The sequence below is a fragment of the Quercus robur genome, chromosome 4 (genome assembly GCF_932294415.1).
Source record: "Quercus robur chromosome 4, dhQueRobu3.1, whole genome shotgun sequence".
Classification (NCBI taxonomy): Eukaryota; Viridiplantae; Streptophyta; class Magnoliopsida; order Fagales; family Fagaceae; genus Quercus; species Quercus robur.
The window spans coordinates 82,774,163-82,846,251 of record NC_065537.1 but is presented as its reverse complement, the minus strand read 5'-3'; the positions used below and the strand labels follow the sequence as shown (position 1 = coordinate 82,846,251).

General features: G+C 33.1%; 2 protein-coding genes and 1 pseudogene across 3 annotated transcripts; all 3 read left to right on the top strand.

The window, feature by feature from the left end:
* Nucleotides 1-21,371: 21,371 nt before the first annotated feature.
* Nucleotides 21,372-56,254, top strand: LOC126724004 (cytochrome P450 705A22-like). 2 transcript variants are annotated; one of them, XM_050428051.1, is made up of 3 exons: nt 21,372-22,305; nt 24,010-24,583; nt 56,093-56,254. In XM_050428051.1, exons 1-3 carry the CDS (start codon nt 21,400-21,402, stop codon nt 56,167-56,169), a joined length of 1,557 nt encoding a protein of 518 aa, XP_050284008.1. In that variant the 5' UTR covers nt 21,372-21,399; the 3' UTR covers nt 56,170-56,254. The 2 variants fall into 2 exon arrangements, with proteins under 2 accessions (XP_050284008.1, XP_050284007.1); XM_050428050.1 differs by lacking the exons at nt 21,372-22,305; nt 24,010-24,583 and adding an exon at nt 52,485-53,423 and having other exon boundaries at nt 55,519-56,254.
* Nucleotides 56,255-62,639: 6,385 nt separating this feature from the next.
* LOC126722775 (cytochrome P450 705A22-like) lies at nt 62,640-66,194 on the top strand (annotated as a pseudogene).
* A 2,711-nt stretch (nt 66,195-68,905) lies between these two features.
* LOC126722774 (F-box protein CPR1-like) lies at nt 68,906-69,742 on the top strand. The gene has a single exon (XM_050425924.1). The coding sequence runs from the start codon at nt 68,906-68,908 to the stop codon at nt 69,740-69,742; it is 837 nt and encodes a 278-aa protein (XP_050281881.1).
* The last annotated feature ends 2,347 nt before the right edge of the window (nt 69,743-72,089 follow it).

Below are 72,089 nucleotides of genomic sequence, written 5' to 3'. Positions count from 1 at the left end.
TTATGTTCTCTCATATACTTAAATGTTGCACTTTTACTAGGATCTTCTTGTGAGAAGTAATGGTACCTCATCGGAGGTCATTCTGTGGACAATAGCTGAGCTCATCAACCATCCTTCAATATTCAACAAGGTTAGAGAGGAGATAAATTTGGTCATCGATAGTGCTAGACTAGTCAATGAATCAAATGTTGAGAATCTGCCCTACTTGCAAATAGTTGTAAAAGAAACACTAGAACTATATCTACCATTTCCTGTGACAACAAGAAATTGTCATCAAAGTTGCAAAATTGGAGGCTTTGAAATACCCCAAGAAACCATTGTGTTAATCAATCTGTATGCCATAATGAGAGATCTAGATTTATGGAACAATCCAAATGAGTTCAACTGGAAAGGATTTTGGTTTCCTCTGAAAAACAAGAAAGTATGAAATATAAACGTGATGAAACTTTTTCTTTTCTTACCTTTGGGGCAGGTAGGAGAGCTTGCCCTGGTTCTAAGTTAGGATTGAGTGTGGCACATATAGCAATTGCAATGTTTTGACTAGGAAGTTGTTGGAGATGGAGAAGAGGCTAAGGCTAAGGTTAATTTTGAAGTTACAAAAGGCGCTTTTATTTACAAGGCTCATTTACTTAAATGCCTTCTAGTTGTTAAATTCAACCCACTTGTGAATTTGTTTACTTCTAAAATAATGCATGGACTTCATTTCACACTATTTGCTACATTAAAATAAGTACAAGAACATGCAGTAAAATATACACTTTTTATGTAATTCTATGATCAATATCGTACTACTAGTGGAAAATAAACCTTATTTTTATCAGATAAAGTTTATTTGAAAAGGGAAGTTAGTTTTTGACAATTTAATGTGTGTGAAGAGCATATAGAACATGTAATTCAACCGTGGCATGCATGTTAAGATCATATAGAACATGTAATTTAACCGTAAGATTTTCAAAATAAGAATTCAATAAAACTTTCTCCTTTTCTTTACCTACAAGCCTAAGTTCACCTAATTTAGGTCTTGGGGAAGGACTATAGTTATTGTGCTTTACATATTCAGCTCCTACATACCTATGTTGCATAAATTTTCAATGTCATTCTTTAGCCCAACTTTGTAATTGGCAACACTTTGAGCTTATATGGCAGTCAATATTCGGGCCATTAATAGATTTTGATGGGATTGAGGAGGATGTTGCATACAGTATCAAACATGGAGACGAGAAATTGAGAAAAAAAAAAAAAGAATGAAATTTAATGTCAATGAGTTTCAGTTAGCTCAATTAGTAAAATCTTCAAACCACTTACACCAAATATAACAACAAATTATTAAAATTGGTATGTTTTCACCATTTGAATTACACTTCACATTACAAATGAATTCTAATATGATATAAAGTAAAGGATGTTCTAGCCACTAAAGTATTTAGCTCGATTGGAAATGTCTATGATGGTTGAATAAGAGAACTGAGGTTCAATTCCCACCTATACCAAAAAACCGATTAGTGTCTTGGTTTGATGATAAATAGCTATTATCAAGAACGAACTCATAGGTTGAAACTCTCAACAAAAAAGGTATTTGGAATTATATGGAAGAAGCAAATGGGTTAAAGTGAACAATGTGAAGGCATACAAATGGATGGGCCATGAGCAATGAAAAGCCTAGTCTAGCTTGCATATTAACCTTATTAGCATGGTCTCCCTCACCACCAACCTTCCAAGAAAAGCATTGAACCACAAATACAATTATTGTATGCATGAAACTGAGTGCTAACTTTGATCCTGGACAACCTCTCCTTCCTCCCCTAAAAGGAATATATTCCATACCATCATGGGTGATGAAATTAGCGGGGCATAATCTTTCACTTAGATTGATTTAGTCTGATAGGCCAAGATGTATTGATCCCTTATGATGAATTAACCAATTAATTAGCCAAGTTAATTAATTAATCCGATTAACATGCAATACGCGTGGTAGCATAAACAAATCACCAACTAAGTTAATATGCAATGGAAAATAAAGTCGACACAGTGATTTGTTTACTAATGGGGAAAACCTCCAAGGCAAAAACCCCACCAAGTGATTTTAAGGTCACCACTTCCAAGAATCCACTATTATCACAACAAGCAGTTACAAGTAAAGGAATCTCAGTACCTTATACCAACCTACAGTTGAACCCTTACCACAATACCCAATTGGACTTGTTCTGCAATGACAATCTCTCCTTTCAATGCACGGCTCTTAGTACGTGACTAACCAATCGATGCATGGATCAAAGTACGTGACTAACCACCAACTTGAAAAGGATGTTGGCTGCAAAGTTCTTAAGTTCATCAACATAATGAAGATCACAAAGCTCCTTGGTTACAAAACCCTACGGCATACAAATGCAGCAGCTTCTTAAAGAGAAAGATAAACTAGGGAAAATTTTCTTTAGTCACAATATGCTTGTGAAAAACCTTTGCATCAAGTTACACTCACTTGCATCAGCTGTGACGATCCTTAAAATAATCCTTATATATGTTTAGAGTTGTGAGAAAAGAAAGTCTAAACATGTATACATGGATTGGAGTGAAATCAGATCTGAAAAACTGATTTTTTTTTTAAATCTCAATAGATAGGGTATCTATCGAGCATCTGTCAAGCATCGAGCAAAAAATGCCTTTTAAACCTCGATAGATGCTATCTGTTGAACTAGCTGTCGAGTTTTAAAGTCCAGCACTTCTTCACTTGATTCTTGGGCAGATTTGCATGGTTTTAACACTTGAACTTAAAACCTTGTTCCTTAAAGTATTAAACACATCCTAGATTTACCAAATTACAAGTAAAGTGCATTTTGTCAAAAGATTAGATAATTCTACATTGACATATAATCCTAACATGATTCACATATGTCCTAAGAATCTTCCCTTTTGGCAATCCGTGACAAAACCACAACAAATAAATGAACATATAAGAGAGGTCATAAATCACTCAACTCATATTCACTTGTTGAATACAATAAAATCTATCTTAACATAAACTCTTGAAAAACTTTGCAAGAAGAGAGTTCATGGCAAGAAAGACTTTGACAACCTGTATTTCTAAAACACTTTAAACAAAACTCATCATGGCATCTTAGTGTGAAACAGAAATATAAAAGATTGCATACAATTAATAAGAAGCATGTGTATAGAGAGAGAAAAGAAACAACACATGAAGAGATAGGTGAATAAACATACATTAGCATATATATATCAAAAGATAAGTACAATGTATGTCAAATGGTCACAAGACTAGTATATATGAGGTAAAAGTAAAAGAAAGAAAAGAAAATATATAATTACCTCACTACATCCTTCATAAACAAAAACACTCCCCTTAACTATCTATCTCCTATACTAACTCTCCCCTTGAGAACATGACTACTCCCATACCCAAAACTACTGCCCCTTTTTGTCACGAATGACAAAGGGCAAGTAACTCAAGTAGTCATCATGCTGTCACCGGAAGAGCTAGCATCCTCATCCTTATCATTATCATCGTCATCGGAGTCACCATCATCGTCCTCATCCTCAGATGCCTCTGGAGAAGGAGGAGGAGACGCCACGAAGCCACCAAGGTAAGCATGCCGTCAGGCAATACGGCTGACATGGGTATTCACTTGACACAACTCATCACTGAGTGTGTCAAGGCAAGCATCCATGTGCTGAAGTTGCGCCATGACTGCCTCGAGGGTCACACCACCCGCCGATGAATAAGAAGTGGATGTAGAAGGAGCAGAAGAAGTCGGCGGAGTCACCCTCTCGGTCTATGGCCGCTTTGGTCAAACCTGGGCCTCGCTTCGTCTAACGGTAGCAGCTTCTATGGCACATATAGGAGAAAAGTGTGTAGACTCAGGATAGGAGACAGAAAAATGTAGGAGAATCCATGTGATAGCCGAACGGAAAATGAGCTTATCATGGGTTGTCATATCCCTATAGACATCTATAAGGGAGAGAATGAAGTGAGAGGGAAAATCTATGATGAGTCCCTTAAGAAGGGATAACAAAAATCGAGAACGAGGCTCAGTAATGGAGTTATAGTGAGACAAAGGATGGAGAACAAATGTCATCACCATGTTAAGGAATCACAGACCTTTTGCAAAGCCTGAGCAAGGGGTGTTTTGACAATCACCCCAAGAAGAAGGTGTCTCACAGAAGTGAGACAAGAGTTCGTCTTTGGACACAGTCCTAAGATGCTCACAGCCGGGGTAGTCAGCAAACTCTACCTTCGGTATGTGTAACACCTCGGATATAAGATCTGGAGTGACTACAATGTGCGTACCTCGAACGCGAGTGACAGAATGAGGTACAGAATAGTCGAATCTGTGCATGTTAGAGTAAAACTCCTGTATGATCACGAAAGGACAGGTGACTGGGATGCCATACAATGACTCCTAACCCCTATTGTAGATGACAGTGGGAAGGTCAGTATCGGAGAAGTCTGATAGAATGACTTGGCATTCCGAAAGAATGATACGTTGTGAGAAGTTATCTGAAAAGTCCTTACGGGCTTTATCATCATGGAACAGGATGTGAGATGGAGTATAATCAGTGGAGGAAGAAGAAGAAGATGCCCCTGAACGAAGAGGGTTCGGAGATGGAGTAGATTTCCGTTTAGATGCCATAGAGCAACTAAAGAAAGAAAGAGAGAGAGAAAGAAACATGCTGAAAAGCACCAACACAGATCAATATCAAAAATAGAGATAAATGAAGGTACATATGCATGAAAAATGCATGAACATGTGACATGCAAAAGTAAAAGTATCATGGGCTTAGTCCAATCCAATCCTACCAGCACACATCATTTCAACATATTAAGCACACATCTAAAATGCATGAATCACTGTTAAAATACAAATGTGATGCAATGCATGATGATTTAAAATCATTTAAACAAAACCCATCCCAAAAAGTTTCACAAAAACTTCATTAATTTTGAAAAACTCCAAAATTTTCAAAAATCTCAAAACCTAGGTCTAAAATGAATGAAATGCATGAAAAAGGAGAGAAAATAGATCATACTAGATGTAGAACACAAGGTTTGGGCTGAAAATTGAGTGGGGAAGGTGAAGAATGTGAGTGGGAGAGTTTGGAAGAGAAATGAGAGAGTTTCTATCGAGAGAGATTGGAGAAAATGAGATAGAAATCACGCTGACCCTATATATAGAAAAATAAGCAGCTCGATGGATCGGCAGGTATTGAAAGGTGTCGAGAATTAAAATTAGCCAGATGGAGCTATCGAGAAGCTATTGAGAGGTGCCCACAGCAAAGTGACCTTGATGGATCGAAAAGCTATCGAGAATCTATCGAGCATACAAAAACTTCCTTGATGGATCGAGAAGCTGTCGAGAAGCTATCGACCTTGATTCTCAAAAACCTTGATGGATCGAAATTGCGATAACATCTATCGAGAAAAGAAGCTCAAGAGGCTCGATAGATAGCCTAGCTGTCAAGAGGTGTCGAAAAGCTGTCGAGATTGCTCAAAAATAGTTTTTCAAAGAAGAGAAAAACACAACCATGAATGCAATTAAGCATGCTACTCAACCAAAGATCCAAACAACAATTTGAACACTCAAAAACATCTCTCAACTAGAAAAATGTCAAGCATTTAGATCCAAAACACACACTAAACAAGTCTAACCAATTTTATATTTCAAAAAAAGCAAGACAGTTTAGTGAGTATACATTAACACTTGTATTCCTTGAGATGGCCAAATCACATTATACTTGCACATGTATCAAGAGTAGCAAAGAATATTGCGTGTTGTGTGTGAAAAACATCGCGAGATTGCATAAGTGTCTACATGTTATGACGATTTGTGATATGAGAAAATCACATACACTCACACACAATCATAATTGCTTGATGGGAACTATCACCTTTGAGGTACATCCTATAATTCCCACAGTCTCCTAGAAACACGCTTGCAACCATATTTAAAAGCATTTTGATTCTTTTTGCTTTTGATTTTCTTTGTATATTTTTCTTTTTGAGCATATCATGCATGGGCATATAAGAGAGGGAAAAGAAATATCCAATTATGTTAAGCTTTTGACATTGCACTGCTATGCCAAAGCATACAGATGTCATTTCATGATTGGCGGACAACAATGGTGAGATGGTTATTTATGCTTTTCTTTTAGGATTTTCTAGTCATTCTAGTCAAAAAAAGTGATACGAGTATTAAGTACAAGAGATTACTTAATCTTACTCATCATAAACACAAGCCACAAAACTCACTTGCTTAGTTGTGCATAGAGATGCTCATCTAAGCTACAAAAGATACAAAGTTTAGAAAACTTTGTTTCAATGGCCATCCAAGGTACACAAGTACCAATGTACACAAAACACACACTATTTTTATATTATTTTGATTTTTCAATTTTGATTTTTTATTTTTATGAAAAGCAAAATAAAACAAAACTGAAAAATAAACAAACAAAAACATGTAAAACAAAGCAAAGCATGAAACTAGATTGACTCAAAACAAGAAAGCACAACACACAAGTAATGCATTCAAAACAAGAAAGGGAGAGAGAGAAAAAGTGACCAAATCACTTAGAGCCTTTTTCCTTTTACACCTTGGAAGAACCTTTCCGTTTTGCAAATCCTTAATCTGGCAGTAAGGGGGAAGAATTGAAACTATTCAAGTTTGAAAGGAATATGAGGGCTTTGAGTAGTTCTCCAAGAGGATCAAAGGAGGATGTAAACTAATTCTGGTTTCCCGATGAGATCATATTGTTGCTCTGTTGAGTGGCTAACCATTTATAGTAATTAGGTCGAGTATGTCCAGTCATTCCGCAGTGATGACAGAGATGCTGCTTCTTCTAATTAGGCTTTTGAGTGTTTCCCTTCTTAGCCCTAGGGTTTTTAGTTTCTTTCTTATCAAGCTTAGGGGGTGCTCTTAAGATAGATTTACCCTTGTCTAAGTTCTCATTAGCTAAAGCTGTCATCATTGTTCTCAGATTGAACATTATTAGTGGGAGAAACAAACACAATAGTACTAGTAGAAGCAATACTAGGAGAAGAGATGTCATACCCTAAACCAGTTTGATCAGAAGTAGATTTTTGAAGGTTGAGCATTTCGTCAAGCTTTGCACTTGAAGTCCTCTCCAACTAAGTTCTGACTTGAAACAGCTCTGCTTCAAGCTTTATGGTCTTCTCAACCAAGAAATTATTCTCAAATCTTCGTGCTCTAATGGTCTGATTGGCTTCATCAAACTTCATAGAGATTTCTTCTCATTCAAGCTCCACTTCACTGAGCTTCTTGGTTGCTAACCTATACAACTTCTCATACTTTTCTTAGACCTTGTATAATTTTGCATAGGCTGTGTGGATGTCGTCTTGTTCATCCATCTTCTCAAATTTAGACTCCAAAAAGTCCTCTTCTTCATCCATATCTTCAACAATCCCCTCAATAGGATTTACAGTGGCAGTGAAGGCATTTAGGATTCCATCATCCTCATTATCAGAATCATCCTGAGGCTCAGTGTTGCTCAAAGTAGCAGCAAGTGCCTTGCTCTTCCCAATGGTCTTGAGATAGGTAGGGCACTCTTGTTTCATGTGACCGAAATCTTGACACTCAAAGCACTTTGGTCCTGAGGGAACAGTGTACTTACCGCCATCCTGAACTGAGACGAATTGGATTGCTAGCGGTCTTTGTCAAATCCCTTGGCATTGGCATTCTTCATAAACTTTTTGAATTGCCTTGTACTGTAGGATTTCATTTTGGAATCTTCATCGTCTAAAGACTTATTTGTGTTACTGTTCTTGGCCTTCAATGCCTTGCTCTTGCCCTTACTAGATTTCCCAATTCTTGTTAAACCCAACTCATAAGTTTGCAGATTGCCAACTAGCTCTGTTAAAGGAATTTTTTCAATATCCTTTGATTCCTCAATCGCAGTGATCTTGGCATGAAATCTCTCGGGTAGAGATCTGAGCACCTTTCTAACAATCTTGGGTTTGGAAATGATTTCCCCAAGATTAAAGGCTGAGTTTACTATGTCCTTGAGCTTGGCATAGAACTCATCGAATGACTCATCCTCCTCCATTTTAATCTCTTTAAAGCTCGAGGTAAGCCTCTGAAGTTTTGAATCCTTGACAGCCTTGGTTCCTTCATAGGTTGCCTGAAGGATGGTCCATGCTTCCTTTGTAGTTTTAGTCGAAGATATCTTCTTGAATTCTTCATTCGTGACTACACTGAATAAGGCCTTCAATGCCCTACTATTGAAGTTAGCTGCTTTGATCTTTGCATCATCCCAATCAGCCGGCGCTTCCTTAGGCTTAGTCTAGCCTATCTCCACAACTTGCCATACTTTTTCATCTAATGATTGCAAGAAAACTCTCATGCGTACTTTCCAGTATGCATAGTTAGTGCCATCAAATAAATTGCGTTTTGTCAAAAGATTAGCCAATTCTATATTGACATATGTTCCTAAAAATGATTCACATATGTCCTAACAGTGATCTTCATTGTATGATGAACTGAAGAACTTTGCAGCCAACATCTTTTTCAAGTTGGTGAATAAGCCGCGTGCTAGGATCCGCACATCGAATTGGCTAGTCACGTACTAGGAGCCGTGCATTGAAAAGGAGAGATTGTTACTACAGAACAAGTCCAATTGGGTATTGGGGTAAGGGTTCAATAATAAGTTAGTATAAGGTACTGAGATTCCTTTACTTGTAACCGCTTGTTGTGATAATAGTGAATTCTCGGGAGTGGTGACCTTAAAATTACCCAGTGGGGTTTTTGCCATGTAGGTTTTCTTATTCATAAACAAATCACCGTGTTAATTTATTTTCCATTGCATTTTAACTTAGTTGGTGATTTTCTTGTGCTACCACGCTTATTGCATGCTAATTAAATTATTAATTAACTTGGCTAATTAATTGGTTAATTCATCACAAGGGGTCAATACATTCTTGGTCTATCAATCACGAAACTTCTTGGTTACAAAACCCTACGTCGTACAAACACAGCAACTTCTTGAAGTGAAAGATAAACTAGGGCAAATTGTTTCTAGTCACAATATGTTTGTGAAAAACCTTTGCATCAAGTTGCACTCACTTGCATCAGCTGTGACCGCCCTTAAAATAATCCTTATATATGTTTAAGGTTGTGAGAAAAGAAAACCTAAACATGTATACATAGATTGGAGTGAAATCAAATTTGAAAAACTGATTTTCTTAAATCTCGATAGATAAGGTATCTATCGAGCAGCTGTCGAGCATCGGGCAAAAGTTGTCTTTTAAATCTCGATAGATGCTATCTGTCAAGCTTTAAAATCAAGCACTTTTTTACTTGATTCTTGGATAGATTTGCATGGCTTTAACACTTGGACTTGAAACCTTGTTCCTTAAGTATTAAACACATTCGAGATCTACTCAATTACAAGTAAAGTGCGTTTTGTCAAAGGATTAGACAATTCTACATTGACATATGTTCCTAACAAGATTCACATATGTCCTAACATAGTCAAAAGTTATTACCAGGTTTACTAGGCTTTGTTACTATTATGATGTAATTGTTAGGTTCTATAAGTTTAGAACAACTGGCAATCCGTCAACATTCTTGTCTAGATATAGATTATAATCTATAGGTATGATTAGACAATGCTCAAGGTGCTGCAAAGTTAGAATACAAGAATAAGGATGTTGTAGGTTCAAGAAAACAAAAATTGCCGGGGCTCAATCAATTGAGAAGAAGGTTCAACAAATCGAACTATGTTTCTGCATAATTTTAATTCTGGCTTAACAGCGCATTGGCCCATCAAGTGATTAAGATTTCAGATCTAATTTACATAGTATGCAAATGAAACCCCAAGACACGTTTTGTTATGACTTTGGAGCTTCTATTTTGAGATCTAAAAGGTTTTATGCCTTCTCATTTCAAAGTCACTACCAGAAATCTTTCTATACACAATCTTAATTGGTAGATTTGAAGTTGCTACATACCAGTAATCAAAAGTACTGGATCTGAACTTTCAAGGGTGGTCTTGGAGTCATAGACTGGAGGACTATGTGGGAGATCTAAAACGTGAACTGGAGGTTCATGTGAGAGTAGGTTCACATCAAAGAAGTCTAAGAAGTTCAGAGCTTAGTTTGGTAATTGTAGTTAGATTTACTATGAATTGTTATCTTGACTATAAATCTCAATTTGATATAGTGGATTGTTCTCCTGAAATCGTTCCCTCTTGGTTTTTACATTGAAACTGATTTATTTCATTAGTTTTCTTGGGTCATCACCTCGTGTTATTTAGTTTTTTGCTGTGCAGGATATGTGTGATGAATATTTAACCTAGATCTACATAATTGACCTAAGTAACAACTTGCTATTAAAGTAGGTAAAACAAACAATGTTTTCAGGGGTCTAAAAACTAACAGTAATTACTATAAAATGGTGCCAAATATATTTATAGCTGATCTTAGCATAGGCGTAAGCATAACTAAAGTTCTAAACTTGTGTTATTTTTTAGATAGATTAGTCTTGCAGCGAAAAAGGGGAAAAAAAAACAAGTTTAGCGTTACCCTGAGGAAAACCTTGATATATATTTTTATTCATTTTTTGTTGTAAAGCAGAGTTCATTTCTTGCTGTGAATGTAATTTAGCAGATGATATTAGGTTGATAAGGACCAGATCTAAAACTAACTTTTCTTATTTTATGGAATTCCTCTATATGGAATTAAGTGAATGTGTATATATATGCATGTGTGTGGAAGCATTAGCCATTAGCATTCGTGTTCTTTGTAAAATTTTATATAACTAGTCGCTAACCCGTGCGATGCACGGGATTGTTTTAAATCAAACGTTAACATATTAAGGTTTAAACATTTCTCAAATTTCAATTATTGAAAGCTAAATTGGCTCTAATATAAGATGAAACATGTAATATTATAAAGTAATATTAAAAATGAGATAAATACAAATATTATGAAGTAATATATTACAATAATCATAATGTACTCTTATATTTGGTTTAATAAGTATTACAAACCCACAGGATTTTCTTGTATTCAGCTTTGGATATGTAAATATGTAACGAACAATACTATGAAACCAATTAATGTTGTACCTGGAAGGAGTAAATGTCTAGGAAAGCAAGCGTACCTAGGCTTAGGGGAAGGAACAAATATAATATATGAGAATTCAAAATAAGCAACTGAAAATTGAACTGCAAAGAACTAAAGGTCAACGTGAAACAAATATATGAGCCAAAGATGGTAAATTTGTTAAATAATTTAAACTAAGGAATTTAAAAAATCAAAGAAAAACAACCATCGATACCCTACCTAAAATAACCCTAATTAAAAAAAGCAAAGGTTTTACAAATCAATGTCAAGCATCTGTTCTTCCTAAATCAAAACCAAACCCACGAAAACAATATTAATATAAATATGGAGATTAACCCAAATACTCAAAAGAAAATCAATTCTGAACATAACAAAAGAATAGGATAGAAAGAAATTCCAACATGAGACAAATTAAGCAAAGGTGAAATCATGCGGGTAGCCATTGAGATTCAAGGGAGAGATAATGCTTTCATCTAAGCAGAAATATCCAACCCAAATCCAATAGGGACCACCTGGTTTCCATGTCTTTGGAGGAAAGGAGAAATATTACATATAGTTGATGACTTCCAGCAAGAGTATCAAACGGTATAAAGCTAATATATACAGATGAGTTTTAAGTCACATGTCAAGTCAATGTACCTGACTCAGTTTCATTTATCTTTAAATTCTTGAGTAGGCTTACATCTTCCAACATCTGCTTTCTCTTAGAGCTCAGGCCATGGAGAGCTTTGCCCCCCTGAAAGAGCCAACCACAGATTTGTTAATGTCAAATGTCGACATAGCAAAAATAGTTTCAGAAAGCATATTTTCTAAGCCACAATGTTATGCCAATCTTTCATTATCAAGTACATTTCAAATTGACAAATGACTTGAAGAGGTTTTTTATAATTGTCCTTAATTTCACAACCTGTTAAACAAACTCACAAATTCTTTTTATTTTTTTCTTTAAATATACGTTTCTTCACTGCATATGACAAAAATTACCACAATAGCAACGTCAATTCCAAATATGGTATAGTATGGCTAAAGTTAAAAAATGACCATGGCATGAAAGCAGCTTAGGAAATTCTAATTTTCCAAAACGTTATCAATTTGTCACAATGACATCCAAATGTTTACCTGTGTCCCTTTCTTCAACCTTTTATTCTTTGCCAAGTAGACATCTTCAGCTTGTGGCCTTGTACTATCACAATCAACTTTATCTGCTGCTACATTGTATATATTGTATAGCATTGTGCACACCATTGGACAGCATCATTCAATTTTTTGGATAAATTTCTGAAACCATTTGTGATGTGACCCAATCCATCTTGCAATAGTGCTACAACATTATATTACAAATTAATATCACAACTCAACCCTTCCCAGATAGTCTCACCATAACACTATTATGATAATCTTTACTGAAGTTAGATTGACCCATGATGGATGGAAAGCACTTAGAAAGTTTATCCTTGACAACTGGTATACTTTGGACTTGTGTGAGAAGTAAATGTTAATCAAGGAAATGAAGATCTCACCTATACTTAAATCATGAGATTGAGATCGCCCAATACTCATTATGAGATTTATTAATTCCCTTCAACCAAACAAAATAACAGTTTATATTAATTTGTCTGCAACTGCGAGTTCATAAGAGATATTATGAGGTAAAAAAACAATTTAACATATGGTAATCAAAATTTAACATACCTCCACTTTTTGAAATTCCAATAGAAGGTTAGATTGAGATCGCCCAATACTCATTATGAGATTTATTAATTCCCTTCAACCAAACAAAATAACAGTTTACATTAATTTGTCAGCAACTGCAAGTTCATCAATTTTTTCATAAACACGTATAGCATGCACAAACTATAAGATATATTATGAGATAAAAAAAACAATTTAACATATGGTAATCAAAATTTGACATACCTCCACTTTTTGAAATTCCAATAGAAGGTTTATCAGTTCCAAAGCTAGTCTCTGTTGCAATAACGCAAGAATTAGCTTGGGTTAGGTTTTGAATTATTGAAATCATATTGTATTTTAAATACAAACCCACAGGATTTTCTTGTATTCAGCTTTGGACATGTAAATATGTAACGAACAATACTACAATACCAAAACCTATCAATGTCAAGCATCTGTTCTTCCTAAATCAAAACTAATAATTAGACTACAATACCAAAACCTAAATCATATTTCCAAATTAAAAAAAAAAAAAAAAAGAAATATTTCCTCTGTTTTCATCATTAAGTAGGCTGCCTTTACTCTGTTTGATTTCAATTGAAAAACTTAAAATCAGAGAAAAGAGAAAGAGGAAAGCAAGCGTACCTAGGCATTTGGTATGGATTTTGATTTTCAATGTAGAGAATGAGTTGCATAATAGGGAGAGGAAAACCAAAAGATGCAGTGGCGGTGACCCGTGGTGGCGGCAATTCGTGGAGGCGGCGGCGGTGGTGGGAGAATCTGAGTTTTGGGTTATGATTTTGGGGGAAGAAAAGGGTGAGTTTTAGGTTTAGGGGAAGGTGATGCTGCGTGTGAGAAGAGGAGAGATTTTGAAGAAGCGTCAGTTTTAGGTTTAGGTTTTGATTCTTTTGAAGAAGTATCGGTATCGGTTTTGTAATGGGAATTTGGAATTTTTTTTTTTTTTAAGTGATTATTGGCTTTTAGAGAAAAAAAAAATCAGAATTTTTGTATTTTTGTATTTTTTTTTTAAATGATGCTGACGTGGAAAATTGTGGTGCTAGCAGAAGCTTCGGTTTTATATATATATATAGATAATATAAAGTGAACGTCTTTCAATTCTTTGTTGACTTAATCTAAGTTTCCTACCTAAGTTTTTAAAAGCTCATAATTTTTTATTGGTATAATATTTTATTTTAAATAATTAGAAATTATTCTTTTTTGGATACAGCAATTCTATACTAAACAAATTCTGATTAAATTAGATTATATTTTCTCTAAATAAATTGTAATTAAATTAAAAAAGTTATTTTCTACAAATTTTATGTTAATCAAGTACGTGAGTGTGTGTGAAGTAGCCCATCACCATCTAAAGAGCCCAAGAGGGTAACTCTTATCATCGCTATTGTAGCTTAGGATTCATTCCATATTCCATTTTATCTTTATCTTGTAGAAACATATTTGTAGGATTAGACAACTATATCTATATCTATATATAATATAAAAGCAAAATGTATGGCTTTTTATTGACCATTTTCTATTGTGCTACGTGACTAAATAAATTTATGTCACATATACATTTAAAAATACCAAATAGTTGTGTCTTTTCATTTTGCTAGTTAAGTTTCAATATTAACTTACCGTTTCACATAAGATGTATATATTAAAACAAAAAAAAAAATAGTAATTGAGAAGAAAAACATTGGTAAGGCGTAGCGAAAAGAGTGAGAAATTTTAGAAGAATAGCATTCGTAAGGCATGTAAAGAAACTGTTCAGTATTATTGTTGTTACTGTTGGTGTGGCTTGATTCTTGGACTTTTTCACTATTTAATGGAAAAAAAAATGACTAACAAATAGTAATTTTGGAGAAGATCCACAGGTTTCTTGTATTTTCAAGAAAGATGAAAGAGAAAAAAATTGAGAAGAAGTTACCAAATGAAGAAATCATTATGTATAATTGTTGCTACTGTTGGTGTAGCTTGATTCCTGGACCTTTTCATTATTTAACAAAAAATAAATAAAAATGACTTACAAATAGCAATTTTCGAGAAAACCCACAGGTTTCTTATGTTTTTAAGAAAGATGAAAGAGAAGAAGTTACCAAATTCATATGAACCCTTATTTATACCCAAATGATTATGACCGTTAAACAGGCACCTTTTCATTCAATAAACACTTTTTTGATCAATAGGCACTTTTTAATTCAATGGGCACATTTTTTTGTCAATAGGCACTTTTTCATTCAATAAGCACATTTTTGTAATATAGGTACATTTGCAATCAATAGACACATTTTCTTTCAATAGGCACTTGTATGTATGTATGTATGTATATTACAACCTATCTTGTATATATCTATATATACAACACAAACTAAACTTGAGACGCAACATGCCAACATTAAGTCTCTTATTCCTTCCCACAAAAAACTAATAAATAAAACATTGTTTTATTTTTTATTTTTTTCTTGAAACCATCTAGCAGCTATTCCTGTTCATTGCACGAGCTAGTGACTAGTTATAATATAAAAGCAAAACATTTCACTTTTTGTTGTCCACTACTCATTGCGCCACATGGCTGTATAAATTAATGCCATGTATACATTTAAAAACGCCGAACAATTGTGCCCTTTCATTTTTCAATAGACATGTTTTTGGTCAATAGGCACTTTTCATTCAATGGGCACATTGCCAATCAATAGACACATTTTCATTCAATAGGTACATTTTCGGTCAATAAACACTTTTTTTTGTAAATAAGCACATTTTCATTCAATAGACATTTTTTCGGTTAATAGAAACTTTTTGGTATATCCAATATGAAGGGTTTTGACCTTTTAATAGGCACTTTTTGGTATATCCAATTTGAAGGGTTATGACCTTTCAATAGACACCTTTAAGTGTGTGTATTACAACCTATCTTAAATTAAAGACGCAATATTTTGTCTCTTATTTTTTCCCACAAAAAAACTAATAAATAAAATAACATTCATTTCTACTACCTAACTAATAAAAATTTGCGTTATTTCTTTCAATTAATTTTTTTTTTTTAATTTCATGCATTTTTGCTTACTACTCCTACTAAAAAATAATGTTTTTTTTTTTCCTAAAACTCATCCAGTAGCCATTCCCATGCATCACACAAGTTAGCGATTAGTTGAATAATAAAGTTCCTTTTATTTAATGATATTTACTTTTGGATGCTTTCTACCAAACTATTTAAGTAGGCAATTACATTAAGCTTTTGAAAAGTGCCGAATTAGTGTCTACTTATCAAACCACCTTCCATAAATTCATTTGGTAGATACGTGCATCAACCATTTCAAGCTATAGAGTGGGGATAAAGCTAATTATGTCTCCATATTTAGGCATATTAAATTATGTGAGTCATTAAATCATTTAAATAAGTTATATTACTATTAAATAAGTTGTATTCCTAAATGTACAAGTCAATACTCAATTGAGTTGACGCGTAATGGGTAGGAGAAAATATTTTCCAAACTGATTTAGTGGTAAAATCTATTCATTATTTATATGTTACTTGACGTTGAACAGACAATAATGACCTTTTCGGAATAGCAAGGGCGCTTGAAAATACAGCACAAGGCAAAAATGTATTAGTAGAAATCATCGAGGCATTAGTGTAGAATTGCATGAAATTTGGCTAGTTGAAGGAAAACGGTTTTCTAATCAAAACTAAGGGGAAAATCCTATCAAGAAAAAAAGGAAGGGGAAAGGAGGAAGAAATATATATTTGGAGAAAATGGGCAAATGCCCCTTTCAAAAAAAAAAATCTAGCATTTTGCCCTCTTTCCCAAACTAATTAGGGAAATGCCCCTCTTTTGAAACTCGATTTTCTCAAAATCGAGTTATTAAAAAAAAAAGATTTTGGAGCTCTATAATGGCGTTTTAAGAAGCCTATAGTGACGTTTTAAGGACCTATAGTGGCGTTTTATGATCCGATCTCCATGAAGTCGAGTTACATGCAATTTTTTTTCTTTTTTTCCCTATAACTCGACTTCATGGAGATCGAATTACAAACGCTACTATAAGTCCTTAAAACATCACTATAGGCTCCTTAAAAAGTCACTACAGGGCTTAACTCGATTTTGAGAAAATCGAGTTTCTTTCAAAAGAGGGGCATTTCCTTAATTAATTTGGGAAAGAGGACAAAATGCTGGATTGTTTTTTTGAAAGGGGCAAAAGCCAATTTTTTCCATATATATTTTGAGAAACTACAGGAGTAAGGAAGTTAAAAGTAGAGATTTTAATCTCAATGCAGATAGCCTGTATGGCTTTTCAATTTAGAAGACATTGATTAGTAGGAGAGTATTCTATTTTGTAGGTATTTTAAGTGAAGTTTGAGATATATTTTTACCAAGTTGTCCACAAATTTTGTCCCTATTAAACTTATGGTCTAAAGGTACTTCTGAAGCACATAAAAGTCCTCTTCAAAGAGAAGAATCGTCTTATAGATAACATAGATTAATGTTAGATATTGCAACAAATCAAGAAAAAATTCTAGTCACAAAATATCAATGATATACCTAAAAAGAACTAGAAAATTACAATTAGAGCTACTTGTAATTATTTTTAAATTTAAGATTAGTAAAAACCAATGTGGAACTCAACACACGTCGCACAACATATGTAATTTAGAGTATCACAATCTCAATCTCGTCCCATTATTATTATGAGAGGGTCCTCATATCATTTTCGAATTAGAGCTCAATGGTGCACTCTTGTCTTTAAGTTTTTCTCAATCTATCAAACCATTTTTTTTAAACGTTGTAATAGCTTTTATAAATTCAATTTCCAATCTTTACCAAAGTTTCCCTTCTTCCTTTTTCCTCCTTCCTAATCGGCCAACAACATTTTGGCTTCTCATGCATTTCCAGGATGAATCATCCATGCATTTCCAGGATGGGCCACTTCCCTCCGGTCCTCTTTCTATTTCACTAAAATTATCCTTACTTACCATTTTTTTATTATTATAACAAAAAGCTGTATAAGAGTTATCCATATGCTAAGGAAAATGTTATGTAAACATTTTCACAATACTTACACAACAATTTTTATGTGGCGGGTTGTTATTGGTGGGCAAAAAAGTAATTATAGTGATGAGTTTAAATTAGAACTTGTAACAAATTATCACATAAGATTTGTTGTGAAATTATTATAGACATAGCATTTCACCTTACACATGGAAATTCCTAGCCCACTTCTAGCTGACTTAAAAATTAATTAAGAATTAATTTCCAGTACTTCACCTTATCTCCAAAATAAGTTAAGAATTAATTAAGAGGCTTACATACTCTAAATTAGCATTAGTTAGAGCACTAGCATCCACGGATGCAAAACAAACCTATTTTACATCCTCACACCACTTTATCTATTTTATCAACTCACTTTACAATACATCCAACATCCTTGTTCTTATTTTTATATACAACCCAATAAAATAGTATAAACTATCAAATAAAAAAAATATAAACACTGCTTTATCTAATGAGAGAAGGAGAGAGGGAAAAGTGACAAGCAAAATAATAATAAAAAAGCCCAGTGATTGCTACAGTGAGGTTGTATTTATACAACCTTATTGTAGCTGGTTTGCAAATATTTTTAAATATAGTAACCCGACTAGAACTTGTTTTTATGGAATTGGTGGGAAAATAGCAACATGGGGGGTTTTACACCACCCAATACTAATGCTCAACAAGGAGTGGACTACGAATGTGAATTTATCGGCACTCGCTATATTTTTTTTTTTAGATGAAAAGAAAGAAAAATTAGAGTAATTATCAATATGATATACGAAATATATACATATGTGGCAAATCCCTGCCAAAACACATAAAGTAATTCATTACCCATGTTCTAAAACTTTAGCAAAACACAAAGTAATCCAATACCCACGTCCTAAAACTTTAGCAAACTGAGTTTTTCCATATAAGAATCATAGAGAGAGAGAGAGAGAGAGAGAGAGAGCACCTCGTAGAAGAGCTTTGGGACACAGAGAAGTACAGGGTACTTATAGTGATTAGATCAGAAGAAAAAGAAAAGAAGACTTTGAGAGAGAGAGAGAGAGAGAGAGAGAGAGATTTGTTGGTGGGAGACTTGTTGGTGGCTTTTATTTGAGTTTGATGATTTATTTATTTATTTATTTTTATGAATGAAAAAGGATAGGGGGCAACCAATGTGGCAATCTATCTGGGCGTGACCATCGTACATAACATCCTACCCACTGGGTCTGGAGCAATGCTGGGATGCAGAGAGATCACGGTAAGCCATATCTTCCGAGCCCCACAAAGCACACTAGTGGGTTTTATTTAAGTTTGTTGATAGTTGCAAGCAATAGCACATAGAACATGGCATAGCAATAGTATATGACGGCTAGGTAATATGGTTTGTGGATGGGAGTTCCCATTCTACATGTTCTAGTGGGTTTGAACTCCTATAGTTATTACTAATAGTTTGGGGGGGGGGGGGATAAATTATAATTTGTGCATTTGCATAGTTTATGGGGTAAGTGTAAAAATAGTCATAATTTAAGGAGTAAAATATAATTTTTCCTGAAATGTTTAATTAATATAAAATAGACAAACTAAAATTAAATAAAAATTTATTATAATAATGATGTTTTTTATTATGTAATATCCTTAACTGGCTGTATAGGAGGATTAGTTGAATTATATATAACTCTAAGGTTGATAGAGAATACTACAAGCTATGGTCACCATGAATGATAATCAATATTACATGGTTTGCTTCCTCCTCTTGTTCCTCACAACTCTTTTGTTTCAATTTATTTTTAACAATCTTCTCAAGCTTAAAACCTGCTGGATCCGGGGCCATAATGGGGTGTAATGAGACCACAGTGAGTCATAGCATCCCAGCCTTACAAAGGACATTAGTAGGTTTTATTTGAGTTTGTTGATAGTTGCAAGCAATAGTACACAGTACATGGCATAGCAATAATATATGATGGCTAGGTAATATGCTTTGTGGATGGAAGTTCCCATTCTACATGTTCTAGATATAATTTTTCTTGAAATGTTTAATTAATATAAAATAGACATACTAAAATTAAATAAAAATTTATTATAATAATGATGCTTTTTATTATGTAATATCCTTAACTGGTTGTATAGGAGGATTAGTTGAATTATATATAACTCTAAGGTTGATAGAGAATACTACAAGCTATGGTCACCATGACTGATAAACAATACTACATGGTTTGTTTCCTCCTCTTGTTCCTCACAACTCTTTTGTTTCAATTTATTTTTAACAATCTTCTCAAGCTTAAAACCTACTGGATCCGGGGCCATAATGGGGTGTAGTGAGACCACAGTGAGTCATAGCTTCCCAACCATACAAAGGACACTAGTAGGTTTTATTTGAGTTTGTTGATAGTTGCAAGCAATAGTACATGATACATGGCATAGCAATAATATATGACGGCTAGGTAATATGGTTTGTGGATGGGAGTTCCCATTCTACATGTTCTAAATATAATTTTTCCTAAAATGTTTAATTAATGGAAAATGGACAAACTAAAATTAAATAAAAATTTATTATAATAATGATGTTTTTTATTATGTAATATCCTTAACTGGCTGTATAGGAGGATTAGTTGAATTATATATAACTCTAAGGATGATAGAGAATACTACAAGCTATGGTCACCATGATTGATAACCAATACTACATGGTTTGCTTCCTGCTCTTGTTCCTCACAACTCTTTTGTTTCAATTTATTTTTAACAATCTTCCCAAGCTTAAAACCTACTGGATCCGGGGCCATAATGGGGTGTAGTGAGACCACAGTGAGTCATAGCTTTCCAGCCTTACAAAGGCCACTAGTAGGTTTTATTTGAGTTTGTTGATAGTTGCAAGCAATAGTACATGGTACATGGCATAGCAATAATATATGACGGCTAGGTAATATGGTTAGTGGATGGGTGTTCCCATTCTACATGTTCTAGATATAATTTTTCCTGGAATGTTTAATTAATATAAAATAGACAAACTAAAATTAAATAAAAATTTATTATAATAATGATACTTTTTATTATGTAAGATCCTTAACTGGCTATATAAGAGGATTAGTTGAATTATATATAACTCTAAGGTTGATAGAGAATACTACAAGCCATGGTCACCATGATTGATAACCAATACTACATGGTTTGCTTCCTCCTCTTGTCCCTTACAACTCTTTTGTTTCAATTTATTTTTAACAATCTTCTCAAGCTTAAAACCTACTGGATCCGGGGCCATAATGAGGTGTAGTGAGACCACATTGAGTCATAGCTTTCCAGCCTTACAAAGGACACTAGTAGGTTTTATTTGAGTTTGTTGGTAGTTGCAAGCAATAGTACATGGTACATGGCATAGCAATAATATATGATGGCTAGGTAATATGGTTTGTGGATGGGAGTTCCCATTCTACATGTTCTAGATATAATTTTTCCTGAAATGTTTAATTAATATAAAATAGACAAACTAAAATTAAATAAAATTTATTATAATAATGATGTTTTTTATTATGTAATATCCTTAACTAACTATATATATAGGAGGATTAGTTGAATTATATATAACTCTAAGGTTGATAGAGAATACTACAAGCTATGGTCACCATGACTGATAACCAATACTACTTGGTTTGCTTCCTCCTCTTGTTCGTTACAACTCTTTTGTTTCAATTTATTTTCAAGAAGCTTCTAAAGCTTAAAACCCATCCTAAACTCCCTCCAAGCCCACCAACTTTACCAGTTATTGGTCATCTCCACCTCATTTGGCCATCATTTCACAAATCCTTGCAAAAGCTCTCCACCCAATATGGCCCTATTTTCAATCTCCGCCTTGGTTTCGCTCAATGCATTGTGGTTTCATCGGCCTCAGTGAGCACTGAAATATTTAAAACTCATGATCTTTCTTTCGCGGATCACCATGATATTGCTTTCATGGAGAAGACACCATATGGAAACGCTGGATTTTTCAGTGCACCATATGGTGATTATTGGCGGTTCATCAAGAAATTGTGCATGACAGAACTTCTTTCAACTGGACAGCTTGAAAGGTCTCGGGCGGTTCGAGGGAAAGAACTTGCACGTTTTTTGCAAAACGTTTTTGAGAGTGCCAAGCGGAAAGAGGTTGTTGATTTAAGTGTTGAGCTTATGAAGCTAACAAATAATATGTTGTGTAAGATGGCAGCAAGCACAAGTTGTTCAGAGAAAGGAGATGAAGCTGAAAGGATTAGAAAGATAATGAAAGACGTCTTTAGGGTTGGTTCAAAGGTATTTTTTGGAAATATGTTGGGACCCTTTGGTCTATTGGCTTTCTGGTTGTTTGGAAGGCAAGCCATAAGAGAACAGTTAAGGGTTGATGAGCTCTTGGAAGGGATGTTGAAAGAGCATGAAGATCAGATTGGGAAGAGAGACACTCAAGATTTTATGGATATATTATTGAAGGTGTATCAAGATGGCAAGGCTGAGGTCAAAATGACCAGAAACAATATTAAGGCTTTTTTAACTGTAAGTATTTATTTATTTATTTTTAAATTCTATTAGGCCGTGCTTTTACATAGTTTTAATTCAATCCATTAACCTTTGAAATCGTTAAATAGGCCTAAAAAGGAGAGAAAAATATAGAGTTCCAAAACCATGACTCATTGGAGATAGCGCACACACACACATGTATATATACACACACACATTTAAGACATGTAATTCACATTCGACCATTTTAAAGACATTAAAGAAATAAAAAGTTTTACTAGGGACATCAAATTTTACAACAAAAAAAAAAAAAAAAAAAATTGCACACCAATCTCATATTGCTCATTGATTTTCTTGGGGTTTCTTTTTCACATTTCCTTAGCTCTCTCTCTCTCTCTCTCTCTCTCTCTCTCTCCTACCAAGAGACTTTCAGAATTTCCAAGCCCTTGGGTTCCATGTCTCAATTTGATTACCTCTCGATTCAGTTGGGAAAGAAGAGAAAAATTTGTTAAGAAAATTTTGGTTAGGTTAAGAGATAGAGGATTCTCTAGAAGAAGAGCACATCTTGCTCAACAATTGGTTGATATTTTCTTGTACTTGATTCATGGTTGAAGCTTTTTCAATCTTTTCAAGAGCTTTTGATTTTTCTTTTATTCTTTTATTTATTTTATTATTGACATGTTTTGTTTTAGGGAAAATGTAGGAAACAATGAGAAAATTGTGAAACTTTGTTAGATCTAAGAAAACATATCAAAATAAAGCCTACCCTAAATTTAACTTGAGTACTTGAGTGATTTTCACTCTTAAATTGGAACTATGTGTAAGATCGAAGTCAAAAACTAAATTTTCTTTTGTTTTTTCTCAGAACCCCAATAATGTGTGAAGTTTCCTTTTGTTTTCTAAGTTTTCTCAAAATCAAACAGTGGATATATTAGTTTGCTCAGAAACAACTATGGTATTTTGGAAATTTTCATTTGTTTTTCTCAGTATTTTTGGAAAACAAATAGTGGGTGAATTTTCCTTTTCTTTTTCTTAATTTTTTCGAAAACATATATTAGTTTTTTTAATAAGGCAAAAAAAAGTGGGTGTTTAGGTAATAATTCTTTTTAGTGAAATATATTTTGGTAATTTATAAGTTTTTGGTATTTGTAAGTAAATATATAAATCTATAATGAGTTATATGGGTGGGTTGATTCCCACCCGAATTATAATGGGTTAGGTGGATAATGGATATTTAATTTATATTTATATGGGTCATAAATGGATAAATGAGTAATTGAGTACATGACTTATTTATGACCCAATCCAAAAGCTACCTAACATGCCCAAATATTGCCACCCCTAATTGTGAGTGTGTGCATCCATAGATAATGAAGGCCAAAAATTGTTAGAAACCCTGTACTTATTAATCCAACACTCTGCATACCATATAAGTACTTTCCTTTATCACAAGCATCTATGTCAAGACTACCCTTATGCTTGCACTTACCTATCTAAAAAGAAAAATATGTTAGAGAACTTCAAGTAGGACTATGCTTCAAAGAAACTGTGACAAGTTTTTCTTAGTAATACATGATAAATGATTTATATAAGTTTAAGTTAACCTTGAGTTCAGTATGAATTAAATTAATTGCAAGAAAATTTTTTAACAAGTTCAAGCATACAAATTAGTGATTTATCTACATTGGGTTCAACTCTTACTATGTTCTCTCATCTACTCAAATGTTGCACTTTTACTAGGATATTTTTGTCGGAAGTACTGGTACCTCATCGGAGGTCATTCTGTGGACAATAACTGAGCTCATCAACCATCCGTTTGTATTCAACAAGGTTAGAGAGGAGATAAATTCAGTCGTTGGTAGTACTAGACTAGTTGATGAATCAGATGTTGAGAATCTCCCCTACTTGCAAGCAGTTGTAAAAGAAACACTACGACTATATCCACCATTGCCTGTGACAACAAGAAAATGTCGTCAAAGTTGCAAAATTGGAGGCTTTGAAATACCCCAAGGAACCATGGTGTTAATCAATCTGTATGGCATAATGAGAGATCCAGATTTATGGAACAATCCAAATGAGTTCCAACCAGAGAGATTTTTGGTTTCCTCTGAAAAACAAGATAGTATGAAATATAAACATGATGAAATGTTTACTTTTCTTCCTTTTGGGGCAGGGAGGAGAGCTTGCCCTGGTTCAAAGTTAGGGTTGAGTATGGCACATATGGCAGTTGCAACCATGGTTCAATGCTTCAATTGGGAAGTGGTTGGAGACGGAGGAGAGAATAAGGCTAAAGTTAATACTGAAGTTTCAAAAGGTGCTTTTATTCACATGGCTCATCCACCTAAATGCGTTCCAATTGTCAAATTCAACCCATTTGATTGTGTGATGTGAGTTTGTTTACTTCTAAAATAATGCATGTACTTCATTTCACACTATCTGCTACTTAAAATAAGTACAAGCACATGCAGTAAAATATATGCTTTTTATGTAATTCTATGATCAATATTGTACTACTAGTTGAAAATAAACCTTGCTTTTATTAGACAAAGTTTTGTTGTTGTTGTAAAGAGAAGTTAGTTTTTAACAAGTTAATGTATGTGAAGAACGTATAGAAATGTAATCCAACCATGGCATGCATGTTAAGAACATATAGAACATATAATTTAACCATAGGATTTTCAAAATATGAATTCAATAAAAAGTTAATGAGTGATGTAACATTGATTAAAGTTATATCAGGTGTAACTTAAATCCAATCCATATATATATATATATATATATAGAGAGAGAGAGAGAGAGAGAGAGAGAGAGAGAGAGAGAGAGAGAGAGAGAGAGAGAGAAATTTATAGGCGACTCATGCAGGGTTGCCATGAAGGCTGGTCTATAAATTCAAGACCAACACAAAGTGCAAATGCATTAATATATATATATATATATATAATCATTTTTCACTTGTTGTAGCATTTTAATACTAAATAATTAAAATAAATAAATTTGACAATATAAATGTAAGAATATGTGAGTTAATATGGAAGATAAGAAGTTTTTTTTAAGAAGAAGATAGGTCAACAACTAATTCAATCTTTTCCTTATGTCTTTTTGATATTTAATAATAACAATGAGGGAAAAGTCAAGAAAAACTCCATTTTTTGTGCTCATTAAAACCTTTAAAAATGTTAGGGTCATATTTTAGGTAGTTAGCATATTCTGTGACAAAACACACTTTACTTGTATTTGGGTAGATCTAAGTGGATTCAAGAATATTATAAAGTACTTTAAAATTTTTTTTCTAAGTGGTAGTATTGAAGACATAAAGACATGAAGATTACACAAAGAAACAAGTGATAAAATCTGAAAATAGGTATCTTGACACCTAACTCGATACACCTATCTATCAAAGATTAATGAGGCATGACACCTCTTGATACCTCTCGGTCTATTGAGCACTATAGATCCAAAATTCTCAAATCTGATTTTTGGCCCAAGATGACTTGGCTTTTTCTAGGGTTTCATTATCTAACCTACTAGATGATATAAAAACTTTATTTTACTGTTGTCATCAAACATAGAGACTCACACAGAGAATCTAAATACTTCATGTGAAGCTACTGCACTCTTATGCGCCTTAGGGTTTTGTAACCAAGTTGACTTCAATTTTACAAGTGTATAGTGCAGAAATTTGCATCCAACAACTAACTTCAAGTTGCTGGGAGTTAGACATGGATTGGAGATTTGTGTAAAGGAGTTAGTAACAGATTGAAAATTTGTGCAATTGAAGAAGTCTCCACAAGTCTCTTTAAGATCAACTCTAATTGGAAATAAGCGCAAGGGTTCAATTAGATTGGTATTTTGGGATAGTCCGGATAGTGATAAGATTCCTTATATATACTTGTAACTGATTGTTCTTAATTAGTGGATTTTTGGGAGTGGTAACCTAAAATTCACATGGTGTGATTTTTGCATTGTGAAAGTTTTCTCCACTGGTTAACAAATTACTGTGTCAAATTTAATTTCTGCTGTACTCTAGATTAGATTTGTGATTTGTTTGTGTATTCATGTTATTTACATTAAATCTGAATAATTAATCAACTTGATAATTGAATTAATTGACTGGAGTCAATCTATAACCTAACAAAAAAGTTTTATAGATTAATTAAGGAGAAGACAGAATGAGATTAGAAAATAAGAAAACGCACAAAAATGTGACTTACTAGCAAGATAGCTTTGAGATGGGTTCGGGTAATCTTGAACTCAGCCTTGTCATCTTGATAAATCTTCAATAATATATCCATCAAATCCTCATTTTGTATTTTAGGATTCTCATCATGTTGCTTCAACACCCTTTCAAAAATTTCATCAAACTTCAAGGTCATATTTATCGCCAGCCTTCCATACACCCAAAAGGGCCAAAATCCTTAGTGGCCCCAACATATCCCTGATCCATACCTTTGCAAGAATCTCAAAGGCCTCCTCTACTAACTCTAATCCTCACAGCTTCATTACTTTCATCTGAACATCTCATGCTCATTATCATCCTGCACGTAATATTGTTTGTAAGCTTCATTAGCTCAGCACCCACAACAACAACCTGTTTTTTCTTAGCACATTGAAAGACTTTACGTAGAAACAATGCAATTTCTTCTTGTCGTACACCATGTGACTGTTCAATCTTTTGGATTGAGAGAAGTTCGGTCATGCTAGGTTTTCTGATGAATCGCCAATAATCACCATAGGGTGCCATGAAAAATCCATAGTTTCCGTATGGTAATGTATCAACGAAAGTGAAATGCAGATATGCAAAAGCGAGGTCATTGGTTTTAAATATTTCGGTGGCCATGGAAGATGTTGAAACAAAAAGGCACCTGGAAGCACCAATGCGGAGATCTAGGAGAGGGCCATATTTGGTCGAGAGGTTGTGCAAGGATTTGTACAAGGATGGACCAAGAAGGTGAAGATGACCAATGATTGGGAGAGCTGGTGGGCTTGAAGGGAGGTGGAGAGGGTTCTTTCTGCTGAGGGGTTTCTTGAACAAGGACTTGACTAGGAGAGTCAAGAAGAACCAAAAGGACCAAGCACGTGGCATAGTATTGGTTATTAGTCATGATTATATGTTTCTCAGTTTATGGCTAGACAAGTAACATATGTATATTTAATAACATATATATAATTAATAGAGTTTACCGTGTTCAAAAAAAAAAAGTTAATAGAGTTTACCGCTAAATTAGTTTGGATAATATTTGAAAGCTCAAATTAGTGTGAAAACACTACAACTTGTTTAGACCCCAATTTAAAAATTACGGATAAATTGCTTTTACTCTAACTTAACAAAGTGCGAAACAAGAGTAAATTTGCGCAATAAACTAGTAACACTACTCTAAGCCATATCCAACTACAATGAACAATAAGTAACAAGTTTAAAGAGTAGGGGAGAGAGATGCAAACACAAAATAATACCAGGACATGTTATCGAAGAGGAAATCAAAGAACTCGGCGAAAAATCTTTCTGCGACCCTCCAAGTTGAAATCGATCCACTAGTGAATAAGTTGGAGTACACAAATAAAAAAAAGACCTTCTAAGCCTAGTCTACTCAATGTACTTGAGCCCTCTAAGCTTCTGCTACCAACGGGTTTCTTGGAGTCTTGTCTTCACAAGTTTTCTAGATCCCATAATACCGCCCGATTGCATCCGCCAAACCTCATCGGTTTCTTTTGGCAAATCTCTAAAACTTCCCAAATTCCGAAACACTCTCTACACTCTGAATAAGTGTGAATTGTATTTGGGTACAAATCTCCTTTTAAAGTATGACAATGGGAGAGGGAATGAGAAGAGGCTATAATGATTTCTCACTAAAGGATGAGTAGCTCTCTTTCTAAAAGGTGGGCGTGTTATGTTGTAGAAATCTATCTAGGGTTTTTTTTTGAATTGCCTCATTTACTTTTGTGGGTAATGAGGGTATATATAGTATGGGTGAAGGGTAAGAAAGTTATACTTGAAATCCTCCAGGTAGAGAGTTTCGTGGGTACCTCACGAGATGGCTTGTCTCGCGAAGTACTCCCGAAATGCAGCCTGGCACTTGACTCTTCAACTTTTAACATGTGCTTCTCACATGGCCTTTTTGCAAGAACCTTTACTAGCGAACTTCTTGCGAGCTAGTTGCAAAATTGCACAGATCTTCATTTCAAGCTTGATTCTTCACCAACTTAATACTAAATTCAATACAATAAAATCCCACAAAATACAAGGAAATAAATTAATACAATTACAACAGTTTTTGTCATGGAATAAACCCAATATAAAACATAGTTGTAAATCACAACTTTATAATATCTTCTCCCACTCATTACATGTCAACTCCGTTGAGTATCGACGACGTGTACTTTTAGTTACATAACTTATTTAATAATAGTAAATTTCAGTTAACTTGACTGATAAAATCTCTTGTGGTTGAATAAGAAATTTGAGATTTAATTATTGTTTATACCAAAAATCGATTGGTATTTTGATCTAATGATAAAGAGCAAAATTATAAAAGTGGACGCTATAGATTGAAACTCTATAAAATAATAAAAAATAAAAAATAAAATTTATTTAATAATAATATAACTTATTTAAATAACTTAATGAATCATATTATTTAATATACCTAAATCCGGAGACATAATTAGCTTTATCCCCACTCTATCAAAAAAAAATTGCTTTATCCCCACTTCATACCTTGAAATGGTTGACTTACGTATCTTCCAAATGAATTTATGGAAGCTGGGTTGATACTTGGACACTAATTATGCACGTTTCAAAAGCTTCTTGTAATTGTATACTTAAATAGTTTGGCGGAAAGCCTCCAAAATTAAATTTCACTAAATGATAAAAGAACTTTGTTATTCAATGTCTAATCGTACAAATATGTCTTTACATAATAAAGATAAAATGGAATAAGAAATCGATCCTAATAAGGTGCAATATAGAATGAGAAGAGTTACCCTCTTGGGCTCTTTAGATGGTGATGAGCTAGTTTTCTCAACAAAATTATTCTTATTTAACACCCACCCCCCCCCCCAAGAGAAAAATTACCTTAAGAATTAATTAATTAATTCCTAGCCCACTTCTAGCTGACTTAAGAATTAATTAATTCCTAGCACTTCACCTTACCTCCAAAATAATTTAAGAATTAATTAAGACGCTTACATACTCCAAATTAGCACTAGTTAGCCCACTAACGAGAAATGGTCTAGGACTGAATTTACTGGCACTTGGTGTGTTATGGCCATAGTTATTATTAATATGATATACGAAATATATACATATGTGGTATGGATACGTACGGGAAAACAATGTATTTACTCAAAAAAAGAAAAAAGAAAAAAAACAATGCATTTACTCCGTACAATATTTTTGGTTCAAACTTTTGAAGTCCTTGGTAGTGATATATTAGTTTGAAGTAAAAATTAAGTTGGGCTTCTAAAATTGTAATGATTGGCCCATCCAAATAATTTAAGTCCAAGTCCACGGTTGGTTTGTATTTTCTTTCCTTTGAAATCTTGCAATGTACAGTCAGTCCGCCCCACATCCCACTGTTGATTTCTCAAGTACAGCATAGACCCCCACTCAAATAAAATATAGCCTTTTACTGAAGAGTAGCGCTACCTTTACAAACTATTTTATAATATTTTTACAATTTATTGTTGTGGCCAACTTCTTACTGGTTTTCATCTGTGGACCTATCAATAACATCACTTTTTTATTTACCAATAATCACTTACCATATCTGCAATTTGAGAAAGTTTTTGTAAAAAAATTTGTATCTCTAGCATTTTCCTTTGCCAAAACCTATATAAATGCCTAGCCAAGTTGTGTCATTTCTTTTTATATTTTATAAGTATACAAGAGTGCATTGTATTCGTTGTGTATTCAATTGTTTAAGTGTTGCGTGCATAGTGCACTGTTCGAATTTAGAGGTTATTTTTATTTTATTTTTTCCACAAATTTGATCCTTTTCTCATGATGTCATTTTTTTTTTTTTTTTTTCTAGCTGATTTTATCTTTTACTAAGGGATCTAGTTGCTTGATAAGTTGTGCTAAGATTAATTTGTTTTTAGAAGATAATTAAGGGTGCCATAGACAAAAGATTTATATATTTTTTTAAAATTTGAAAAGGAAATTGCTAAGAATTTCCTGATAGAATTCATGATGCATGAATTTTATTTAATGACAGATAAACATTGAGCTTAAATTTTATACATGTTTCTAGCAAATTAGACAGATTTTGTACACACATTTGAGTTTAGAAATATATTATTATATTTTAAATTTGATCATCTTATATACAATATATATATATATATATATATATATATATATATATATATATATATATATGAATCATGATGAACGTACGAATATGTAACTTGGAAACCCCAACCCCTAGTGATTAAATTAAGGAGGATGGTGAGGTTCAAGTAATAATTCAATGGAAATGGTATTTTTTTTTTTTTTTTTTTTTTTTGTGGTGCTCCACATTTGTGATTTAAGCCCCACCTTCTCCTAATTATTATCTATCTCAAATAAAAATATTTAAGGAGTATAATTTTGGAAACTTCAACACATGGAAATTTTGTTCCAAGTTCAAAATAAAAAATAAGTTAGCACATAGAAACTAGCTAACTAAAATATGAAATCCATAAGTAATATGAATAATCCCCGACCTAAAAAGCCTTAACTCAATCCCATGCGTATCTATAACTACTATATAACTGAAATCTTTGGTTTTTGGTTGGCCTCTTGAGAGCATGTCACCATAGTTTTGCAGCCTCTGTAATTTTATACCTAATTTTTTAAATTTTAAAAAGGAATAATTACAGTAAACCCACTTGTGGTATGACCCGTTTTCACTTTGCCTACCCGTGATTTAAAACTTTACACTTTGCCCACCTAAGGTTATTTCTGTTACCCATCCGTTATCCACCTCTATTAAAATCAGGGGTAAAAATGTATTTTATCTTCACTTTTATATCTCTCTCCTCTAAAAACAAAAAATAACATAAAAAACTCAAACAAACAAAATCAAAGAGGGGGTTTTATAGCTTGGGTTCAACAACACACTTCCTCTTGGTATGAACAGTCTTGAGCCAATCCATCCAAATAAAATTTTCATATTCGCACAAATCCTAAAAAACATTTACAAAAATCCTACACTTGAAAGTGCTCTACTCTAATTTCAAAAAAATCCTTTCAGACACTTTCAGTCATTCACAAAAATCATACACGGCTTCACCTTAGTTCTCTCTTAAATCTCAAACCAAAACCAAAGCAAACCCCTTTTTAAAACCCAGCCCCACCACACCTAGCAACACAAACACAGACCCATAAGAACTGACACTCAAAACCAAAACCAAAAACCAACGGTGTCCTAATCTGAATCCTAACTCCAACCCTAACCCCAACCCCAACAGCAAGAGCAAGAAGAAGAAAGGTGGACCCATTTCCATGGATCACATGCTTCTGGCATTGCAGGAGACCAAGGATGAGAGGGATCTCAGAATCTGAGCTCTGTTCGATTTCTTCGATGCTGCCAACTTGGGATACTTGGACTATCCCCAGATCGAGGCTGGACTTTCGGCTCTCCAAATACCCTCACACTACAGGTATGCTAAGGATCTCTTCAAGGTTTGTGACACACCCACAGCAAAGAAAATAAGATAGTAAAGGGAGAGGCGGATTGAAGTCACAGTCGGAGCCAAACTCAACGTGCAGGAACCCATGGCCAAAGCTAGAACTTACATTGCTACAATATTCATTTGTCATTGCTCCGTTCACCGCCACCATTAACGACCATGGTTCTTTCTCTCGCCTTTGTTGGAACTCATTTAAAACCCTTTGATTCTCTCTTGCTACTTTCAATCAGAGAATGAGATTGGGTTTTATGTTGGGTTTGGTTTTGGGGGTTTGTTAATGGTGGGTTTAGGTGAATTTTCCAGAGGGTTTTCTTGTGTTGGATTGTGAATTAATTTTTGGTATGATAAAGGGGTTCTTATAAAATTTGGTTCAAAATTTTGAGTTGTTGTGAAATTGTTGATATTGTTATAGATTAAAAATAATTTCATTAAGCCATTTGATTGGTGTGTTGTTCCTCCATTTTGTTCTCATTGAAGTTCATGAGCAATGAAAAACCCTAATTTTTTTATTATTGTTATATTTGTTTTTGCCTAAAAATGTGTTTTTCTAATGGCAAACGGAGAGGTGGGTTACAGAAGGCTAACAGAAGTAACCTCAGGTGGGCAAAGTGTAAAGTTTTAAACCACGGGTAAGCAAAGTGAAAACAGGTCACACCACAGGTAGGTTTACTGTAATTATCCCATTTTAAAATTATTAAAAATATCCACTTTGAAAACCTGACCACATGATTTCATTTCGCAACTTTGTTTCTAAAAAACCCCAAACTAAAAACATTAGACACACACGGCCACTCACATAAAACCCGAATACCCTGTTGTCTTTGCAATTTAGATCTTACTCACCAACAACAGCTCCCACCCTTCGGTCTTCTTAGTTTATTGATGTTAGTTTTAGACCCTTGAACAAACAGTGTTTAACATGATTTTATGGCCAAGTTATTAATTAAGTTAATTATGCAAGCCTTAAGTTAAACATATATAAACATATCATGTAGTAGAAATTCTAAATAACACAAGATATGATGACCCTAGAAAATCAATGAAACAAACTGGTTTCAAGATAAAAAAAAACCTAGGGGGACCAATCTCAAGAAAAAAATCCAATATCAAATAAAAATTTACAGTTAAGAATACTTAATTCATAGTAAACTTAAACTAGAGTTATCAAATTGAACTCTAAATCCCAAAGACTTCTTTAATATGGATTTGTTCCAACATGAACCTTCAGTTCATGCGTTCATCTTTAGTACGTTTGATATATGAAACTTTGAATCACATTGACCTCTAGTTTATGACTCCAAGGCTACCCTTGAAGGTTTAGATTCATCACCTTTGATGATTGGAATGAGATAGCAACTTTTACAACACCAGATCTTGAATTTCTTCAAAAGATATTGCTGGTAGAAGATTTGAGAGAGTTTTGTGTATAGAAACCCTTGATATACAATAGGAGGCACAAGAAGCACTCTTCTCCCTTTACAAATTCCTTCTAGGGTTACCTTATAATGTTCTTTAAATACTGCAACAAACAAATCAATTTTTGGGCTTGAAACAGACAAGTTATATGCTTTTTACTTTTGCTGATTGACTCTTGATCGATTTGTGAAAAATTGAAATCCTTGAATCAGCTTCTTTTCTATTTTTGCACACTGAATACCAGCATCTTGAGCATTGTCTAATCAATTCTATAGACGCTATGAACTTTATCTAAACAATTTTGTACTTGTGTGATTGCCAACAATTTTATACACATATAAAACCAAACACCAAATTATGTGTGGGTAACTTTTTTTCTCTTTTACTTTTATGTTTTTAGGTTTTAGTTGAATTGTAGCGGTAAATAAGAATTTAGACAATTTATTGGATGAAGTCATAAATTTATGTTGGGGAATGCATCATTTAACTGTAATTTTTTTTCCTCCACTGATAATACATTGACATCATACATCAATAGAAAAACAAAGATTCATAGCATATGTTAACAATATTGCATATTCAACAATAATACTACAATAGATAACATGGATATCGGTGAATTTTTCTATTACGGTTTCCTTTATGGAGCTACACATCACTTAACTGTAATTTTTTGGGGGATTTTGTATCATGAATACGTTACTTTTGTTATATGTATGGTACAAAAGGAACATATAATTTATTAATAGTCTCTCCCTCACCTGAACTCCCCAAGTAGCGACCATGGCTTTCCTATATTTCCTTCCTATAATGTTGCTCCCAATAAAAGACCATTTTGTTTGTTTTTAGACCCCTTAAAACATAATCAGATTAACCTAGTTAATTAGCCAAGTGATTACTTAGTCAAATTATCAAATCTAGGTTAACACACATACATCATATTATTGTAAAAGTGCGGAACATAAAGAACACAATGATATAATAACCCAGGAAAACCAAATTGGTAAAAAACTTGGGGAGAATTTAACCTAGCTATCCTCAAGATAAACCGAATCCACTATGAAAGAATTGAAATTTACACAATAGCGACTTAGACCATTAAGATCCTATTGCTACCTTAAGTAGGAAACTTATTACCACGACCCCATGATAGCTCCGAGTCCACGGACTACTTCTTTCTTGGATTCTCAGCAAGTACAAGCACTCCCACTTGTGTATCTTTAAGCTCTTGAATCTGCAACTGAATTGATCACCAAGCTCTTGACATCAATCTTGAGATTGGAAACCCTAAGTGTATGTGAAGGCAAACACCTCTAAATCTCACAGAAGATTCACACACATAGCATAAAGAGTAACAAAGTCCTTAGAGAGCTTTTGGGTACAAAACCCTAGATCTACAAAAGAGGCACACTCTTCTCTCTCAAAAAAACCTTATAAAAACATGCTTAGGGTTTACTTTATATACTAGGAGTGTTTTACTTGAAACCCAATACGTTCAAGTAGAGTTTGGGCTGAAATAGAATTTTGCAAAACCGTATTTCGATCGGTCGAGCCTTCTTTCGATCAATCGAACCAGGTAGTTTCTGAACTCTTCTTTCTACAGTTTACTTGTTCTTGAACCTTAACTTGAATCATCTTGAATATTGTCTAATAAAACCTATAGACTCTAGGATCTATATCTAGACAAGTTTGTGTTCACGATTTGCCAATTGTTCTAAACTTTTAGAACCTAACAATCTCCTCCTTTGGCAATTCGTGACAAAACTTACATACAAAATGAAATGCTCAAATACAAGAACAACCCAATACAATAAAATGCCCAATTACATCACAAATCCCAATCTCAGACTCCTAACCTAGAAGTTGTAAAAAGAGGTAGAAGGTCTTGATCAGAATGTACTTGTCTTTCCTAAAAACACTCAAAAGAACACATCACCGCATGCGTGGAAAGAAAGACATATAAACAATATGAAACACAAATATAAAAACAAAAATAAATTCTAACTCTCCCCCTCAGTTAGATACATCAAAAAGTTTTTATATTCTCCTCCTTTCAAAAACAATATTATCTCCCCCTAAACAAGACATTTTAAAAACCTTTTTAAACAGGATTCCCACATTTCATTTATTTCTCTCCATTTTTGTCACATATTGACAAAGACAACTCAAACAAAGAGTAAACAGAAAACATACGCAACAAAAATCAAGAGAAAATAGAGAATTAAGGAAACAAATGAAGAGCAACAACTCCCCTTAGGTTTTAAAAAACAGATTTCTCCCCCTATAAAAATAGGAAAAACAAAACACGTTTTGGGAAAAACAGTTTTGGGGAAAATTTAGGAGGTGGGGATAAATAAAAAGACACAAACCAAACTCAAAAAAATCAGGATTCACTTGAAGAAAAATATTATCTCTTTCAATATATGCAAACTTGACACTATGTGACCCATAAACAGTTGCATGAGTAGAGAAAATATTTGCACATTGATTATCCATCATATCTCTTAAGAAAAATATTTTCTACAGTTCACACATAAAAAATAGCATATACTAAAATGTACAAAGGACTCAAAAATTAATCAATCAATTTTTAAAACAAGTTGAGTACCCAATTTAACAAAGTATATGCATGTTATGTGTGAAAACAATGAGTGATATGAATGCAAAACTACAAGATGGATACAAAAAAAAAAAAAAAAAAAAAAAAAAAAAACAGTGCAATGCATGTGAATCCTAAACACAATTGATGCATGAAAAGACAGATTGGTCAAACATTTAAAAACTGAAAATTTTTTAGTTTCGATTGATTGAGCATCGATCGAATACCAATTGAGTTAGGAAAAAAGTCATGATTAAAAATCAAGGGAATTTTGATCAGTCGGAAAACACATTCGATCGATTGAAATTCTGGAAATTTGATTTTTTTTTTTTTTAAATTGTAGAAGATTATGCAGAAAACAACTCAACCCAAGTAATTTCATGAATGAAATGCAAGAGAATGAATTTAAAAGTTTTTCAAAAACATGAGTTTTCAACTGAGAACTTCAAAACAAAGATTTTTAATCTTCAAAAACACACTTTTTGCCAACCCTTAAACATATTTTGTGTTAAACACCATAGAAAATATAATCTTGGATGGCCAAACTAGATTCACACACAATTTCATGTACAAAGCTTAGCAAAGAATAACTTGTGAAGTTTGTGTAAACTAGTAAAAGTATGAGATACATGTGAGATGATATGTAGATAGTAATCAATCACAATTTCTACAAAATTTATCATATAAGTTTGAAAGTGACTATCACCTAAAGAGTTACATCATATAACTCTCACATCTCCTAGAATACAAGCTTGCAATCATGTAAGTTTTTGTATTTTTCCTCATATTGTATACACCAATTTTATTTCAATTTGAATTGATTATATCCCAATAATGTACACACAAATTTTATTATTTAAACCGAGGCTACACATTATGTTCTTTTTGTGCATATGCTACACTTTCTCGAGCACAAAATCATATGATATGCACTAAGCGTTCATGATTGGCTAGTAAACAGTGGTGAGATGGTTATTTATGCTTTTATCAATAAGTTCAAGTCCAACAAACAAAAGCATTTGACTTCAAGATCAAGACAAAGTGATCAAAAACTATAAACATCTTCCCACACAACATGCATTACAAAACTCAAACTAGTAAAGTACAATAAATAAGCTCATCCAAGCTAAACAAGGTACACAGACATGTTATGAAAATATAATAGGTCAACCTCAATTACATATTCATGATGTGTAATAAAAAACACATAAAACTTTTTGGTTTAAAAAAAAAAAGTTTTATGACCAAAACTAAAAGCACTCATTATGCTTAATGAATAAAATGCAAAAAAAAAAAAAATATGACAGTGCTAAACTAAGCTATAGAGGGTACATAAACAAGAAATATCAATTTCTTAATTAACCCATGAGTACATGTACAAACTAGTACATACTCACACAAAATCAGAAATAGCTTAGCACTTATATAACACATACTATTTAAGTTTCTCCACAATGTCAAACATATTCTAAATCAAGAGAGAGATATCATAATTCATGTAATCCTCAAAACAAATAAAACAATACACAAAATAAAATATTTTTGTCTTTTTGAAAATTTTCAATATTTTTGGATTTTTTTTTTTTTTTGATAAAAAACAAGCTAATAAACAAAACAACTAAAAACAAAAACAAAACATGTCCACAAATAATTGAAAGAATTAAAACAGGGACAAGTCAGCAACACTCACCTTAGAGAATCTTTTCTCACCCATATAGCACAAATCTTCGGCTTTGTAGGTGAAAATTCATGTGAAGCAGAGTGTATTTGAGGGATTACACCAATCCTTTGAGAAAGACTGTAATCTTGCAAATTCCTTTCACAAGCCTCAAAAAGATCAACCGAAACAATAGTGTCCTTTTTATTCAAAACATCACAATCAAAAATAGTAAGACACTTAGAAATATTCATGATAACAGGGATCAGGGATCAACTCTTAAATCAAAATATCTAACACAAGAGCTACCCGCTCTGATACCACTTGTTTATTTTTAGACCCCTTAAAACACAACCAGATTAACCTAGTTAATTAGCCAAGTGATTACTTAGTCAAATTATCAAATCTAGGTTAACATACATATATCATATTATTGTAAAAGTGTGGAAAATAAAAAACACAACGATATGATAACCTAGGAAAACCAAGCCGGTAAAAAACTTGGGGAGGATTTAATCTAGCTATCCTCAAGGTAAAACGAATCCACTCTGAAAGAATTGAAGTTTACACAGTAGCGACTTAGACCACTAACATCCTATTGCTACATCGAGTAGGAAACTTACTACCACGACCCCATGATAGCTCCGAGTCCACGGACTACTTCTTTCTTGAATTCCCAGCAAGTAAAAGCACTCTCGCCTGTGTATCTTTAAACTCTTGAATTTACAACTGAATTGATCACCAAGCTCTCAACATCAATCTTGAGATTGGAAACCCTAAGTATATGTGAAGGCAAACACCTCTAGATCTCACAGAAGATTCACACATACAACATAAAGAACAACAAAGTCCTTAGAGAGCTTTTGGGTACAAAACCTTAGATCTACAAAAGAGGCACACTCTTCTCTCTCAAAAAAGCCTTATAAAAACGTGCTTAGGGTTTCCTTTATATACTAGGAGTGTTGTACTTGAAACCCAATACGTTTAAGTAGAGTTTGGGCTGAAATAGAATTCTGCAGAACCGTATTTCGATCGGTCGAGCCTGTCTTTCGATCAATCGAACCTGACAGTTTCTAAACTCTTATTTCTGCAGTGATAGAATAAACAACACTAATAGAAATCATCAACAACAGTGATAGAATTGCGTGAAATTTGGTGACAAGAAGAGAAACAACGCTAAAAGTATAACTCTGTGCCTTTGGTCATGGCTAAAGCCACTTTTTCAAGCGAATTTCATCATTTTGCCCTTGAAATATGAGTTTTTGCCGTTTCGTCTATTTCGATATGTCTCTTAGAGATAGAAGTTTTAATTTTTGTAATTATCTCAATTTTTTTCTAGTAAAAAATTATTATTTTGCTACTTAATTCAGTGATTAGCACGGACTAGTGTTTTTTGGGTGTTTTTCTAGCCACCCTAAATTTTCTTTTTACTATTTAAACGTATTGTAGCCTACAAGGCAATTCAATTACCATATTAATAAAAAATTCAGACTTTTGTGATCTGTTGCTCCTCTCTAATGGATTCCAAAAGGCAATCATGCACATTGTGGATTTGGGGTTTTCAATCAGAATCTAACATGCTTAATTTTTTTTCATTGAGAAAGTAACATGTTTTCTTGAAGCTTCCACAACATTAGATAATGAGGTGGTCCCTGATGATGAGAAAGATAGCCAACAAGGCTCATTTGCTGAAGCTGAGATAGTCGCCATTGATGAGCCAAGTATACTACCAGACCAAAGCTGAGATAATAATATACCCTATGTTTCCCACTGAAAGTTCTGTGAAAATGGCGGCACTAATAAACTGATTCCTATATATATTTTGGTAGGAGTGAGTGAATAATTTCACCCTATTTAGCTTGAGGAGTGAGAGATCTATGTGTCACTTAGATATTGCTAATTTGGCTTTTTATTGCTTAGTTTACAGTTTTAGTTGGCATGACTTATTATTATTGGACAACTCACATATTGCAGGGATTGTACGTGTTATGTTCCTATGTTAAAATATAGATTGTTATTTAATATCTAATCAATAGACTTATATTTGTGAATATATATATATATATATATATATATTTTTTTTTTTAAAACCTTAAAAAAATTTCTTCTCATAAATGCTATAATTATTGATCTCTATTTATCTAAATATTTTGTAAGCATCATATATAGAAAGAGTATAATCGGAACAATAAGTTTGTCAAAAAACACATCCATTAGGAATTTATAATGTGTTCCACTATTTGTCAAGAATCTTGTGGCTCAACTGGTTTGCACATCTAAGTGTTTCCAATGAAAACATTCATGATTAAAATACTCCAATCCTGTTGCAATTTAAAAAAAAAAAAAAAAAAAAAAAAAAAAAAAAAAAAAAAAAGACTGAACTTATGTACCCAATCCATGCCAAAGTATTCCACTTGGTAGATTGTATTCTTATGCATGAAGACTTGGACAAAACTTGCGGACACGTTGTTATTTTTTTTTGAAAGAACTTGTGACCATGTGGTTAATTGTTTTAGGGCGAAAATATCTTTTTGGTTCTTACATTTTGATCTCATTTCCATTTTGATCCATACTTTTTTTTTTACTGTTTTCAATCCCCAAAATAAAAAACCGTTCCATTTTGGTCCCTATTATCATCTCACTAATGGAAATTGCCTACGTACCAAATAGAGTGCACTGTTGGCACATAGAATGCTGACATGACTATGAAAATGATAATAATAAAATTTTATTTGACATTTAAAAAATGTCACATCAGCATATTTAATTATTATTTAAATAATTAAATAATAACTATGATTTTATTTTATTTTAAAATAATTAAAGAAAATAAAAATAATAATGACGTGGCTTTTTTTAATATTTAGAATGCTGACTTATGCATTCCATTTGTCACATAGGCTATTTTCCATTAACGAGATGACAATAGGGTTTAAAATGGAATAGTTTTTAATTTTGAAGACTAAAAAGGGTTAAAAAAAGAAGAAGTAGAAATCAAAATGAAAATGAGGTCAAAATGTAGGAAACGAAAAAGGTTTCACCTTGTTTTAGACATGTTCGTTTATTGATTTTTCAGTCCTTAAACCACCTAGCCCGATTTATTTCTCTAACAAGCCCAAGGCCTGCCTCATTGCAAATCTAAGTCCAATCATATACATATCCAAACACATCAAAATTCTTAAACCCAACCCAGTAACACTAACCTAAACCGAAGCCCAAGTTCCAACTTTCCATATTTACACTGATAACCCCGAATTCCAACTACATAAACACCCCTTTAACTATAGACAATTACATAAATACTTATACGACTTACAACAGTTACAAAAATCCCCTAGTAATTTTGCAATTACCATAATACTCCCTCCGTAACTTACCAAAATAGTCTGAATAGCTCAAACACCAATTTACCAAAATACCTCCAAAATTTTCTAAAATTTCCCTATTAAAACTTGTAGATTACTAAAATATCCCCAAAATACTCTTGGAACGTCCAAATGACCCCAAACTTCCCAAAAATGACCAAGATCCTAGGGAACATATCTTAGGGGCCCCAAAGTTGCTTCCATGAGTCCGATTAACATAGACTTGGACCACCCTACTCTTAAAGAGTAGAATATGCCCAACATGCTATAGTAATATTTTGGGGTATAAAATATTTGTTATACTTTCTCCCATTCAAAGACTAGACCCAACCGAGAGGTTCCCATACAACCCAAACACCAACATGAAAAGAGTATATTGCTTTACTATTGATCCCATCACATCCTAGCCTACTTATTTAATAATGAATTGTTAGAGTTAAAGGATAAGTAAGACATGGTAAAAATGAACCCCAAACCTATTTTATTGGTTCGAAGATGTTTCATACCTTCATTGTCTAATTTAATATAGGAGACCTCACATGCTCTTAACCCAAAAGTTGGTCATAAAATCAATTAGGAGTAAAAAATAAAAAAATAAAAAAAGATTTTTGGGTGTGTTTGGATGACATGATTTTGGCATTTTGATTTGAATCTGGGTGATTAAAATCCAAATATCTTGTTTGGAAAGTTTAAAAAAAGTCAAGGATTTGATTTTTTTTTTTTTTTTTTTTTTTTTTTTTTTTTATGAAAAGAAAAATAAAACAAAACTAAAAATAAACAAACAAAAACATGTAAAACAAAGCAAAGCATAAAACTAAACTGACTCAAAATAAGAAAGCACAACACACAAGTAATGCATACTCAAAACAAGAAAGGGAGAGAGAGAAAAATGACTAAATCACTTAGAACCTTTTTCCTTCCACACCTTGTAAGAACCTTTCCGTTTTGCAAACCCTTAATTTGGCGGTAAGGGGAAAGAATTGAAACTATTCAAGTTTGAAAGGAACATGAGGGCTTTGAGTAGTTCTCCAAGAGGAGCAAAGGAGGATGGAACTAATTCTAGTTTCCCAATGAGATCATATTGTTGCTTTGTTGAGTGGCTAACCACTTATAGCAATTAGGTCAAGTATGTCCAGTTGTTCCGCAGTGATGACAGAAATGCTGCTTTTTCTATTTAGGCTTTTGAGTGTTTCCCTTCTTAGCCCTAGGGTTTTTAGTTTCTTTCTTATCAAGCTTAGGGGGTGCTTTTAAGATAGATTTACCCCTGTCTAAGTTCTCACTAGCTAAAGCAGTTTTGTCATCATTGTTCGCAGATTGAACATTATTAGTGGGAGAAACAAACATAGTAGTACTATTAGAAGTAATACTAGGAGAAGAGAAGTCATACCCTAAACCAGTTCGATCGGAAGTAGATTTCTGAAGGTTGAGCATCTCATTAAGCTTTGCACTTGAAGCCCTCTCCAGCTGAACTCTGACTTGAAACAGCTCTGCTTCAAGCTTTATGGTCTTCTCAACCAAGAAATTATTCTCAAATCTCAGTGCTCTAATGGTCTGATTAGCTTCATCAAACTTCGTGGAGATTTCTTCTCATTCAAGCTCCACTTCACTAAGCTTCTTGGTCGCTAACCTACACAACTTCTCATGCTTTTCTTAGACCTTGTATAATTTTGCATAGGCTGTGTAGATGTCATCTTGTTCATCTATCTTCTCAAATTTAGACTCCACAAAGTCCTCTTCTTCATTCATATCTTCAACAATCCCCTCAATAGGATTTACAGTGGCAGTGAAGGCATTTAGGATTCTATCATCCTCATTATCAAAATCATCCTTAGGCTCAGTGTTGCTCAAAGTAGCAGCAGGTCTTGAGATACGTAGGGCACTCTTGTTTCATGTGACCGAAACCTTGACACCCAAAGCACTTTGGTCCTGAGGGAATAGTGTACTGACCACCATCCCTAGCATCCTTCTTTCCTTTGTCTTGATTCTTGAATTGAGATGAATTGGACTGCTAGCAGTCTTTGTCAAATCCCTTGGCATTGGCATTCTTCATAAACTTTTTGAACTGCCTTGTACTGTAGGATTTCATTTTGGAATCTTCATCTCCTGAAGACTCATCTGTGTTACTGTTCTTGGCCTTCAATGCCTTGCTCTTGCCCTTACTAGATTTTCCAATCCTTGTCAAACCCAACTCTTAAGTTTGCTGATTGCCAACTAGCTCTGTCAAAGGAATTTTGTCAATATCCTTTGATTCCTCAATCGCAGTTATCTTGGCATGAAATCTCTCTAGTAGAGATTTGAGCACCTTTCTAACAATCTTGGGTTCGGGAATGGTTTCTCCAAGATTAAAGGCTGAGTTCACTATGTCCTTGAGCTTGGCATAGAACTCATCAAATGATTCATCCTCCTCCATCTTAATCTCTTCAAAGCTCGTGGTAAGCCTCTAAAGTTTTGAAGCCTTGATAACCTTGGTTCCTTCATAGGTTGCCTAGAGGATGGTCCATGCTTCCTTTGCAGTTTCAATTGAAGATATCTTCTTGAACTCCTCATTCATGACTGCACTGAATAAGGCCTTCAATGCCCTGCTATTGAAGTTTGCCACTTTGATCTTTGCATCATCCCAATCAGCCGGTGCTTCCTTAAGCTTGGTCCAGCCTATCTCCACAACTTGCCATACTTTTTCATCTAATGACTGCAAAAAAAAATTTCATGCGTATTTTCTAGTATGCATAGTTAGTGCCATCAAATAAAGTGCGTTTTGTCAAATGATTAGCCAATTCTATATTGACATATATTCCTAAAAATGATTCACATATGTTCTAATAGTGATTTTCATCGTGTGATGAACTGAAGAACTTTGTAGCCAACATTTTTCTCAAGTTGATGAATAAGCTGCGTGCTAGGATCTGCGTATCGAATTAGTTAGTCATGTACTTAGAGCTGTGCATTGAAAATGAGAGATTGTCACTACAGAATAAGTTCAATTGGGTATTGGGGTAAGGGTTCAACAGTAGGTTAGTATAAGGTACTGGGATTCCTTTACTTGTAACCGCTTGTTGTGATAATAGTGAATTCTTGGGAGTGGTGACCTTAAAATCACCCAGTGAGGTTTTTGCCGTGTAGGTTTTCCTATTCGTAAACAAATCACCGTGTCAATTTATTTTCCGTTACATTTTAACTTAGTTGGTGATTTGTTTGTGCTACCACGCTTATTGCATGCTAATTGAATTAATTAATTAACTTGGCTAATTAATTGGTTAATTCATCACAAGGGGTTTATACATTTTTGGCCTATCAATCACGAAACTCCTTGGTTACAAAACCCTACATCGTACAAACACAACAGCTTCTTGAAGAGAAAGATAAACTAGGGAAAATTGTCTCTAGTCACAATATGCTTGTGAAAAACCTTTGCATCAAGTTGCACTCACTTGCATCAGCTGTGACCGCCCTTAAAATAATCCTTATATATGCTTAGGTTGTGAGAAAAGAAAACCTAAACATGTATACACGGATTGGAGTTAAATCAGATCTGAAAAACTGATTTTCTTAAATCTCGATAGATAGGGTATCTATCGAGTAGTTGTCGAGTATCGAGTAAAGTGCGTTTTGTCAAAGGATTAGACAATTCTACATTAATATATGATCCTAACATGATACACATATGTCCTAACATAGTCAAAAGTTAATACCAGGTTTACTAGGCTTTGTTACTATTATGATGTAATTGTTAGGTTCTATAAGTTTAGAACAACCGGCAATCCGTCAACATTCTTGTCTAGATATAGATCATAATCTATAGGCATGATTAGACAATGCTCAAGGTGCTGCAAAGTTAGAATACAAGAATAAGGATGTTGTAGGTTCAAGAAAACAAAACTTGTCGGGCTCGACCGATTGAGAAAAAGGTTCAACAAATCGAACTATGTTTCTGAATAAGTTTAATTCTGGCTTAACAGCGCATTGGCCCATCAAGTGATTAAGATTTCAGATCTAATATACATAGTATGTAAAGGAAACCCTAAGACATGTTTTGTTATGACTTTGGAGCTTCTATTTTGAGATCTAAAAGGTTCTGTGCCTTCTCATTTCAAAGTCACTGCCAGAAATCTTTCTATACACAATCTGAACTGGTAGATTTGAAGTTGCTACATACCAGTAATCAAAAGTGCTGGATATGAACCTTCAAGGGTGGTCTTGGAGTCATAGACTAGAGGACTATGTGGGAGATCTAAAACGTGAATTGGAGGTTCATGGGAGAGTAGGTTCACATCAAAGAAGTCTGAGAAGTTCAGAGCTCAGTTTGGTAACTGTAGTTAGATTTACTATGAATTGTTATCTTGACTGTAAATCTCAATTTGATATAGTGGATTGTTCTCTTGAAATCATTCCCTCTTGGTTTTTACATTGAAACTGGTTTATTTCATTGGTTTTCTTGGGTCATATGCTCGTGTTATTTAGTTTTCTGTTGTGCATGATATGTGTGATGAATATTTAACCTAGATCTACATAATTGACCCAAGTAACAACTTGCTATTAAAGTAGGTAAAACAAATAATGTTTTCAGGGGTCTAAAAACTAACAGTAATTACTATAAAATGGTGCCAAATATATTTATGGCTGATCTTAGCATAGGCGTAAGTATAACTAAAGTTCTAAACTTGTGTTATTTTTTAGATAGATTACTCTTGCAGCGAAAAGGGGGAAAAAAACAAGTTTAGCGTTACCCTGAGGAAAACCTTGATATATATTTTTATTCATTTTTTGTTGTAAAGCAGAGTTCATTTCTTGCTGTGAATGTAATATAGCAGATGATATTAGGTTGATAAGGACCAGATCTAAAACTAACTTTTCTTATTTTATGGAATATCTCTATATGGAATTAAGTGAATGTGTATATATATGCCTGTGTGTGGAAGCATTAGCCATTAGCATTCGTGTTCTTTGTAAAATTTTATATAATAATATAAAGTGAACGTCTTTCAATTCTTTGTTGACTTAATATAAGTTTCCTACCTAAGTTTTTAAAAGCTCATAATTTTTTATTTGTATAATATTTTATTTTAAAATAATTAGAAATTATTCTTTTTTGGATACAGCAATTCAATACTAAACAAATTCCGATTAAATTAGATTATATTTTCTCTAAATAAATTGTAATTAAATTAAAAAAGTTATTTTCTACAAATTTTATGATTTAAATTTTATTTATTAATACTTGTTAATCAAGTACGTGAGTGTGTGTGTATCACAAATAAATATTTTTATTGAAATTTTATGAGTATTGCATGGATGATTCATCCTGGAAGTGCATGAGAAGCCAAAATGTTGTTGGCCGATTAGGAAGGAGGAAAAAGGAATAAAGGAAACTTTGGTAAAGATTGGAAATTGAATTTATAAAAGCTATTACAACGTTTTAAAAAAAAAAATGGTTTGATAGATTGAGAAAAACTTAAAGACAAGAGTGCACCATTGAGCTCTAATTCAAAAATGATATGAGGACCCTCTCATAATAATAATGGGACGAGATTGAGATTGTGATACTCTAAATTACATATGTTGTGCGATGTGTGTTGAGTTCCACATTGGTTTTTACTAATCTTAAATTTAAAAATAATTACAAGTAGCTCTAATTGTAATTTTCTAGTTTTTTTTTAGGTATATCATTGATATTTTGTGACTAGCATTTTTTCTTGATTTGTTGCAATATCTAACATTAATCTATGCTATCTATAAGAGGATTCTTCTCTTTGAAGAGGACTTTTATGTGCTTCAGAAGTACCCCTAGACCATACGTTTTAGAAGAACAAAACTTGTGGACAACTTGGTAAAAATATATCTCAAACTTCACTTAAAATACCTACAAAATAGGATACTCTCCTACTAATCAATGTCTTCAAAACAAACTTATCCAAAAAAAAAAAAAAAATTCTCAATCCACTTTATATATTTCCTTCGATACCACGTTCCAACCTTTTTCTTTTAAACTTATCAAGACTTACCAATTTCTTTTATTTAATTTTTGGGTTGTGTCATAATTTAAAATTTTTAATGGAAAATTATTACACTAGGAAAAAAAAAAAAAAAGCCTCATCAAACGCGCAAAGAGCATGTGATGAGTTTAGTAAGATTATAAAGAAGCAAACCATAAAATTAAAACATTTCTAAATTGGAAAGCCTTACAGGCTATCTGTATTGAGATTAAAATCTCTACTTTTAACTTCCTTACTCCTACTATTTCTCAAAAAATATATACATATATATATATATATATATTTCTTCCTCCTTTCCCCTTCCTTTTTTTCTTGATAGGATTTTCCCCTTAGTTTTGATTAGAAAACCATTTTCCTTCAGCTAGCCAAATTTCATGCAATTCTACACTGATGCCTTGATGATTTCTACTAATACATTTATGCCTTGCACTGTATTTTCAGGCGCCCTTGCTATTCCGAAAAGGTCATTATTGTTTGTTCAACGTCAAGTAACATATAAATAATGAATAGAGTTTACCACTAACTAAGTCTGGAAAATATTTTCTCCTACCCATTACGCGTCAACTCAATTGAGTATTGACGTATACATTTAGGAATACAACTTATTTAATTGTAATATAACTTATTTAAATGATTTAATGACTCACATAATTTAATATGCCTACATATGGAGACATAATTAGCTTTATCCCCACTCTATAGCTTGAAATGGTTGATGCACGTATCTACCAAATGAGTTTATGGAAGGTGGTTTGATACGTAGACACTAATTCGGCACTTTTCAAAAACTTAATGTAATTGCATACTTAAATAGTTTGGTAGAAAGCATCCAAAATTAAATATCATTAAATAAAAGGAACTTTATTATTCAACTAATCGCTAGCTTGTGTGATGCACGGGAATTGCTACTGGATCAGATTCAGGAAAAAAACATTATTTTTTAGTTGTAGTAAGCAAAAATGCATGAAAAAAAAAATGAAATTGAAAGAAATAACACAAATTTTTATTAGTTAGGTAGAAGAAATGAATGTTGTTTTATTTATTAGTTTTTTTGTGGGAAGGAATAAGAGACAAAATATTGCGTCTCTAATTTAAGATAGGTTGTAATACACACACACACACACACGCACTTAAAGGTGTCTATTGAAAGGTCATAACCCTTCAAATTGGATATACCAAAAAGTGCCTATTGAAAGGTCAAAACCCTTCATATTGGATATACCAAAAAGTGTCTGTTAACCGAAAAAATGTCTATTGAATGAAAATGTGCTTATTTATGGAAAAAATTGTTTATTGACCAAAAATGTGTCTGTTGAATGAAAATGTGTCTATTGACCGGCAATGGGCCTATTGAATGAAAAGTGCCTATTGACCAAAAACATGCCGATTGAAAAATGAAAGGGCACAACTGTTCGGCGTTTTTAAATGTATACGTGGTATTAATTTATACAGCCATGTGGCACAATGAGTAGTAGACAACAAAAAGTGAAATGTTTCGCTTTTATATTATAACTAGTCGCTAGCCCGTGCAATGAACAGGAATAGCTACTGGATGGTTTCAAGAAAAAAAAATGTTTTATTTATTAGTTTTTTTGGGAAGGAATAAGAGACTTAATGTTGACATGTTGCATCTCAAGTTTAGTTTGTGTTGTATATATAGATATATACAAGATAGGTTGTAATATACATACATACATACATACAAGTGCCTATTGAAAGAAAATGTGTCTATTGATTGCAAATGTGCCTATATAACAAAATGTGCTTATTGAATGAAAAAGTTTCTATTGACAAAAAATGTGCCCATTGAATTAAAAAGTGTCTATTGATCAAAAAAGTGCCTATTGAATGAAAAGGTGCCTGTTTAACAGTCACAATCCTTTGGGTATAAATAAGGGTTCATATCAATTTGGTAACTCCTTCTCTTTCATCTTTTTTAAAAACATAAGAAACCTGTGGGTTTTCTCGAAAATTGCTATTTGTAAGTCATTTTTATTTTTTATTTTTGTTAAATAATGAAAAGGCCAGGAATCAAGCTACACCAACAGTAGCAACAAATATATAGAATGATTTCTTCATTTGGTAACTTCTTCTCAATTTTTTTCTCTTTCATCTTTCTTGAAAATAGAAGAAACCTGTGGATCTTCTCCAAAATTACTATTTGTTAGTCATTTTTTCCCGTTAAATAGTGATAAAGTCCAAGAATCAAGCCACACTAACAGTAACAACAATAATACTGAACGGTTTCTTTACACGGCTTACGAATGCTATTCTTCTAAAATTTCTCATTCTCTTCGCTACACCTTACCAATTTTTTCTTCTCAATGACTATTTTTGTTTTTTTTGTTTTGTTCTAATATATACATCTTATGTGAAACGGTAAGTTAATTTTGAAACTTAACTGACGAAATGAAAAGACACAACTGTTTGGTATTTTTAAATGTATATGTGACATAAATTTATTTAGTCATGTAGCGCAATAGGGAATGGTCAATAAAAAGCCATACATTTTGCTTTTATATTATATATAGATATAGATATAGATGTCTAATCCTACAAATATGTTTCTACAAGATAAAGATAAAATGGAGTATGGAATGAATCCTAAGCTACAATAGCAATGGTAAGAGTTACCCTCTTGGGCTCTTTAGATGGTGATGGGCTACTTCCCTCCGGTCCTCTTTCTATTTCAGTAAAATTATCCTTACTTACCATTTTTTTTATTATAACAAAAAGCTGCATAAGAGTTATCCATATGCTAAGGAAAACGTTATGTAAACATTTTCACAATACTTACACAACAATTTTTATGTGGCGGGTTGTTATTGGTGGGCAAAAAAGTACATAATTATAGTGATGAGTTTGAATTAGAACTTGTAACAACTTATCACATAAGATTTGTTGTGAAATTATTGTAGACATAGCATTTCACCTTACATATGGCAATACCTAGCCCACTTCTAGCTGACTTAAAAATTAATTAAGAATTAATTTCTAGTACTTCACCTTATCTCCAAAATAAGTTAAGAATTAATTAAGAGGCTTACATACTCCAAATTAGCATTAGTTAGAGCACTAGCATCCACGGATGCAAAACAAACCTATTTTACATTATCTATTTTATCAAATCACTTTACAATACATCCAACATCCTAATTCTTATTTTTATATACAACCCAATAAAATAATATAAACTATCAAATAAAATAATATAAACACTACTTTATCTAATGAGAGAAGGAGAGAGGGGAAAGTGATAAGCAACATAATAATAAAAAAGCCAAGTGATTGCTACAATGAGGTTGTATTTATACAACCTTACTGTAGATGGGTTGCAAATATTTTTAAATATAGCAACCCGACTAGAACTTGTTTTTATGGAATTGGTGGGAAAACAGCAACATGGGGAGTTTTACACCACCCAATACTGATGCTCAATGAGGAGTGGGCTACGAATGTGAATTTATTAGCACTCGCTATAGTTTTTTTTAGATGAAACGAAAGAAAAATTAAAGTAATTATCAATATGATATACGAAATATATACATATGTGGCAAATCCCTGTCAAAACACATAGAGTAATTCAATACCCATGTTCTAAACCTTCAGCAAAACACAAAGTAATCCAATACCCATGTCCTAAAACTTCAGCAAACTAGGTTTTTCATATAAGAATCATAGAGAGAGAGAGAGAGAGAGAGAGAGAGAGAGAGAGAGAGAGAGAGAGAGAGAGAGCACCTTGTAGAAGAGCTTTGGGACACAGAGAAGTACAGGGTACTCGTAGTGATTAAACTAGAAGAAAAAGAAAGGAAGACTCTGAAATCAGAGAGAGAGGGAGAGAGAGAGCACCACGTAGAAGAGCTTTTGGACATAGAGAAGTACAAGGTACTCGTAGTGATTAGATCAGAAGAAAAAGAAAAGAAGACTTTGAAATGTGTGTGTGTGTGAGAGAGAGAGAGAGATTTGTTGGTGGGAGACTTGTTGGTGGCTTTTATTTGAGTTTGTTGATTTATTTATTTTTTTTTAATGAATTAAAAAGGATAGGAGGCAACCAATGTGGCAATTCTATCTGAGCGTGACCATCGTACGTAGCATCCTACCCACTGGGTCCAGAGCCATGTTAGGATGTAGAGAGATTATGGTGAGCCATATCTTCCGAACCCCACAAAGCACACTAGTGGGTTTTATTTGAGTTTGTTGATAGTTGCAAGCAATAGCACATAGTACATGGCATAGCAATAATATATGACGGCTAGGTAATATGGTTTGTGGATGGGAGTTCCCATTCTACATGTTCTAGTGGGTTTGAACTCCTATAGTTATTACTAATAGTCTAGGGAGAGGGGGGGGGGGTAAATTATAAATTGTGCATTTGCATAGTTTATGGGGTAAGTGTAAAAATAGTCATAATTTAAGGAGTAAAATATAATTTTTCCTGAAATGTTTAATTAATATAAAATAGACAAACTAAATTAAATAAAAGTTTATTATAATAATGATGTTTTTTATTATGTAATATCCTTAACTGGCTGTATAGGAGGATTAGTTGAATTATATATAACTCTAAGGTTGATAGAGAATACTACAAGCTATGGTCACAATGACTGATAATCAACACTACATGGTTTGCTTCCTCCTCTTGTTCCTTACAACTCTTTTGTTTCAATTTATTTTTAACAATCTTCTCAAGCTTAAAACTTGCTGGATCCGGGGCCATATTAGGGTGTAGTGAGACCACAGTGAGTCATAGCTTCCCAGCCTTACAAAGGACACTAATAGGTTTTATTTGAGTTTGTTGATAGTTGCAAGCAATAGTACATGGTACATGGCATAGCAATAATATATGACGGCTAGGTAATATGGTTTGTGGATGGGAGTTCCCATTTTACATGTTCTAGATATAATTTTTCCTGAAATGTTTAATTAATATAAAATAGACAAACTAAAATTAATTAAAAATTTATTATAATAATGATGTTTTTTGTTATGTAATTTCCTTAACTGGCTGTATAGGAGGATTAGTTGTATTATATATAACTCTAAGGTTGATAGAGAATACTACAAGCTATGGTCAACATGACTGATCGATAACCAATACTACATGGTTTGCTTCCTCCTCTTGTTCCTCACAACTCTTTTGTTTCAATTTATTTTTAACAATCTTCTCAAGCTTAAAACCTGCTGAATCCGGGAACATACTGGGGTGCAGGGAGACCACAGTGAGTCATGGCTTCCCAGCCCTACAAAGGACACTAGTAGGTTTTATTTGAGTTTGTTGATAGTTCCAAGCAATAGTACATGGTACATGGCATAGCAATAATATATGACGGCTAGGTAATATGGTTTGTGGATGGGAGTTCCCATTCTACATGTTCTAGATATAACTTTTCCTGAAATGTTTAATTAATATAAAATAGACAAACTAAAATTAAATAAAATTTATTATATAATGATGTTTTTTATTATGTAATATCCTTAACTGACTATATATATAGGAGGATTAGTTGAATTATATATAACTCTAAGGTTGATAGAGAATACTACAAGCTATGGTCACCATGACTGATAACCAATACTACTTGGTTTGCTTCCTCTTCTTGTTCCTCACAACTTTTTTGTTTCAATTTATTTTCAACAAGCTTCTCAAGCTTAAAACCCATCCTAAACTCCCTCCAAGCCCACCAACTTTACCAGTTATTGGTCATCTCCACCTCATTTGGCCATCATTTCACAAATCCTTGCAAAAGCTCTCCACCCAATATGGCCCTATTTTCAATCTCCGCCTTGGTTTCGCTCAATGCATTGTGGTTTCATCGGCCTCAGTAAGCACTGAAATATTTAAAACTCATGATCTTTCTTTTGCGGATCACCAAGAGATTGCTTTCATAGAGAAGACACCATATGGAAACTCTGGATTTTTCAGTTCACCATATGGTGATTATTGGCGGTTCATCAAGAAATTGTGCATGACGGAACTTCTTTCAACTGGACAGCTTGAAAGGTCTCGGGCGGTTCGAGAGAAAGAACTTGCACGTTTTTTGCAAAACGTTTTTGAGAGTGCCAAGCGGAAAGAGGTTGTTGATTTGAATGTTGAGCTTATGAAGCTAACAAATAATATGTTGTGTAAGATGGCGGCAAGCACAAGTTGTTCCGAGAAAGGTGATGAAGCTGAAAGGATTAGAAAGATAATGAAAGGCATCTTCAGTTTTGGTTCCAAGGTATTTTTTGGAAATATGTTGGGACCCTTTGGTATATTGGCTTTTTGGTTGTTTGGAAAGCCAGCCATAAGAGAACAGTTAAGGATTGATGAGCTCTTGGAAGGGATGTTGAAGGAGCATGAAGATCAGATTGGGAAGAGAGACACTCAAGATTTTATGGATATATTATTGAAGGTGTATCAAGATGGCAAGGCTGAGGTCAAAATGACCAGAAACAATATCAAGGCTTTTTTAACTGTAAGTTTATTTTATTTTATTTTATTTATAAATTCTATTAGGCCGTGCTTTTACATAGTTTTAATTCAATCCATTAACCTTGGAAATCGTTAAATTGGCCTAAAAAGGAGAGAAAAATATAGAGTTCCAAAACCTTGACTCATTAGAGATAGCACGCACACACACACATATATATATATACACACACATTTAAGACATGCAATTCACATTCGACCATTTTAAAGACATTAAAGAAATAAAAAGTTTTACTAGGGACACCAAATTTTACCCAAAAAAAAAATAAAATTGCACACTAATCTCATATTTCAGTTTACTTGAAATACACTACAATATAAAAGCTATGAAAGGGTGTGGACTTTTTTGTGCAATTTGGGTGTGTGTGTGTGTATATTGTGAGTAGGGGTCACAAATTTTACTCAAATCCATTAACCCAACTATGACCCACCTAATTTGGGTATGTCTTGACCCGCAATTAAACATTTGGGTTAAATGGGTAAAGACTCATTGGGTAATATAATTAAATGGGTCTTAAGGGATAAATCCACTAAGTACCCACTAAGCCATGTAAAACTTAATATGTTAAAAAATAAAATAAAAGATAAATCCCTAACTTAACCCAACAAGTAACCTAGTTGCCAGACACCCTCTGTTCTTTTTTCTCATTGATTTTCTTAGGGTTTCTTTTTCACAATTCCTTAGCTCTCTCTCTCTCTCTCTCTCTCTCTCTCTCTCCGACCAAGAGACTTTTAGAATTTCCAAGCCCTTGGGTTGCATGTATCAATTTCTTGAAAAAAAATTTGATTACCTCTTGATTCAGTTGGGAAAGAAGAGAAAAATTAGTTAAGAAAATTTTGGTTAGGTTAAGAGATAGAGGATTCTCTAGAAGAAGAGCAAATCTTGCTCAACAATTGGTTGATATTTTCTTGTACTTGATTCATGGTTGAAGCTTTTTCAATCTTTTCAAGAGCTTCTGATTTTTCTTTATTCTTTTATTTATTTTATTATTGACATGTTTTGTTTTAGGGAAAATGCAGGAAACAGTGAAAAAAATTGTGAAACTTTGTCAGATTTGAGAAAACATATCAAAATAAAGCCTACTCTAAATTTAACTTGAGTATTTGAGTGATTTTCACTCATAAATTGGAATTGTGTGTAAGATCGAAGTCAAAAAGTAAATTGTTTTTGTTTTTTCTCAGTTTTCTCAGAACCCCAATAATGTGTGAAGTTTACTTTTTTTTTCTAAGTTTTCTCAGAACCAAATAATGGATATATTAGTTTGCTCAGAAACAACTGTAGGTATTTTGGAAATTTTCATTTGTTTTTCTCAGTATTTTTGGAAACCAAATAGTGGATGAATTTTCCTTTTATTTTTCTTAATTTTTTCGAAATTGTATATTAGTTTTTTTTTTCTTTTTTTAAATAAGGTAAAAAAATAGTGGGTGTTTAGGTAACAATTCTTTTTAGTGAAATATATTTTGGTAATTTACAAGTTTTTGGTATTTGTAAGTAAATATATAAATCTAATAATGAGTTTTATGGGTGGGTTGAGTCCCGCCCAAATTATAATGGGTTAGGTGGATAATGGATATTTAATTTATATTTATATGGGTCATAAATGGATAAATGGGTGATTGAGTTCATGACTTATTTAAGACCCAATCAAAAAGCTACCTAACATGCCCAAATATTGCGCCCCCTAATTGTGAGTGTGTACATCCACAGATAATGAAGGCCAAAAATTGTTAGAGACCCTGTACTTATTAATCCAACACTTTGCATACCATACAAGTACTTTCCTTTATCACAAACATCCATGTCAAGACTACCCTTATGCCTGCACTTACCTATGTAAAATGAAAAATATGTTAGAGAACATCAAGTAGGACTATGCTTCAATGAAACTGTGACAAGTTTTTCATAGTAAAACATGACTAACGGTTTAAATAAGTTTAAGTTAACCTTGAGTTCAGTACGAATTAAATTAATTGCAAGAAATTTTTTTAACAAGTTCAAGCATACAAATTAGTGATTTATCTACATCGGGTTCAACTCTTACAATATCCTCTCATCTACTCAAATGTTGCACTTTTTCTAGGATCTTTTTGTCGGAAGTACTGGTACCTCATCGGAGGTCATTCTGTGGACAATAGCTGAGCTCATCAACCATCCTTCTGTATTCAACAAGGTTAGAGAGGAGATAAATTCAGTCATTGGTAGTACTAGACTAGTTGACGAATCAGATGTTGAGAATCTCCCCTACTTGCAAGCAGTTGTAAAAGAAACACTACGACTATATCCACCATTGCCTGTGACAACAAGAAAATGTCGTCAAAGTTGCAAAATTGGAGGTTTTGAAATTCCCCAAGAAACCGTGGTGTTAATCAATCTGTATGGCATAATGAGAGATCCAAATTTATGGAGCAATCCAAATGAGTTCCAACCAGAGAGATTTTTGGTTTCCTCTGAAAAAAAAGAAAGTATGAAATATAAACATGATGAAATGTTTACTTTTCTTCCTTTTGGGGCAGGGAGGAGAGCTTGCCCTGGTTCAAAGTTAGGGTTGAGTATGGCACATATGGCAGTTGCAACCATGGTTCAATGTTTCAATTGGGAAGTGGTTGGAGATGGAGGAGAGAATAAGGGTAAAGTTAATACTGAAGTTTCAAAAGGCACTTTTATTCACATGGCTCATCCACTTAAGTGCCTTCCAATTGTTAAATTCAACCCATTTGATTGTGTGATGTAAGTTTGTTTACTTCTAAAATAATGCATGTACTTCATTTCACACTATCTACTACTTTAAAATAAGTAGAAGCACATGCAGTAAAATATATGCTTTTTATGTAATTCTATGATCAATATTGTACTACTGGTTGAAAATAAACCTTGCTTTCATTAGATTAAATTTTTTTTTGGTAAAGAAAAGTTAGTTTTTAACAAGTTACTGTGTGTGAAGAACGTATAGAAATGTAATCCAACCATGGCATGCATGTTAAGAACATATAGAACATATAATTAAACCGTAGGATTTTCAAATATGAATTCAATAAAAAGTTAATGAGTGATGTAACATTGATTAGAGTTATATCAGGTGTAACTTGAATCCAATTCATATATATATATATATATATATATATAGAGAGAGAGAGAGAGAGAGAGAGAGAGAGAGAGAGAGAGAGAGAAAGAAATTTATAGGTGACTCATGCAGGGTTGCCGTGAAGGCTGGTCTATAAATTCAAGACAGCACAAAGTGCAAATGCATTAATATATATATATATATATAATCATTTTCCACTTGCCGTGGCATTTTAATACTAAATAATTAAAATTAATAAATTTGACAATATAAATGTAAGAATATGTCAGTTAATATGGAAGATAAGATGTTTTTTTTTTAGAAGACGATAGGTCAATGACTAATTCAATCTTTTCCTTTTGTCTTTTTGATATGTAAGAATAACAACGAGGGAAAAGTCAAGAAAAAACTACATTTTGTGTGCTCATTAAAACCTTTAAAAATGTTAGGGTCATATTTTATGTAGTTAGCATATTCTGTAACAAAACACACTTTACTTGTATTTGGGTAGATTTAAGTGGGTTCAAGAATGTTATAAAGTACTTCAAATAAGTTTTGGAAGTGGTAGTATTGAAGACATAAAGACATGAAGATTACACAAAGAAACAAGTGGTAAAAGCTGAAAATAGGTATCTCGACACCTAACTCGGTACACCTATCTATCGAAGATTAATGAGGCATGACAGCTCTTGATACCTCTCGGTCTGTTGAGCATTGTCGATCTAAAGTACTTTAAATAAGTTTTCCAAGTGGTAGTATTGAAGACATAAAGACATAAAGATTACACAAAGAAACTAGTGGTAAAAGCTGAAAATAGGTATCTCGACACCTAACTTGGTACACCTATCTATCGAAGATTAATAAGGCAATACACCTCTTGATACCTCTCGGTCTATTGAGCACTATAGATCCAGAATTCTCAAATCAAATTTTTGGCCCAAGATGACTTGGCTTTTTCTAGGGTTTCATTATCTAACCTACTAGATGATATAAAAACTTTATTTTACTGTTGTCATCAAACATAGAGACTCACACAGAGAATCTAAACACTTCCTGTCAAGCTACTGCACTCTTATGCGCCTTAAGGTTTTGTAACCAAGTTTACTTCAATTTTACAAGTGTGTAGTGCAAAAATTTGTATCCAAAAACTAACTTCAAGTTGCTGGGAGTTAGACATGGATTGGAGATTCATGCAAAGGAGTTAGTAACAGATTGAAAATTTGTGCAATTGAAGAAGTCTCTACAAGTCTCTTTAAGATCAACTCTAATTGGAAATAAGCGCAACGGTTCAATTGTAGATTGGTATTTTGGGATAGTCTGGATAGTGGTAAGATTCCTTATATATACTCATAACTAATTGTTCTTAATTAGTGGATTTTTGGGAGTGGTGACCTAAAATTCTCCTAGTGTGGTTTTTGCATTGTGAAAGTTTTTTTCACTAGTCAACAAATCACTGTGTTAAATTTAATTTTTGCTGTACTCTAGATTAGATTTGTGATTTACATTAAATCTAAATAATTAATCAACTTGATAATTGAATTAATTGACTGGGGTCAATCTATAACTTAACAAAAACGTTTTATAGATTAATTAAGGAGAAGACAGAATGAGATTAGAAAATAAGAAAACACACAAAAATGTGACTTACTAGCAAGATAGCTTTGAGATGGGTTCGGGTAATCTTGAACTCAGACTTGTCATCTTGATAAATCTTCAATAATATATCCATCAAATCCTCATTTTGTATTTTAGGATTCTCATCATGTTGCTTCAACATCCTTTCAAAAATTTCATCAAACTTGAAGGTCATATTTATCGCCAGCCTTCCATACACCCAAAAGGCCAAAATCCTTAGTGCCCCCAACATATCCCTGATCCATACCTTTGCAAGAATCTCAAAGGCCTCCTTTACTAACTCTAATCCTCACAGCTTCATTACTGTCATCTGAACATCTCAAGCTCATTATCATCCTGCACGTAATATTGTTTGTAAGCTTCATTAGCTCAGCACCCACATCAACAGCCTGTTTTTTCTTAGCACATTGAAAGACTTTACGTAGAAACAATGCAATTTCTTCTTGTCGTACACCATGTGACTGTTAAATCTTTTGGATTGAGAGAAGTTCGGTCTTGCAAGGTTTTCTGATGAATCACCAATAATCACCATAGGGTGCTAGAGTAGGCAACCACAAAATGTTTCTAACTACACCAAAAGATATGGAAAGAGGCAAGGAGGAAACAACACCTAGTAGTATACTAATACATTTAATATATTTTCCATTTGTCAATAATAAATGAAACAAAAAACTCACCCTTAAATTTTCATTATTAATTCCACCAATATGTGCATTCATAGAGGTTTCTTAAATAAATAAATCTAATCGTATGCCAATAAGTTTTTTGTATAGCAACCGGTAGGTCAGTCCTATAGTAGTAGTAGTACAATTGAAGGGGAAAAAAAGAGAGCTATAACTACCACGATCAAATGGGAAAAAACTGAAATTCATTCGAAAAGAAAAGAGGAAATAAATACAAATTAATGGGTCTTACTCTTTTTCTTTAGGAATGGCAATCAATTGATCTTATTCAAGTGGAAAAATAAAAGAAAAAACTAACAATGAATATGGAAAGTGTCAAATTTCCCACAAACCTATTAGGCAATTCAAAACCCTTTATTTAGATTTGCTATTATACCACCACATAGGATTTGATTACTTTTTATTTTTATTTTTAAATTTTATCACATTAACTATACAACTTAGCGGCTACAAATACATTATTACCAAAACATTGTAGAAGACCTCCTCCTTTTCCCCAACCTTTCTCCTCTCTCAACACCTCTTTATTATGTATGTTCTCTTTGAATCTGTTATAATCAACAAGCTTAGTATTTATGATGGAAAGTTTTTATTTTTCACTGCATTTTTGTTTTTGATCTCTCCTATCAAAGATACTCTCTCTATCTCTGATTTCAATTTTTCTATAATCATGCTCTTCGAGACTAGGAGAAAGCAAGAATCTGTAGACATTCTTCATGTATTGTACCTTGGGAAATAAAGTTTATAAATCAAATTTTCTTATTTAGCCATCTTTGTCCTTTAATTAGTAGTCTAATCTTTTTGTTAACGTATATAGTGTTATGGGCTTTAGGTCCAACTAGATTACTTGTATAGTACACATTCTTGTACTACACTCTTACTCGTACTGCACTCATATGCCTCTTATATAAAATGTATATTCTTTCATTTGAGAAATACAATACTATTGCATTTAGTATTTCTAATATGGTATCAGAGCCAAACTTCGTTATTGGCAAACATCTATACACAATAAAGATGTAGCCCTTAAGGGATTCCTCCGTGGATGTAGGCCATCAAGGCTGAACCACGTAACCCTCGTGTTCTCGATGTTCATATTCTATGCTTCCCCTTCTGCATCCACTCTAACATACACAACATGGTATAACACATCACATTGTTAATAATTTATTTATCATGGTATAACACATCTGACTCCCTTAGGGGGGAAACCATTGTTTAATCCCTCTCTTTATAGATGCTTGGTTGGCAGCCTAGTTTATCTCACTATCACTCGTCCAGACATTTCTTATGCTGTTCACCAGGTGAGCCAGTATATGTCTACTCCGAGATCGACTCACTATGCTACTGTTCTGCGCATTCTTCGATACCTAAAGGACATTCTCTTCCATAGTCTTTTCTACTCTGCTCAGTCTCCTCTTATTCTCTATGTATTTTTTGATGCTGATTAGGCAGGAAATCCCACTGATCGTAAGTCCACCACTAGTTATTGCTTTCTTAGTTCCTCTCTAATTTCTGGGCGAAGTAAAAAATAAACTCATGTGGCTCACTCCAGTACTGAAGCAGAATATCGTGCCCTTGCTGATACCACATTTGAGTTCTTTTGGCTACGATGGCTTCTCAAAGACTTAGGTGTATCTACATCCTCTGCTACTCCTCTTTATTATGACAACCAGAGTGATATTCATATTGCTCACAATGATGTCTTCCATGAACGGACTAAACACATCGAGATCGATTGTCATTTTATCCGTTATCATCTTATCCATGGTGCTCTTAAGCTGATCTCAATCTCCTCTAAAGATCAACTTGCAGATATCTTCACCAAGTCACATCCTAAAAGACGCCTTCGTACTTTGGTTGACAACACAAGTTGGTCTCACATCCACCTTGAGTTTGAGGGGGGCTGTTAACGTGTATAGCGTTGTGGGATTTAGGCCCAACTAGATTACTTGTATAACACACATTCTTGTACTACACTCTTACTTGTACTGCACTCATATGCCTCCTCATGTATATTCTTTCATTTGAAAAATACAATACTATTGCATTCAGTATTTCTAACACTTTTCATTGTGGATTTTTCGTATGTTCTTAAAAATTAGTTGTGTAGATCAAGAAGCATTTTATCTATTTTGAGTTTTTTGACACCCACATTATGTATTATGGAACCTCTTGCAATTATAGTAGACCTTGTTTAGTTTATTGTTGCGGCTAAAATGGAATTCACTCACGTATATATAATAATATAATAAACCATATATGCGTAGGTACTGTATTTTTTTTTTAATATATATTTGGATTTGAAGCTATAATGTCTATTTTTCATGGTGGTGCTAGAAATGTTTTCTAGGGACCAACCTAAATATAGCCAAATATTTTTTCATGACTATTAAATGTTTTAGTGGGTTTCAGTTAGTTTAACTAAACAAGTCTTTCATTATTGAACAAGAGATTAAGAGTTTGATTTCTGCTTTTACTAAAAACTAATTGGTGTCTTAGCCTGATAATAAAAACAATTATCATGGAACAAACTCTGAAGATTTGAAATACTATTCTACGAAAAAAAAAATCATAAATTAATTTTGACTCAATTAAAGTTGTACCCTACTCTTTTTTTTTTTTTTTTTTTTTTTTTTTTTTTTTTTTTTTTATGGTACTATAATTAGTTATAATAAAATCAAACTATTAAAATGGATTATATAGTATACACTTCAATAGATAATAAATAAGAACACATATTACTATTTGAAAAACTATATTTGTCTCAAATAAAAAAACTAAAAACTAAATATGAATTAAAATAATAAAACTATGAACTGTCAACACTGGAAGTTCTAAACCACAGTACTAGGTGTGTTTGGGTAGCGGTTGCGTCTATATTTGCATAGGTTACGTTTTTTTATTGCTGGTCTCATGGCATTGTTCGTGGACCAGTCAAGTGATAAAAATGCGTGAATAGTATTTTGCAGCAATAAAAAATATTTTACTGCAGTTTTTTCAGTAATAAATTTTCAGCTTTCAATAAAATAAGCGGTATTCAAATGCACACAATCTATGACACATAAATACAGCTGTCAAGACTCAAAAGTCTCTATAGCCAAAGCAAATGGCACTATTAATTATCAACACCAAATATAATATTATAACATAAATAATGCAAGTTATAGACCACTCAACAAAATATATAGAAAGCACCAAATATAATATTATAACATAAATAATGCAAGCTATAGACCACTCAAAAGTCAAATACACTAGGCATTCACATTCAAGTTTATAAAAATAGGAGGGTGCGGGTAAGTACATTTAGAGATAATTTATAATTTTAGCAGTACTTGTAAATAGGATTTTAAAAAAAGTTATGTGGTCATCGCTACTATCTGCTTTTATCATAATTGTCTTTTATTATCATATCAAAACATCAATTGATTTGTTGAGGAAGCAAGATATGAGATCCTTTAGAGCATTCACATTATACCCAATCTAGTTTTAGCCAAGTTGGACTCAAAAATCTCACTTTTGTTAGTTTAAAAAACACACACCTGCCTATATCAGCTTCAATACTTACTTCTTTATTCAAATGATATACTATTTTTTTCTCTCTCCTATATATATATATATATATATATATGTTTCTACTTCTTTCCCTTTCAAAGCAAGCAACAACAAGATTCTCTCACTAAAATAAACTACTCAAATGATCTTTCTAAAAAAAAGAAGGGGATCCGTTTGTTTATGTTTTTGTCTTTTTTAATTAATGGAATATAAAATTTCTATATAACTCTAAGGTTGTAAGGTTAATTGAGAATACTACAAGCTATGGCATATTACTTGGTTTGCTTTCTCCTCCCAACTCTCTTATTTCACTTTATTTTCAACAAGCTTCTCAAGCTTAAAACCCATCCCAAACTCCCTCAAAGCCCACCAGCTTTACCAGTTATTGGTCATCTCCACCTCCTTTCGTCAACATTTTACAAATCCTTGCAAAAGCTCTCCACTCAATATGGCCCTATTTTCATTCTACGCCTTGGTTTCTCTCAATGCAGTGTGGTTTCATTGGCCTCAGTGGCCATTGAAATATTTAAAACTCATGATCTTTCTTTCGCGGATCACCAAGAGATTGCTTTCTCAGAGAAGACACTGTATGGAAACTCTGGATTTTTCAGTGCACCATATGGTGATTATTGGCGGTTCATCAAGAAATTGTGCATGACGGCAACTGGAAAGCTTGAAAGGTCTCGAGCGGTTTGAGAGAAAGAACTTGCACGTTTTTTGCAAAACGTTTTTGAAAGTGCCAAGCGGAAAGAGGTTGTTGATTTGAGTGTTGAGCTTATGAAGCTAACAAATAATACGTTCTGTAAGATGGCGGCAAGCACAAGTTGTTCAGAGAAAGGTGATGAAGCTGAAAGGATTAGAAAGATAATGAAAGACATCTTTAGGTTTGGTTCAAAGGTATTTTTTGGAAATATTTTGGGACCCTTTGGTATATTGGCTTTCTAGTTGTTTGGAAAGCAAGCCATAAGAGAACAGTTAAGGATTGATGAGCTCTTGGAAGGGATGTTGAAGGAGCATGAAGATCAGATTGGGAAGAAAGACACTCAAGATTTTATGGATATATTATTGAAGGTGTATCAAGAAGGCAAGGCTGAGGTTAAAATGACCAGAAACAATATCAAGGCTTTTTTAACTGTTAAGTTTTTTTTTTTTAGGCCTTCAATTAACGGCTGGTTCCCTTTCTTAGTTTATAGAAACAACAAATTGAAGGTAAAAAAAATTCTATTAGGCCGTGCTTTTACATTGTTTTAATTCAATCCATTAACCTTGGAAATTGTAAAATTGGCCTAAAAAGGAGAAAAAAAAAATAGAGTTCCAAAACCATGACTCATTGGAGATAACACACACACACATTTAAGACATCAATTCACATTCAACCATTTCATAGACATTGAAGAAATGAAGAAATTTACTAGGGACACCAAATTTTACAATAAAAAATAAAAAAATTGCACACCACTCAATATTTCAGTTTACTTGAAATACACTACAATATAAAAGCTGTGAGAGGGCGTATACTTTTTTTTGCAATTTGGGTGTGTGTATATATATATATATATATATATATATATATGTATGTTTTGTGAGTAAGGGTGACAAATTTTACCCAAATCTATTAACCCAATTATGACCCACCTAATTTGGGTATGTCTTAACCCCCAATTAAACATTTGGGTTAAATGGGTTTTAATGCATAAATCCACTAAGTACCCACTAAACCATATAAAACTTAATACGTTAAAAAGAAAATAATAGATAAATCCCTAACTTAACCTAACAACCAAGTGAACCAACCTAGTTGCCAAACATCATCTGTTCTTTTTTCTCGTTGATTTTCTTGGGGTTTCTTTTTCACATTTTCTTAGCTCAATTTCATGAAAAAATTTTGATTACCTCTTGATTCAGTTGGAAAAGATGAGAAAAATTGGTTGAGAAAATTTTGGTTAAGTTAAGAGATAAAGGATTCTCTAGAAGAAGCGCACATTTTGCTCAACAATTGGTTGAAATTTTCTTGTAATTGATTCATGGTCAAAGCCTTCTCAATCTTTTCAAGAGGTTCTGAAATTTTTTTTATTCTTTTATTTTATTTTAGTATTGACATGTTTTGTTTTAGAGAAATGTGGTGAGAAAATTGTGAAACTTTGTCAGATCTGAGAAAACATATCAAAATAAAGCCTACTCTAAATTTAACTTGAGTATTTGAGTGATTTTCACTCTTAAATTGGAACTGTGTAAGATCGAAGTCAAAAAGTGAATTCTTCTTTTGTTTTTTATCAGTTTTCTTAGAAACCCATCAGTGTGTGAAGTTTACTTTTGTTTTCTAAGTTTTCTCAGAATGAAACAGTGGATATATCAGTTTTCTCAAAAACAACTGTGGGTATTTTGGAATTTTTCTTTTGTTTTTCTCAAGTTTTTTGGAAACCAAATATTGGGTGAATTTTCCCTTTTTTTTTTTTTTTTGAAAATGTATATTAGTTTTCAAAAGAAAAAAGGTAAAAAAAAGTGGGTGTTTAGGTAATAATTCTTTTTAGTGAAATATATTTTGGTAATTTACAAGTTTTTGTTATTTGTTAGTAAATATATAAATATATAAATCTAATAATAAGTTATATGGGTGGGTTAAGTCCCGCCCAAATTATAATGGGTTAGGTGAGTAATGGATACTTAATTTATATCTATATGGGTCATAAATGGATAAATGGATGATTGAGTACATGACTTATTTATAACCCAACCCAAAAGCTATCTAACATGCCCAAATATTGCCACCCCTAATTGTGAGTGTGTACATCCATGGATAAGGAAAGCCAAAAATTGTTAGAGACCCTGTACTTGTTAATCCAACACTCTCCATACAATATAAGTACTTTCCTATATCACAAACATCCATGTCAAGGCTTTCCTTATGCCAGCACTTACCTATCTAAAAAGAAAAATGTGTTAGAGAACTTCAAGTAGGACTATGCTTCAAAGAAATTGTGACAAGTTTTTCATAGTAATACATGACAAACGGTTTATATAAGTTTAAGTTAACCTTGAGTTTAGTATGACTTAGATTAATTGCAAGAAAAAATTTTAACAAGTTCAAGCATACAAATTAGTAATTTATCTACATTGGGTTCAACTCTTACTATGTTCTCTCATCTACTCAAATGTTGCACTTTTACTAGGATCTTTTTGTCGGAAGTACTGGTACCTCATCGGAGGTCATTCTGTGGACAATAACCGAGCTAATCAACCATCCTCTATATTCCACAAGGTTAGAGAGGAGATATATTCAGTGGTTGGTAGTACTAGACTAGTCGACGAATCAGATGTTGAGAATCTCCCCTACTTGCAAGCAGTTGTAAAGGAAACACTACGACTATATCCACCATTGCCTGTGACAACAAGAAAATGTCGTCAAAGTTGCGAAATTAGAGGCTTTGAAATACCCAAGAAACCATGGTGTTAATCAATCTGTATGCCATAATGAGAGATCCAAATTTATGGAACAATCCAAATGAGTTCCAACCAGAGAGATTTTTGGTTTCCTCTGAAAAACAAGGAAGTATGAAATATAAACACAATGAAACCTTTTCTTTTCTTCCTTTTGGGGCAGGGAGGAGAGCTTGCCCTGGTTCAAAGTTAGGGTTGAGTATGGCACGTATGGCAGTTGCAACCATGGTTCAATGTTTCAATTGGGAAGTGGTTGGAGATGGAGGAGAGAATAAGGCTAAGGTTAATACTGAAGTTTCCAAAGGCGCTTTTTTTCACAAGGCTCATCCACTTAAATGCCTTCCAATTGTTAAATTCAACCCATTTGATTGTGTGATGTGAGTTTGCTTACTTCTAAAATAATGCATGTACTTCCTTTCACACAATCTACTACTTTAAAATAAAATAAATGCTTTTTATGTAATTTTATGATCAATATTGTGCTACTGGTTGAAAATAAACCTTACTTTTATTAGATAAAGTTTATTTGTAAAGGGAAGTTAGTTTTTAACAATTTAATGTGTGTGAAGAACATATAGAAATGTAATCCAACCATGGCATGCATATTAAGAACATATAGACTATGTAATTTAACCATAGGATTTTTAAAATATGAATTCAATAAAAACTTATTAAGTAATGTAACATTGATTAGAGTTACATCAAGTGTAACTTGAATCTGAGAGAGAGAGAGAGAGAGTAATTTATGTGACTCATGCATGGTTGCCTTGCAGGCTAGTCTATAAATTGAAGACTAGCACAAGGTGTAAATGCATTAATAGAAAAATGGTGTACCTATATAAATATATATATATAGTCATTTTCCACTTGCTGTAGCATTTTAATACTAAATAATTAAAATAAATAAATTTGACAACATAAATGTAAAAATATGTGAGTTAATATAGAAGATAAGAAGTTTTTTTTAAGAAGAAGAAGATAAGTCAACAACTTGGTTAATTAATTAAGTTAAACAATTTGGGTATACAATGGTCTAAACGAACTAACATTTAGACTCAAGTGAGTTGTCTTTTAAGTTCGAAAACAAGACATTAATTGATTTTTTGTATATACAAGATTCAAAACCATATTGATAAAATACTTTTGTCACCAGAAGTTCCAATTTTCAGGTAGAGTGATATCTCTCTCTTGTGTGTATGTGTGACTTAGGTTGAGTTTGGCATCAGTTTTAAGTTTTAGCTTTTAGCTTTTATTTTTATGTACAACTTTTTAAAACTTCAATTTTTCTTGTTTTTTTCTCACAATTTCAAATTTTTTTCAAGGTAGTAGTTTACCATACTTTTAGTAAAAAGCTTTTAGAAAAAATTTGGATAAGTTGTTTCCAAAAAGACCCTAGTCCATAAATATGTTACATACAGGTGGTTACACAAAGCTACTATAATTGTAGAGACGCCATCGATTAGTTTGGAAGAACAGGAGAGTCGTGGGATGAATTGCTAATTTTTCTCATTAACTAATAAATTTAGGTATGACTTGTATGTTGACATTTAATTTATCCAAATTCCTAATCTATTATGGATAACCAAATTCAAAAATGAGTTTCAAATTTGGAGTCAAGGTTTAATGGTGGAAGACATGACTAAGAAGGAAACTTTAATTTTCAAAAGGTTTGCATTGGGAAAATTTCAAGAGATTGTTGTGGTTGGCAAAGAATTGATAAGTGCTTGTGGAATGTGAGGGGCAATAGCTGAGGTTCAAGTTTCTAGGAAGGAACTTCACACACATATATACTTAGATTAGGTTAGAGTAGAATTCTATATTGTATCCAAAAAAGAAAAAAGAAAAGTAAATCTATATTAGGAATAATTTTTTTAGCATTTTCGTGTCAAACAACCTTAAATACATATGTTCATAGATGAGCAATGTTACTCCTTAACTTTCTTCTGCCATTTTTACCATTCTTTGATTGATTAAAATACTTTATATATTGAAAGAAATATCGTATATCCTTAAATACATTAATTTTTTCTCCAAAAAACAAAAACATTAATTTTTTCCATTTAAACAAATTTATTTTATTTTAATTGCCCAAAGATTGGTAGACCTGATAAGGAATTCCTCAAATATAGATGAAAGCCTAGTAGTTGTCTCCTCCCAAGGTAAACAATTTTATATATATATAAAAAGTTGCTCTCTTTTTAATTGTCCATTTGGGGATTTATGCTACTATAGATCAATTAATGACTTTTCAAATTTCACTTATTTCTATATCAAATTAATCTTTACTTAATTATCTGTTTAGGAATTTTTATATATAGCTTTATAGTCATAATTAAATTTATTGTTTGACATTTACATACTGTGAATCTACCTCTTCATCTCCTTACTCATTCTTGAGATCCATCTTATCTACCTTCTAGATAACTCAATTGATCCGTGCTATGTTATTGTGTGTGTTTTTTTAAAAGTTCGGGCGGGTCAGGTTGGAACCGATACCGACCCAAGACACGAATAGAGCTGAATATTTTGGCTCGAGCCCAGTCCGGTTGGCCATTCAGTCCTAGCAATTAGTGTCCTTATTTGAATCAAAGTAATTTTGATCTAAACCCAAATAGAATCAACCAGAGCCCAACCCGTCACTAGGTCAAGGTTTTTTTTTTTTTTTTTTTAGATAGAAGGTAGAAACTAGGTCAAGTTTTAAAGGTCTGTTTCCCTAGATTTTCACTTTTGAGATAAAGAGAAAAACAGTGCTCGACAGAGAAATCAATCAAACATGGAGAGTCTGCCGCAATACTTGTTGGAAGAAATACTGTTAAGGGTTCCAGTGAAATCTATGATTTGTTTCAGGTGCGTAAAAAAGTCATGGCACACTCTTTTCCAAGACCATACTTTCATCACCAAACACTTCCGCCACCATCTTTCTTATAAACGCCCTAGTCGTCTCATAAGGTGCGACCGCAACAAAAACATGAGATGCATTCTTTATATGGTCAAAAAGCTTTGCGGCCCAAGTACTAACACGTTGCTGCGCTTTCATTTTGATGATGATCTTGATGATGGTGGTTTTGTGTTTTTTTATCGAGGGATTTAGCATGTATTTTGACCGAATTGACATATGTGTTTGCATCAATGGCATAATATGCCTTGGACATTCCTCCGTTGGCTTTGTTTTATGGAATTCGGAAATCAAAGAATTTAAGGATGTTCCCGCACCTCCTAGCCCTAACGTTGGTTACCATAAGAGCACTTGTGCATTTGGTTATGATCACTATTCTAATGAATTCAAAGTTGTTAGCATCTACACTAAATTTCAGAGACATACAGGACTTCTATCTCCAAGTATTCAGATTTACAACGAAAGTACTGGTTACTGGAGACAAATCGACACCCTTTTTGATCAATCAGTCATTTGTTTTCCTGGTTATTATAATGAATTATTCTTCAATGGAGTTAATCATTGGACGGGCTGTATTCTCATGGATGAACGCGGGCAACATTTGGAGGCCATCATATCCTTTGACATGAGAGAAGAGGTTTTTCGAACCATAAAGATGCCAGATTTTGGCGATCTTTCTCATTCCAATTACTTTGGGAAGACTTTAGGTGTGTTAGGTAATTGTATTGCTTTGATTATTTATGACAAAAGAGTGATAGAGAAAAACTTCGAGATATGGGTGATGAGAGAATATGGAGTTAAGAAATCTTGGACCAATCCATATAAAATTGGACCTATTTCAGTGATTCAGAGGGGAGAAGAATTATTGATGAGGGATGGGCTTTATCTTGTTCGTAATAAGCTTCTTATCCTTAAAGGTAGAGGACGAGTACTCTTGTATGACTTTGTTGCTCAAGAACTTAAGAATTTTCATCTTAGAAATCCTCCAGACTCCTTTTCTTTATTACAGGTTATGGATTTTGAGGAATACTAGTTTGAGTCACTGTCTTCCAGAGTTAGTGTGCCCCTTACTTCTATTATTGGTATAGCATAGTCTAGTTTTCCTCCTTTCTCTTCTGATTTTTTATTTTTTATTTTTATTTTTTTATGCAATAGGACTTGAAATTCCAGAATAATTGCTCTATCATCAAGTGTAAAAGATCACACTCTTTTTTTAATTAGTTATGATTGTTTGATTCATGGAATGTGATATTTTATCTTATATAAATAATGAGTAATTAAATTTCAACTCTCCATTCCTATTTAGTTCTCAAATTTTTTAATGGATCAGTATAGTATTAATTTGTTATACATTGAAATTGTAATAAAATTTTAGGGGAAATAAATTATGTGAACTATTTTGGTTGTGAATCTACCTCTATCAATGCTGGCTAGACTTTTCTTCATGACGACAGGGAATTGTGTAGACTTTTCTGCAAAACATCTCTGCTATTTTTTTCTTTAATGTCTAGTCGATCAAGGAATTTTACACAAACTTGTTTGCTTTTTCAAACACTTGTAAATGGTAAAGTGGTCAGAAAGTCTATGATCGCAAGTATTGAAGATGATGGCTATCTCTTGGTTTTTACATATTTCATATACATTCGTACTAGTATCTCTAATTTAATAATTTATTTTTTCACCACACCAAAGTTGCTAGGTTATCCCCCTTTCTTATTGATTTTCAACTTATTATCTGGAATAGCAATTTTGTTCTCCCATCCAAATCCACGCTACTTGCGATGGCATTGCTTTGTTAAACCTGAGCAAGTATAAATTTCATGTTTTCATATACATTGTTTTATTATTTGATATTGGATTAGAACAACTTTCCTGATAGCCTTGATTGGTACAAGGAAGTTGTGCTGCAATTCAGTGAAAAGGAAGTCCCATGGAAAGGTAGTCTTGTATAAATTTAATTCTTAAGGAATTAAGAATCTTCAAGTTCGAGGGCTTCCAGACTTGATCCATGCATTATAGGTTACAACTTACATGGAAAGCCTAGTTTCAACTTGCTTCTAAATAATAATTTGTATACAATAGGCATTGGTTTTGTTTTGTTTTGTTTTTTTTTTTTTTTACTAGGTTTTCAAAATGTGTGGTTTAGAGAAGGTGATATCGCATCTTAATTAAATAGATGATGTGGTTGTCAAATTTCTATCTTTTATTCCTATTCTATCTCTAGAACTTGTCGATGGATCAATATATTGTTAATTTTTCATGACTTGGATCTATGATAAAATTTTGGGGAAAGCAAAATTATTTGAATCATTTTGATTGTCAATCTACTTGTCGAGACAGATCTAGCTTCATGAAGACTAGGTAATGGCTTGCAATTTGTGCATTGAAGAGTGACTGCTCGTTAAGGGATTTGGTAGAGTGTTCAACATAACATCTTACCTATTTCTTACTTTCTTGTCTATTTAGCCTAGGAATCTTTAAAATAAAATATTTCAACATTTTATTTGTATTTATAAACCTTTAAAATAACCAATAATAAAAAATTAAAAATTAAAAAAAAAACTATTAAGCCATGATTTTACATTGTTTAATTGGGCCAAAAGAGGACAGGAGGGTGGGAAAATGAAAAGTTATGCCTTGCATTGATAATATGTTTCCTCTCACTCACAATTGGTGAGTCCCAATAAAGAGTGGGACCTACCAATTGTGAGAGTGAGAATATATATACTCGGTGAAGGGTATCTTTTTCATGAGTCGTCGTTAAGATATGCAAGTCACATCAAACCATTTCAAAGCATTGAAGAAAGAGTTTGACTAAGGACACTAAATTTTATACAAAAAATAGTACACCACTCTTACATTTCATTTACATGAAATACACTACAATACAAAAGCTGTGAGAGGGCACTGATTTCTCTGTGGAATTTTGGTTGCAATGCATGAAATTATTTATATTGTGAGTGTGTACATCCACAAATAATGAAGGCCAAAAATTGTTAGAGACCTTGTCCTTGTTAATCTAGCACTCTACACACTATACAAGTACGTGACTTTATCATAAACATCCATGTCAAGACTTTCCTCATGCTCGCACTTACCTATCTAAAATGAAAAATATGTTGGAGAACTTCAAATAGGACTATGCTTCAATCAAGACGTGACAAGTTTTTCATAGTAATACCTGACAAATATCTACATAAGCTTCAGTTAACCTTAAGTTCAATATGAATATATTAATCGCAAGACAAAATTTTGACAAGTTCAAGCATGCAAATTAGTGATTTATTTGCAATTGGTTCAACTCTTACTATATGTCTCCTTCATCAACTCAAATGTTGCACTTTTACCTGGATCTTTTTGTCGAAAGTACGGGTACCACA

Excerpts from the sequence above, each read along its gene's own strand:
- LOC126724004 (XM_050428051.1), top strand. The coding sequence starts at position 21,400 with ATGGTCACCATGACTGATAACCAATACTACTTGGTTTGCTTCCTCCTC. Across the intron at positions 22,306-24,009 it reads ATATTAAGGCTTTTTTAACT|GATATTTTTGTCGGAAGTAC; the intron begins GTAAGTATTTAT and ends CACTTTTACTAG. Across the intron at positions 24,584-56,092 it reads TAATACTGAAGTTTCAAAAG|GCACTTTTATTCACATGGCT; the intron begins GTGCTTTTATTC and ends AAGTTTCAAAAG.
- LOC126722774 (XM_050425924.1), top strand. The coding sequence starts at position 68,906 with ATGTATTTTGACCGAATTGACATATGTGTTTGCATCAATGGCATAATA.